General features: G+C 28.5%; 1 protein-coding gene across 1 annotated transcript; it reads left to right on the forward strand.

Moving 5' to 3' along the window:
• The first annotated feature begins 14,624 nt into the window (after positions 1-14,624).
• On the forward strand, positions 14,625-28,851 carry LOC123298469. Its single transcript, XM_044880474.1, has 5 exons — positions 14,625-14,662; positions 26,228-26,616; positions 27,010-27,117; positions 27,285-27,690; positions 28,525-28,851. Exons 1-5 carry the CDS (start codon positions 14,644-14,646, stop codon positions 28,542-28,544), a joined length of 942 nt encoding a protein of 313 aa, XP_044736409.1. The 5' UTR covers positions 14,625-14,643; the 3' UTR covers positions 28,545-28,851.
• The last annotated feature ends 43,238 nt before the right edge of the window (positions 28,852-72,089 follow it).

A 72,089-nucleotide genomic window follows, 5' to 3' on the forward strand; every position in this document is an offset into this window, starting at 1 on the left:
AAATGATTTTTTTCAAATTAGCAAATACAAATTGAATTTCCCTGTTAAAAATTATTTAAATACTTCCGCCTTACACAAACCGATATTTTCATTATCACTGTGTGTACGCACTATCATTTTTATTGCGGTTAGCTCTTTATAAAAAATTTTAAATCAATCTTTCCATACTCTATTCCTCAGTGAAAAATCCCGCTAATAATTTTTCCAATTAATAATTAATCTTATGACTTTTTATGGAATACAACGAATATATCTTTGCGTGAAAATTTTCATTAAAAAATACATAGATTGACGCAATTTTCTTACACATCATTATCATGTGTGTTAATTCTTATAAAATCCCACAATACTTTTTCAGGAAATAGTTAGGATGGTATTATCAACCTTTTTATCTTCATATTATATAATTATATGTTATGCATAAGTTTCCGAGGTTCCGTACATATAAAATTGTATTAAATTATATCAAAGTTACACACCTGGGATGGTAAATATTTTAGGGCTGTAATTACTACTCTACGCTAACATCAATTAGACTAAGTAATCAAAACGTTGGGTAAGTAATCAAAATATTGAGTGTTTTTAAGAAAAACTCTTCCCTTCAATTCTTTATTCTAGTATTCAACGCTTTGTTAAATACACATACGAAATTTACTTTCCACAAGCAAGTACTTAGTTTGATGAAAAATCCAGCTCTGCAAAGAATAACAGAAGAAAAATTGGTTGAAAAAAAGGGATTTTTGAAAATTTTCATGAAAACAAAAGTAACATTACGGGATTTTATTTAAAAAAGCACACTGTCAGATATGAATTTCGTAAAACTTGCAGTTCATAAATACTACAGAAACCTTTATGTTTTAATATACGTTCAACCTTATCTATTATTCTTTTTAAAAGTATTTATTTATTACGTAAAACAGATAAAAATTGGTAGTAATTATTTGGGGTTTGCGGTTTCAAATTGTTTCAAATCGTATATTTTTTATTTATTAATTATTCTCTATTTAGTTTATGGAATTATTTAGTGGTTTTTACCATTTAAAATATTTATTTGTTAGAAGAAAACATGATTTTTTACTCTTCATTAAATTTAATACATTAATTGATACAAATTTGCTAAATTTATTTATTTTCATCTTGTGATTGACAAAAAACGAATAGATGGTTTTTATACCATGTATATATGAAATATATCATAGTATATTAAGTTTAGTCCCAAGTTTGGAACGCTTAAAAATATTGATGCTATAATAAAATCACCTTATTAGTCCATTTCCGGTTGTCCGTCTGTCTGTGAACACGATAACTCAAAAGCGAAAAAAAATATGAAGCTGAAATTTTTATAGCGTGCTCAGGGCATAAAAAGTGAGGTTGAGTTTGTAAACGAGCAGCATAGGTTAATTGGGTCTTGGATCCGTAAGACCCATCTTGTAAACCGTTAGAGATAGAACAAAAGTTTAAAGGTAAAAAATGTTTCTTATAAAAAAATAAATAACTTTTGTTGGAAACATTTTTTCGTAAGCATCACTGTGTACCCACGAAGGCACAAATTAGGTGCAAATTTTATAGTATGTATTATTATATGGTAATATCAGTTATGAATGTGTGGCTATCTAAGAGTGGATATCTCTCTTTACTTACGTGACGTCAAAAAACCAAACGATTGCGTCATCAAAACTATCTATACATGGTATTTCAACAGTTAGCTCAGTCAATTGTTTCTTTTCACTTGTTATCATTGCTTTGTGTAGTTTTTATCAAAACAAATCGATCATGTTTCTATTATACCATTTATAGTGTACATACATACATGCTTATAAAATTATAATATACTTATTTGATTATGAAATATAATACTTATATTAAAAATCGTTGTATCTCTTTTTAATTTTTGCAATTTAATACGTTACCATACACACACCATAGTACATTATTACATACACTTTAAAGTACTTTAATAATGATTTTAATACATACATAATATTTCAATTTAATGTTTTGTAATTGGTTGAAATTAAACTCATTATATCATATTGTCCGGCCCCTTAATAATTCCTTTAGATTTTATATATATAATTATTTTATTGGTTGTTATATATATTATTTTATATATATATATAAAATGTATAATCCCTCTCCTAAAACTTGAAAGAAAAAAAAATTCGTTATAATTATGCTAAAGATACTATCGCGAAACGTAAACGCGGTACTATGTAAAAGAGACCCCACACAACATGCGATAATTTAAGAAATATGTGTAATGTGCAACAAAATATTCGGCCGTATGTGTATACATATAATGCCAATTTATGATGATTCTTTGGAGATAGATAGAGCTTGTAGAAGCTACCCAAACAGGAAATAACAACCGAACTTATATTGATTCAAGTATGAATACCTCAAGTCTCCAGTCTTGAATTATCATCGAATTAACCAAACAATTATCAATTAAATCAAGTCAATATCCGCACTGTTAATAAGTAACTCACTTCAAGCTTATAGACATTGGCTTAAGGATGTTCCCAAAAAATTTTTAGAAGAGTTTTCTTTGGATCATTTCTTTTAATAGTGTATATGCATTCTCATTAATGTCCTTTATAAGCAGGTAAACTTTTTAATACTCCTTACGGTGTTAAATTTATAGATTTAGGCTGTTCTAAGCTTGCATTTTTCTATCATAAAAATTCTATATTGAAATGTTTTTAAAGGAATTATGTGACAAAGCCAATTTTCTTAAGATTAATTTGAAAAATTATTATTTATTAAGTAAAAGCATGGCAAATTTTTTCCTATAAAGAAAATTATAACAAGTGGTACTTGGTTTTCCACAAAATACATTTAAAGTGATGAAATGAATGGTATTTGTGTGTTCTTTCTTCTGTTGGTAAATAATTTTCTCTAAATCTTTAGGCACCCATATTTTAAAAAAATATAGTATATATTGAACAATTTTACTCAAGTGCTAACAGAATTTACCCTCAAAATTCCCCAACCACAATTCTATAATCTAACAAAGCATTTTCTAGTTATATAGAACTCAAACGACAAAGGAATAAATGTAGTAGAAAGGAATAGTTCGAAGCACAGTTACTATAACTTATTCCTTTTATTTGTCAATAATATTACTTCATGCAATTTATCAATGATATTACTTCGTCCGTCCAATCAATATCTGACAGCTAAAACTTTTCACAACTTGTCAAAGCCTTGTTTCTAGAATGCAGAAGATACGTAGTAAAACCCTGATATGTCTAATTCGTTAAGAATGGCACGTATACTTTTTAAAAAATGATGACTTTTTAAATTTAGTTCGAAAAATTCATCGTCGAATTCCAGATCTAGATCCGGGCACTTATTATGTAAAGATCACAGAAATTATTTGCGTGAAGCGAAGATACGTGTTAAACATGATATAGGTGATACCATAAAGATACCTAAAATTTCTTATTTCAGCTATGGAAACTTTATGAAACAGGCCCTAATGTGTCAAAATTGCGACGAACACTTCACCAGTACAAGTATCAATTTTTCATCATCTCACAATTTTGGCATTTTGAACAATATGCATCGCAGGAAGTCTCACAAAATTATAATTAATATGAAAACGTTTAATTGATATACTGATTTATTTTTAAGCATTCTAAGCTATTTTTTCTTTTTTAAATGTCATCAGATATATTTTCCTGTTCTCAAATATCACTCTAAGTTAAGAACATTATTTTATTGTTTCGAAAGATGCGGCAACATGGTTAAATACGATTTTATAAGATGAAAAGCGAGAATTCATTCAAAATGAATCATACGCTACCTATTCATTTCAAAGAAATTTTGGTTAAGAGTATTTCTTAAAATTTACGATATGTAGGTTAATATAATTTGAATACAAAAAACGGAACTAAAAAAAATTTTGGGAATACCTTTTCATATTATATATTCTGCGTATATTCTTAGAAATTTATCAGCTAGATCCTACGTGCAATTTAAAAACTAATATGAATATTTTTCATTCTTTTGATTTATCTTCTAAGAATCGCAATTAAATCCACTTTATGAATTAGAAGTACAAATAAAAATTATTAATATTAAATTTTAAGTGAATTTTTTTTATTACAAGAATAGATCCTTGTCAAAAATTTGCAACATGAACAAAAAAATTTACCTGAGATAATTTACAAAAAGGAAATTCTTTGATGTCTGAGAATCAGGAAATTATATCTTATATAAATTTGATTTCAAAATTTGTTACAAATTATCGGGGACTTTTTCCAGGGAAATTAGTCATATTTCATGATAATTCAAACATTTCTTAAATTCTTAGATAAAATAAGGTAAACAACACTTAAATGAACTGATAAGGTAAGTACAATCTAATTAATAACTGCACGTGTAAAATATTTCTAATATGATATATATTCCTTATTGGCTGGTTGCCCATACACTCAGAAATCGAGAGAAACGAAAACGCGGATAAGTTAACAAAATAGCTTACACTTACTTTTTCTTTTAAACGATCCAAAACTATCATTTCTTGGGATACCGAAAAGTACAAGTAAGATGGATATTACATGGGTACAATCGTTCCTGGGTCAACACTTACGACAAAGACCTTGGAAAAACCCTTATAAAAGGGAGAACGGAGGAGGAAACCGGAATACACATTCTGTGTGAATGTGAAAGCCTTTTTTCAAACGACAATATCACTTAAAATGGACTGATCTCCTCACAAGTAAATGAAGTGTCGCCCAAAACTATCCTTAAGTATTTTAAAGACATTAATTGGACATACATCGTACTAAATGGAAAATAGAAATCGATATTTCTCAAATTAGTAATAGTCTACAGTACAGAGAGTGGGTATAGTTTCGTAATTAACACATTTACGAAACTTCGTGAGTGGCTTCATTTCAGTGTAACCTACAACATATACATTTACGAAAACTTTAAAATTGGGGCGTTTTCAATATGGGGAGGGTTATGTGTGACCTCCACCCCCAACATGTCGGAAAAACGGGGATTTGAAAATTTATGAACAGCCGGCTAATTTTTACACTATTGTTTAATAAATATAAGTAAAATTAAATGTACATACTGCCCTACATTTTTGATGAGCCGTTTTCTCAGACCTATGCCTGAAACATGACAGTTTATCGACTATATGTTTTATTATGTTAACGCCTTAATTTCTAAAGTTTTCGTAAGTAAAAATGTTGTAGGTTACACTAAAATGAAGCCACTCAAGAAGTTTCGTGAGTGTGTTAATCACGAAATCGTACCCCCCTCTGTACAGTAGACTTATAGTATAAAATAAACATTATTTTTGATCTGTGTAAATACTACAATGAGAATAGGAATATGTACCTTCGTGTGAAATCAGACGTAGAAAAGACAACTTTTCCAAAATAAAATATTATATTAAAAACATTTTCACTACTCTTTTAACTGTACTCCATATATGATGTTTGTATGTAAATTAAATATGTCCTTGTCAATCAACAATAACACAAAAAACTTTGTTACACGTTTTTTTTTTGATAATGATTAGTCATTTTTATAGGTGTATTGAAATCTACCTGGTGCCGCCAAATGTACTTAGACTATGTAGAAGATTTTTTTAAACATCAAAAGCCACGACTTACACCGCTTACAAACTTATAACATATGAATACAAAAAGTGTTATTAAAATTAACCTTTGAGTACATGCGTGGTGTCATTGTATGGTAAATTGGTAACTGGATATCTATAAATATATAGGAGACTTTCTATAGATATAGATAGTCTCTCGTCACGATATCTCTGGAACTATAAGACCTAGAGACTTGAAATTTGGCAGGAATATTCCTTTTGCCAAGTAGAGGTCAGCTAAGAACGGATCTTACGAAATTCCACCCACAAAGGGGGTTGCGGGGGTGTTCATGAATAAAAAATTCATATTTTTCAATTATGGCTTTTAATAGTTCAAAACTTGGTCAGAATGTTTTAAATTACATTTAGAAATTTTTTTAACCTTCGGAGGGTAGAAAGGTGTAGCGAGAAAGTGGGAAGGAAATATCGAATATTTACAAATATACCTAAGTGGGATATCAAATAAAAGAGCATGACGTGTACATTACAAAACTGTTATCCAACGCAAGGAAATGTGGAGGGAGGGGTGCAAGTGGGGATGTTGCCCAGCAAAGCGGGTAGTTCCCAGCTAGTTACTTATAATTAGGATCATTGGAAGAAAGAACTTCGTGTTTTGTAATGATATTTTACTCCAAACGAGTAGTTTCTAAATGCGGTCTCTTAGTACTCCAGCAACGAGGGTTAAACCTCTAAATTCTTTCCTACAGCTCCGATTGACTTGAAAACGATAGATATTTTTTTTGTTTTTTTCGAAAAATTTTGTTGCATTTAAATCCCAATATGTCAAAAAATATATATCCGAAACTGCTGGAACATTTTAAGCATGTTGTCAGTACCTAGATAAAGTAAATTGGAAAGTGGCAAGCGATAATTTTAGTTCCCGTGGTAATTTCACCAATTTTTGTGCCGAATAAAATATATGTAGGTACGAGAAACTTTATTTTCATTATAACTCAGTCAATTTTGGTGAAAATGATTTGAAACTTTTTTTAATTTTCAAGGTTTTAATACTTTAAAAAATGTACAAATACTTTTTTCAAAAAACGTCCAATTTTTCAGTAATTTAACGTTAAACACTCCGAATTTCAATCGCCTTCAACTCGGAAAGTCGAAATATACTTGAATGACACTTTTAAATCATTAAATTTTTCGCAAAGTTACGTTTTCAAGGTTTTTTTTCCTTGATTCCAGGCTGAGATATCTCTATGAAATTAAAGATAGATTTAGATTTAGCTTGCAAGTAATTACAGGTTCAATTAAGTAGACATAATTATGTCAGTTGTTATCAATTTTTTTTTTTATATTGTAACAGTAGTAAATAATTAATAAATATTGCACAAATAAATTACTCATCCAACGATCATTGTTCAATAATTAATCAATATCTATAAAACAATTTTATCAAATAAATTGTAATCTCAATTTCATTTCAAGATAATAATTAAATGAATACAATTTAGGTACAAAATTGAAGTAGGTAATTTAAGATTGTGAGGGAGATCCTATCGGGTAATCCCTAACCTTATTCAATGCTTTGAAATATTGCTCAAATTTACACTAAAAAAATTGCTATTAACATCATTTTAGAGAGCAGTTAATTAGGGGATTTATTAAAAAATTTAATCTTAGTACCTAACATACTTCTGAATAGCATACTCCGAAAATTCCTCACCCAACATCGAATCGAGATTGTGAAAAGTTTGGTTTCGAGTCGCACAAACGGATTCAATAATTTAGATCCAATACGGCTTTGTTTTAAAGGGTAGTTTTAAGCCGGAAATGTAAACGTTCATGTGTTTGAAAAGGCGTCGATGTGGAAGCGTCGGTAAAAAATTAAGATATGAATACTTATATTGGTAAGTTGAAATATGTTACTTACCTGCGCTTCCACCATAAAAATCAAAGAATCAAAAAGATTTTTTATACAGAAGCTTTAGAATGTCATCGATTTAAATATTCTTCTTGATTTCCATTAAAAAAAAGGTTTTAATCGTAATCAGAAATAATTTTTACCTACATAAAATACTACTGATATTGAAATTTTTTTTAGACTTAATACGAGGACTTTTTCTTCGAATTTGAAAATATTTTATCAAATTCATCGGTATTTTACACAAAATAAAAATAAAAACTCGGATATAATTGTTTAGTATTGGGTCTAGGATCATCGTTATATTAACTCTCAAAGGGATGTTCTAAGCAAAGCATATAATGTATCTGTGTTTCTGTCTGAGTCTTCGTAGATCCTAAGCGGTTGAATAGATTTTGAATTAGTTCTTTCTGTTTGAAAGGTGACTTAACCAAGAGTGACTAAAATCGATACAAATATTGCGATATCTCAGGAACTCTGTATCCAATCATTATACTTTTTGGAACAAAATTACGCCACCCACCGAGTTTCATCAAATCCCAAAGCAAATTTTTTTTTCAAAGGTGGTGACACATGAACCAGAAATTCTTGTCCATTAAAATTTTCATACTGGAAAAAGCACAATCTTGGCAGTAGACTCTCAATTTTGCAGCCTTTCTGCAATAAATGCCTAATATTACACCGTGGCCCTAGTGCTATTATAAGATTTATTTATTAGTTAGAACTTAATATCCAAAATTAGAAATAGATCATTGGATAAATATTTCAAACATTTTATTTTATTGATAACTAATATAATTTACGAGTTTTATTTTGTAGAATTACTCGATTTTTAGTGTGTAAAATTATAAAATTAACACATTCAGTAATTTGTTTACTTTGTATATACTTACAGAACGTTATGATTAATAAATAAAAGTGTAATAAATTTTTTTTAATATTTACCTGCTTATCAAAAATATCTTTATAAGCGTGTAATGTTGCTAAAATTAAAACCTGTGAAATTCATTTATATTTCTTAGGAAAATAACTGTTCACTGGGAAAAAAGTTTCTTACTTAATTATTAAGTAGTTCAATTCTTATTTTCTCAAATTAAGTATTGAGATAGTTGACAAAATATTAACTTGCTATATCAAATATCTTAGAGAACAGGCGAACAAGGAGAGAAATATGAGTGCCGCCAAAAGAGAAAGGTTGCAGAGTAGAGACAGGGCATGATTTGGAAATTTAAGGCTCCTGGCATACAAACTAATTGCGTAAAACCAAACTGATCAATTACTATACCTTGATTCGACCCATCATAACATATGGCAGTGAAAGTTGGACCCTGACACAAGAAGACCAGGAAAAAATAAGAGAGCCATCCGAGTAAACGAGGAAGAATGTCACATCCGAACCATCAGAAAAATCCAGGAGATCCTGAATGGAGAAGATATTGTGAATTTCATCAAATTGCACATGCTCAGATGATTTGGACATGTGCAAAGAATGGAGGAAGGAAGGATGCCCTAGAAAATATTGTATGCCAAAAGGTATGCCATACGAAGAAGAGGCAGTCCTTGACTCAGATGGTTGGATCAAGTTAGCGACGACCTAAATGTGATGCAAATCACTGGATGGGGATCCACTGTCAAGGACCAAGCTATCTGAAGGAGAGTGGTCGAAGAGTCTAAAGCCTACCCCCGGCGGTAGCGACTATTGGATGGATGTGGAGACGGTTTTTTCTCTGCAAAAGTCTTGTCTTTAAGTTTCTATAGAACAGAAAATCTATTTAAAAGTAAGGGATTTTTTTTCTGGTCAAAATTCGAAAAAAATTTCAAAAAATAATGTAATGTAATATGACTTCTATGATTAATTAGTGTAAATAAAATGGGTCAGAACTAAAAAAAACTATGTATGAAATGCGTTGGTGCATGACAAAACCGTGTCCTCACAAATATCAATATCACTCGAGCACTCGAAGCTTTTTATTATGATATTTTAGATTAAGTCTTATAACTTTTGTATCAGTATTTGCAAAAAAAAAAAAAGATTTTTTGGCGTAATGAATTTTTTCTTCAACCATACATATTTTCTAGGAGATGCTTTTTTCCTTTCGAGAATAAACTTACTTGGAGCAAGAAACTGCCTTATGTCTGAAAAATACATTTCGCTTGCATTTTAATATAGATAAGTTAATAATAACAAATCAATTTTATTTTCATTAACAAAAAATCAATATTCAACAATTATCTATTTTTAGATGCTAAACATTTTTACTAATTGATAAGATAACAAAAAGTTTATGTTTTTGTTTTATCCAGTCTTTTTAAGACACAAAAGTGAGTGTTATAAAAATGTTTGCAATATTACACAACAAGTATATGTTTTTATTATTATCTTTTTTTGATCAGTTATTTTTTTTTAGGCCTTGAAAATTTGTCATAAATTGCTTTATAGTCATTTTATAGTTTTAAAATTGCCTGTAACATAATTTGAAAAATTTTCAAAGGAAAAATATAGATATTCCGTGAAAAATTATTACCTCAGTCGTCATATACGACTCGGGTGATAAACACGTTTACTTTACTTCCGTAGGTTTTGACAGTGTATTTATTATTTGTAAACATTCTATATTTATAAGCAAAAATATAACATTTCTTCGATGATGTCTTTGTTTTACGTCATTAATATCGAAATACCAGAAATAAATAATAATCCGGCCTGAAATAACCTATACTTGTTTATAATTCGGTACATTATATGTTTACATAGTGGGTACACATGAACGAAAATGTCATAGTTGTCGTGTAATTCGATTTTCGACAACAATGACATTTTCGTTCATGTGTACCCAATATGTCAGCATATAATGTACCGAATTATAAACAAGTGTAGGTTATTTCAGGTCGGATTATTATTTATTTCTGGTATTTCGATATTAATGACGTAAAACAAAGACATCATCGAAGAAGTGTTATATTTTTGCTGTGTAAAACCAAACCTAAAAATAGAAAAAACCATTTATACTATATTAAAAACAAAAAACAATGTAGTTACAGGATAATTGAAAAATTGAAAACCTCACAACAATACGTGTCTCATTTCTCGTTAGGTAGTATCTGGAAAACAATTCACGATAATTCGTTCAAAAGCTCATAGCAGTTGCTCGAAATTTCCTACTTTTGCTTCGAAAAGCATACCTAAACTCTTTAGAAAGCGTTGAAATGTGTTAATACTATACATAAGATTAGTGAATAGGTATTTAAAAAAATAGTTACGATTAAATCATAGAATATTAGATGAAACCAACATCGAAGTTTATAATTAAGAAAATGAGATATTTCTAATAAGACAAGTGAAAACATACAATTGTCTGAGTTAATTGGTGAAATACCATGTATAGACAGTGTTGATTACGCAATCGTTTGTTTTAAAGTGTAAGTAAAGAAACATACATAACTGATATTCCCACATAATATATACTATATAATGTTATAACCTTATTTGCGCCCTCACGATTAAACAGAGATCTTTGCGAAAAAAAATTTCAATCAAAGTTTTGTAACTTTTGATCTATCTCTAACGGTTTACAAGATAGATCCTACTCAAGACCGAATTGGCCTATGTTGCTTATTTACGAACTAAACCTCACTTTTTGCGTCCATGATCACGCTATTAAAATTTCAACTTGATATCTCCGGACGGACAGATGAACGGACAATCGGAAATGGACTATTTAGGTAAATCAATGACACCTATACCAAAATTTTTTCGTAGCATCAATATTTTTAAGCGTTACAAACTTGAAACTAAGCTTAGTATACCTTGATATATTTCATATATACATGGTATACAAATTATATACTTAAAGTTAGTGAAGTAAGTACCTACCCATATTAGGAACATATTTTCTTGAACCAAGGACAGATTCATAAAATACTTATTTAACAGTTTATTCTGAATATAACATCCGCAAAATCTTTAAAGCTAGGTTAGGTTATATTGGCTGTCCACGAAGGACACACTTAAGCTATAGAGCCCATTGTGATACCATAAATGTGTTTTACCACCTTTCCGCTGATAATTTCATTTATCAGGTCCTCAATTTCAGAGGCTGAGCGCACCTCCTACATGCATATACCATGCACTACACCAGCCCATGACAACTATTATTTATTAATTAAATTGTTTTTGTTGCAACGGCGGGAATCGAACCCGCTACCCTATGCATACCGCGGATGGAATTGGTTACGCCTTAACCAACTGAGCTAATAGGGCGAAATCTTTAAAGCAAAGTTAATTAAAATTTGACAAAGCCTGGTGTGTTAAGTTACAGTGCAATATCTGCTATAAATTAAATCAACTTGTAACTGATTCATATTTTTATATTTGCTACTTAAAAATGAAATTAGCAACAATAAAAAAATTCGTATAAAATACTTATAATCCGGATTCCCCAACAGTAATATGTATGTTTATATCATAATATGATATACATATATGTTTATATAACATGTACATAAAACATAAAAATATATGTTTGTTTATGTATATGTAAGTTAGTGTACTAATGACGTGATTTTATATACTGCATGACGTCATAAAAAATACATACACTAGCTGTTAACTGAATTATTATATTATCTTGACTTACTGCGGTCTAAATCTGTGTATTCCAAAGAAAAACATATGAATATATGTGAGAATATATATGATCGCGTCGGACAAACGGACTTGCTGATTCAATGATAATTAGTACACCACAGAAAAACAGATAGTTGTTCGCGAAAACGCGTTGATTTGTTGAATGCATATTATTTTATTTAGAAAACACAACCATAATCTTTCTCAATTGAATATTTATTAAGTGCTGGGCAGTATTTTAAGAAGTACACTTCATTTAGAATTCACATGTGCATTTGTTAAGTACTTTAAATTGATAAGGAATAGTCCTTTAATAAAACTATGTAATAAGCAATCTATTAATGTAATCAATCTGTAATGTAAATTTATTTCAAGACGGTTGAATTATGGATACTCGTTTTCTTATTTAGCGCTTACAGCGTTTGCTAGTACGCATTCTAGAAAAAAGCGGCGAAAATTGCAGATTTTAAAACCATTTTAAGGTAGTTTTTTATACAATATTTTATGTGCTTTTAGGAATATAAATTATAATTGTCAGACAGTTTTGCCGTTGCTAACACCTAGTCAGATATTAGCCGATAATTTTTTCGGGTACGGAACCCTAAACTCGAACTTGAAACATATCTAAGGGCATTCTCCAGTAAATTACCGTTTTTCCTTAGAGCCTTCTCCGAATTGAAACGATTTTGAGAATCAAGGCCTATTTTTAGCTGTTCTACGTACGGAAGTCTAAACTCGCACTTGAAACATAGCTGTAAACATTCTCTATTAAATTCCCTTTCAAACGAAAAAAATCAAAATCGGTTCATCCGCTTAAGCGCTACTTCTATACGTTACAAACTTAAGATACGGATTCTGAAGTTACGAACTTAGGCTGCAATCATGATCTTACAACATGACTTATACTATATTGAACCGTAAGATATTTATAAAATAATAGTATTTATATTCAATACAGCCTTGCTATCAACAAAAAAGCTCATCTTACTAATATTGACCGAGAAATTCCATATTTTGCGTTTCCTCTTCCGTCCTTCAAAATTCAAATATCAAATTTTATTCAACCCAAAATTATATTAAATTTTCTAAAAGCTTGAAAGAACATTATGATTATAGTTTACCTTTAATAAGTGCATACCTTGTTATAAGTGCATGGCTTTATCAGTAAACCAATTATGTTAAGATAATTTTCTTATCATTGCTACGACACGTCAAAACAGCTCAACAAAGTAATAGAACTTTTTTAACGTAAATGGCCTTGGACATATAATACAAATGTTATTTTAGTTTTTCGACCATTGGAAGATTGATTGTCTAAAAGTGATACTTCTGTAAATGAATTTAAATTGTCAGTCCTATGCCGTCCCAATTATCTATTCAGTGTTACCAACAAATAAATATCCATATAGTTTAGACGAAAAGAAATCTTTAGAAACAAATCGAATAATATCTAACTCCAATTTTCCCTTGAAAACAGTGCCTACACATCTTAATTACCAGTAGTTTTTTACATACAATAATTTGGCTTATTATAGACTCAAACTCAGACATAGGCCGCTGGCAATCAACTAAATTCCACGACACATTTCAACTTTTTACTTTTGATTGCATTCTGTATTTTTTTTTTTTTTAGAAGAATTTTTGCATATCACTGTTCTAAGAAAGAAAGTAAAATTTAAACCAAAATGATTTTTGATTTCATTACATTATGTAAAAATTAAATTGAGAGGGGATAAATATTTTATACAATAAACCTGATAATTTCTAAGAAAGAAAGTCGAGTGCCAATCAAACTATGTTCGCAAAAGAAGGGGTAACGTCTGGACTTTTATATGCACGTCACATATCTTTAAACAATTTCTAAGAAAGAACACCGAATTTAAATTAAACATTACAAAAAAGTAGGGGTAATGTCTGTTCATCTGGCGCCAATATTTCTATAACATTTGCTCAGCTTTATTACATTTTTTTTTTTAAATCATCTACGTATGCGCTAATATTTCTTTAAAAATTTTTTTTACATTTTTGATGTAATCTCATTAATAAAATAAACAATAATTTTATTTTTTTTAGAGGAGTGTATACAATCTCCCTCCCACCACGAATCAATCGTGAGATATGTCGCGCGATCATTATATTTACTATAAGCGTGTATATACTCACCACTGCAGCCTAATAAATTTATGTACATATATATAAGATGGTTAACCCTAAGATCTGATTCATTATCAATTCAACAACCCTAATATAAAGATCCTCCAAATGATTATTTATTTGTAATAATTAATATTTATTATTTATTTATTTATTTATTATTAATTTATTTATTTAAAACAAAAAGCTATGCTTTATTAAATTATTTATTTAAAAAATTATTATTTATTAAAAAATTTTTTTATTAATTTTATTGTTAGTGCATTTTGAGATTAAAATTATTGGAAAATAGTGAGTTCGCGATTGTTTCAATTTTTTTTTAGAGTGTGTGATTAATTTTAAGTTTTTTATTTAAATATCGTTATCAAAATGGTTGTTTTTGTTAAACGTAAGTAATTTTGTACTTTTTAATTACAAATCTTAAATTATACTCTTCAAAATTTATAAATTATGAAAAGTAGGCTTAATATTTTGCGGTTAATGAATCTGGTTTAATTTTATAAAAGAAAATTTAGAATAGGAAATACTTGCGTTAAAAAAATTTAAATAGCATTCGGGTAAATATAATTTTAGTTTGCTTACAAACCTTACATAACCAAGAAACAAACCGATTTATTTCCGGTAAAATGACCTTCAAATAACCAATCAATTTTTATCAGTGTATGTACTGAAAAATTATTTTAATTTTTTAGTATTTTTCCTTTATCAGCAAGAAATCGATTCGGGAATTGAATTTCGAAAAATTAGTGATTTTTTTAGTGGAATTTTGTACAATTTAGTTATAATTGATTTAATTGTAGTTGATATTCAAACCTCAAACAGTCTAGAAACAAACCTTTAAATTTCCGGGGTAAAGAACCTAAAAATTTTATTTTATCACTGATAAAAACTATGATTAATTTTTTTTAAAGATAATTTTCAAGGATTTAAATTTTATTAAATGAAAAATTAAAAGGAAATATAGATTTTCTTCCTCTAAGTGAGAAAATACCGTTAAAAATGTTAATTTTGTAATAAATTTAAAAATTAAATCACTTTTAAATTGATTATTAAGTTGCACAATGAATTGAAATGTGGAATAAATATTTTTTATGAGTCATTCAACCAACCAGCCGATTCATTCATAACATTGATACATTGATACATTCATTCATTGTATAACCAAACAGTGTAACAGGTGTCAAATTTCTTTTTTTTTTTGTGAAAATTTTTAGTGGGTATTTAAACCCTCTTTTAGTGTAGAATTAAACCATTATGTAAAATTTTTAAGTGGGGGTGTGTCAGATGATGACATCATATACTGATGATAATCATTTTAAATTTAATTAAATTGAGAAAAAACGACCATATATGGTATTTAATGTTTATTCATCTTTGTGGTCTTAAATTTTGTAGTATTGTTCATAAAAAGTGCTTAAAATAAATTAATTAGAAATTTTTCTTGAGAAATAGAGAAATCAACATAAGTAGGAAAAGTGAGTAAAAAAATTATTGATTTTTTGAAATACTTTTAAAATTACGTAAAATTTTATTATCAAAATCAAAACCTTTATTTAAAGAAATTAAAAAATTTATTAAGTGACATTTTCTCTCGAAAGCATAAATTTAAATTCGGCGCGAGTCTTTTTCCTAGATATTAATGGTAAATTCACGAATATTTTTATAACATGTATATATAAAATATACGAAGGTATATTAAGTTTAGTCTCAAGTTTGTAACGCTTAAAAATATTGATGCTACAAAAAAAATTTTAGTATAGGTGTTCATAAAATCACCTAATTAGTCCATTTCCGGTTGTCTGTTTGTCTGTCTGCCGTCTGTATGTCCGTCTGCCATCACGATTACTCAAAAACGAAAAGAGATATCAAGTGAGCTCAAGTTCGTAAATGAGCAACATAGGTCAATTGGGTCTTGTCCGTAGGACCCATCTTGTAAACCGTTAGTGATAGAACAAAAGTTTAAATGTAAAAAATATTCCCTATAAAAAAATAACCAACTTTTGTTTGAAACATTTTTTCGTAAATATCACTGTTTCCCCTTGAGGGCGCAAATTAGGCGTAAATTGTATAGTATGTAATTATGGGAATATTAGTTATATTTGTGGCATGTATGTATGTGTAATGTGACAGAGTAATCAACACTGTCTATAAATGGTATTTCAACAATTAAATCAGTCAATTGTTTGTTTTCACTTGTTTATTCTAAATATTAGCTAAGATTTCAACCACTCAGTCAAGACACAAGTCAAAAAAAAACAATTGAAGAATATTTTAAAAATTATGAATAAAAAATTTTTGAAAATTATTAACACAATAATTTTAATGACAAGGGTATTTTTTTAATAAATGGGATTAGTTTCAAAACAAGTAGAATCATGTTTGTTAATATGTATAATAAATGTAAAAGTTATGATTCACTGTTATCAGTAAAAAAAATAGTAATTACCTACGCGATTGTAAAGTACTACAGCTCAGGTATTTAAAAATATAAATAAATAAGTTATGATTTAATACAATAATGATATTAGATAAATTGTTTACTAATAAATAAGTGAGTATTTTTATTAAATATGAATATTTATAAATATATTTTAATTTTTTTTTTTTTTTAAATTATTTGTTGCACCAAGTAACTACTAATTAGGGATTCTCCCATATGACGCAATTCATATTCATCATCAATTCATACGTTGAGGGCCAGATATAGTTCCCCCGTCTTCAAAGTCGTGTCTAATAACTTTATCCTCTGCGAAAAAGTCGTGGCAAGTTTAAAATAGAAAAATATGAATTGTGGATTATGCTATTTTTGAATGGCAAATAATTTTTCTTTAGCAAAAAGGGTGTCCGTCGTGCAATACTTTGAAAATTGCAATTTTTAAGGTTTCAAATAACGAGAATTTAATATATCTTCTTTTTTGAATATCATTCAACGCTTTAAAATTAATTTTTTTTAACTAAAAAATTTAGAAGCAGGTCCCATAAATGAGTGATCCCTGTCTATGAGTCTAGCCCTAGATCTATGATAGTACAATACAGGTACCTTATTCTAAGAATACATTTATTATTTTAAATAGATGCTAATTAATTATTACTTATCATAAATTATCAGATAATTATAGAAATAAATGACATAATAATATTATAGTTAATAAGAAATAACACTTTAAAATTTTAAATGATTCCCTGAAATTATTGTTTTGTTATACCGGTATTTTATTAATAATATCAGCTGATCTATTAGTGCATAATTACTGATCATTTTTTATTAATAATATATTATTTTCAATTATAATTAATTACTAGTTCATCTATTAAAATGAGGTTTGTGAGAATTTTCCCAATATTTATATATTTGACTCTTTATACAAGAGTTATTTCATATTTGCAATGATATTGTCTATATTTTTTAATAAATGGCAATTCATTTTTTTATAGTAAAAAGTATATTATACTGTTTTTTTTGTTTTTTTTTTTTGAGCAATTTTTTTGTATAGTTTAGGAAAATAACATAGAAGTGGAAATCTTACCGATTATGTTATTGGTCAAATATAAGATACTTAAATGAAAATTCCCAATAACAAGATACGTTGATTAGTTCTGCTTGGATAAATCTTGTGAAAACAAATATTCAAAGATTTTTTCAAATTAATTAAATTTTTAAAAAAAAAAAAGGTAAATTCTCTTCTTTTTAAAACAATTAGTTCCACAATTTTAAATAGGAAATCCCATTTATTTTTAATATATTCAAATAACGGAAATTCTTGAAATAGTCCGCCAAAATGTTTATTTTTTATTATTTTTTTAAAATCCAATAAAATATTTGTGCAAATATTATTCAGTTTTTTTTTTTATGAACATGCATCATGAAAACGGAATGTTTATTGTGGGTAACATCTTCGTTGTAATAAAGCTGTAGAAAACATATTTTGTTTATATAAGTTGATTTTTTAATTACTGTTAAAAATCATATGTTTTTATTATCAATTTTTCTTAATAAATTGATTTTTAGATACAAGTTAATCTATTTTTGTTAGTAAGAATTTCATAGAGTTAGTCATAACATCGGCTTAAAGCAAAGTTGGTGCTTTATTTAGAAAAAAAAGCTCTTTTTATTAACTGCACTTTACGCACTGGTATTTAGTTTTAATGTAATATTTTAAATTTTACACATTCCTAATTTTCTAATGTTCGATAGTCAGGTAGAAATTAATACAAAATTTAAGAGGTTATTCCTTGAAAGAGCTACTTTCGCAATACTTGGCATTTAAATATTAGCCAAAGATTTATACAGAGTAAGAAAATTTTCGAATAGCCGAAAAAAGAAAAAGTTTAAAATAATTTATAATTATTTCCCCGATAAATTTTATATACAAGTTGATCTGTACATATTGGTAAAAACTACAAAAGATGAACTATGATGAAATAATGATACGTTTGTGGTATCTATATCACGTTTGTTTAAATAATATTGAAGTCTGTGGGTGTAAGGAGTTTTTTTTATTAATTTTTTTGCAATTAAAGCCAGTTTTTGTGTTAAGATTTAGTAATTATTTGATTTTTATTACCAAATATTAATTTCCAAATTTAATTAGCTTTGAAATAGTTTTTGTTTAAAATAAAAAGATAAATTAGTTGTATTTTATATCACCGGTTGTCGCATGGCAAAATAATTTTGTCAATATATTGATTGTTCTTTGTTAATAAAACATTTCGTCTACTTTGCATATAATCAAAAAATTCTAATTATTATTGATATGAAATAGTTTTTTTTAACGGCTTGGAACAAAAAAAAAAATTGATTAACTAATAATTATTGGTTTCAATAATCATAAAAATTATAGACATTTAAATAAGTCAATGGACATCATAAAAATGATATTAGTCAGAGATATGGAGATACCTACACCAAGCAACTAACTCTCCACTAACCTATAATTTTAATAACATAAACTATAATACATGTATAATATACTCATCAAAAGTATTAAAAGAAAATTTTGAAACAGCTGTATCCCTGCGAAAAATCATGGAGTTTCAAACTACACTCATTTGTAAACTTCTAATTTCTAGTTTTAAAATTTCTGTTACCCTTTGTCGCTTAGTACGGAGGATTGAAAAGATGAGAAATGTTTTCCTTGAAGTTTATATTGAGATTAGAATCGTGCCTAAAATTTAAAAATTATTTTACAACAAATCTGCTCAAAAGTTTGATTATTTTTCTTGAAAATCTAAAAATGCTATATGAGCTTTCTTGATCACGATTTTAGCTTTCCCGACAAAATAGACACTTATCTTATATCATTCGAAACCTCAAACTGTCTCCTTTTAAGCCCTTGCATATTGTTTTAAAAATAATAATCTCCTACTTTTTATTTTTTAAATATGTCAAATAGCAGTATATTTACATATTAGAGACACGGTTTTTTCGTCGGGCCACAACTGTTTAAAATTTTGTGTTTTTTTTTTTTCTCTAATACTTTTGACGAGTATATTATAAAAGAGATTTGTATCAGAAATATACTCAGGGTGTGGAGATTTAAATTAAATTATTAAAACTCAATATTTATTAACTCATCTTAAATATATTTCGTTTTTTTTTTATGCAAACACAACTATCTGCCTTTGACGATTGGTCATCAAAAACCATCGATTGAGAGTGATAGGTGTGCAATAGCCCTTATTTTTTCTTCTCACTCCTTACTACCACTTGGAAACGGAAAAAGACTCGAAAAACGCGTATTTTAATGATGGCCCTTTAGTCATTTTTGGTACAGGTTACAAGAATACTACTTTACCATGATATTCTGTCATGAATCTTGCATGGTGTGGAATATAAAAATAAAAAGGCTTATTAACTGTTGCAATTTTGAGTATTTCGATTGATCAAAGCAACCCAAAAAGCGAAATGTTTCTTTCAAAATAGTGTACACATTGTTATTTGAAACAGCGTTGCTGGCAAGAGTGATATCCAGATATAATTGAAATAATTAAGAATAATAAAGCCACAATTGTGATACTTCGCTGTATCAATAATCGCCCATGTTGGCATTAATGATATAAATGTATGTGGGTATATACTATCATTATTTACACAAATAACCAAAACATATGTTCATTCAAAAATTGGAAATCCCAATGAATAAGCACTCTAACTGCATTATATAAACATCAATGCATCCCAATTCATTTATTTTACAAAGATTATTTAGTTGTCATTCTTTCAATGGAGCGGCGGCGGACAGGTTAAAATCAATATTTAATAACTGATCAATATAAATATACATAAATGATTTTTCAAACATACATCGCGCGTCGTTGTTCGCACTCTCGCACCGTGTGAGTGTTTAAAAAAGAACTAAAAAAAAATTAATAATAATTATCATTTTTCAAACAGAACCATAAGAAGAAACCTATGTGTATATTTAAATTTAAGGTGGTTGAGGTATTAAGTATTGATTTTTAAATTTTTGAAACGATTTTATTATAATAGTTTTTTGAGTACTAGGTAAAAATTTTAGTTTAACGATCGCCATGTTTTCGACTGTCACCTCGGAAGCGACATGTATACCACGTGACATACATACGTCGTTGAAAACAGTGAATCACAACCGATCATTAAAGCTAATCAACATTGGATACTGTCAGTACTTGGATGGAAAACTACTTGAGAACATTATGTGCTATAGCATTTTTATTGTTTATAATAGCTTTTATACAATTATATATCTTACTTCTATTGGTTGTCCTCATGACTACCGATTATTTTGTTACTTAAGATAGACTAGAATTATGCTAATTTACATGCTACCTACAAAGAAGTCAGGATCTAATCGAAGTCCTTACTTCGAAAAAAATGGACTGGTATTCATATCTTGACGCCAATCACATCAGCTTTTAGAAGACATACTTCGATAATTTTCATTATCATTCTAGAACTGATCAATAAAGTTTGGTTCATATTATCGAAAAATGGAATTTTATTTTAAACAATAAATTAAATTTTTATTCTATTCGTGCTTTTCATAGTGTCTGTTGAGATATACTTTTTTATCTATTAAACAAAATATAACTAAAAATGAATTGGTTTTATGACGTCATCAGTAACACGTCAGCACTCCCATCAACCGTTCGGTTATCATTAGTACCTAGATGAGAGATTTTTTCAAGCATTCTGCGCATGCCTCAAATATTCTTTCATTTACTGAGTACAATTTTGAATAAGTGAATAATTTTAGATCAAAAATCAAAGTAATAACAATCATATTCAACTATTATTCTGTAAATATTAATTGAATTAATTCTTTGTATAGAAAAAATGACAATTTTAAATAGAAAATAAATATAATTATAGGTTATGTATCAGTAAGAATGCTTTCAATAAAAATTATAGTATAAATAAGTCATGAATAAAAGTTACTTAATTTATACCGTGCAGAGAACTTAAAAAAAAAAAATATTAAAAAAAATCTAGAAATAGATTGATAAAATAAAAATTCGGAAATAGATAAGCAAATAGAACTAATTTCAGCCAAATGAGCGCGAGCAAAATGCTCATAGATAGCAATTGCTGACAGGTTAATAAAATTAGATGAAACTATTATTATTAGGTATATCTATTACACTAACCACCTTAAGAATTGCGACGCATTGTAAAATGGTATATAGTTGACGCTCTGACTATTGGAGATTTCAATGCGCGTTGAGGTACCACAACACTGTATAGCCCCATATACATTTAACATATTGTGAAAGAGTGTTGTTTGTATATACACCTATATTATACCCTCTAATAGAATTATAATATCACGCTTCATACACAGAAACGGAGTCATTGTAGAACCAAGCACAAGTGTTGTCAGTATATTTGTTGAATTTTTTTTTAAAAGTAGTTCACACAGTGTTGAGATTTGTGTATGGTTTTTGGACTAACTATAATAAAATTTGTACACATTTTTATGCGAATTGTTGTCGCCCGTATTAGTGTTTTCCGTTTTTTCTTGTAAAAGACTGAACTGTTTGTTTTCTTTACGTGTGTTAATTGATTTTTTTTTCTTGTTCTCGTGCGAAAATTTTGTTTATTTGTTATTACGCGACCGGCGGATTTTACGGAAAAGTGAATATTTTTTTTTTGTATTTGTTTGAGACGAAAAAATTTAAGTGTTTTGTGTTGGATTATGATTAGAATTATTTGGAGTATTCGAAAATTTTTCATCAATGGTTTTCGGTGTGTGTAATCAAATTTGTTTTATTTCTTTATCTTTAAAATAAGATTGCTATCTTGAAAAATATACAATTTCGCAGTAAATGGGTTCTTTATATGCAGGAAAAATTTGAATACTCCTCGCGGAAATTAAATTTATAGATTTTCCCAACTAAACTTAGCAATTTTTCTTGTTGAAACGGTTATTTAATTAAATAATAATGCTGATTTTCTTACTTTTAATTTAGACAAATTAAATTTTAATATTAAAAATATAGCAGATTTCCCCGCAAGGAAAAATATTTTTCGTAGAAAATATTGAAAGTCACTGCTTTTGTTTCTTATCAAAATGATCAACAATGTCGGGTTTTTTTTGTCTTAGATTTGATTTTCTTGTCGAATTTGTGTAGCTTAATTTTTGAAAGTTGTTTCAACAATGTTGGTGTTTTAATCGCCCACATATATTTTTGGCAATTATTATGGGCAATTTACGTAAATTGTGGTGATGTTTTATTGTTAAAAGTTGGGAAAATTTATCTGATTACGTGACAATAATTAGTTGATTTTTTAATAATCAGGTATTTCCCGAATTAATTAAAAACTAAAATTAATTTACCTACAATTGTTCATTTTCTGTCATTACACTCTTGAAAAATTAGTTTCAGTACGTCAAATAAACTTGAAAAAGTTTGCCGGAAATGAAAAAGTTTTTCCCATAACTGTCATTATTGAACTTACAATCATATTCATTCAATAAGCGTAACTGAAAATGTTACAGTCTTGATCGTAAAAACTGCTAAAGTAAGCTAAAAGCTGCTAAATAGATTGTTGGAAATTGTTAAAATATATTTAAAATAACTCAAAAACTGCGCTGTCAGAATATTTATAAGTTTTTTATCTTATATGACATAAAAGTAAATACTCTTTTTAGGAAAAAACGCCTCTTTATACGAAATTATTTCAGTTACACGATTCAAATGCATATTTGGTGATAAAATTGGTGTTTTTATCACAAAATTTGAATCAATCTTTTTAAATTGAAATTATGTTCTACAAAATTTTATAAAATTATTTCAAACATTTGTGAAATTCACTACAAATTTGTCATTCAAAAATTAAGTTTTAACACACAAATATAATTTTATATTTTTTGATAAATAATATATTTTGATTACCTGAAAATTAAAACTTTTGTACTTAAAACTATAAATTTTAAAATAAAATATATGATCCAGCCCACTGTCCTTAAAAAAAAAGAAGATTATTGAAAAGAAGGTATGACCTATGAGAAAGAGAAGATAAACTTTTACAATATGTGTATAAAAAGTAAAGCCCTTTGGTAAACACGATTATAAGTACCTAATTTGTTTATTGTTATTCAGGGGTGGGAAAATTAGTATACACAAATATTTAACCATAAATTGACAATTTTATCTAAAGATCAAAACTTACCGTTTTGAAATTACAATTTTATTTTATATGAGAAGATTCAGGGATGCACAAACTTTTTTTTTCCTCAAAATTTAATTTAAAAGACTACTGCTATATCTGTTTAATGACGATAAATTAGTAACAATGAGTAAAATTTTGGTATGGATTATTTGAAAATTTTACTACAATTCAATTATACAGAAAGTTTCATTACTGGACCTAATTTAATAAAAATTCGACAAATCCCCTAAAAATGTTCAACTATTCTTTAGATTATGCTCAGATCTCTGGCGATGATTTGAAAAAATGTATGTTCTAAGAACTGTATTTCGAATTGTGTTACTTTGAAATGTATTATTTCTAAGCGTTTTTTAATAAAAAAAATATCAATTTTTGACACCCGACGAAAATTTTTTTTGCAAATATCATTAATTGTTTGAAATTGTTAATAACTTTGACGCCTCATCAATTTTCTGATTACGTTTGAAAAGTAAAGAAATACTGATCTAGAGCATCAAAAATTATTGATAACGAAATTAGAAAACCTCGGTGTTTTAGAATCATCGGTTAATACACCAGGGCATATTATTTGTAATCCGATATATACAAACCCTTTCAAAGAGACAAATTATAAAAATTAAAAGGCTTAAAAATATTACAAAACTACAAAAATCAATTTACCAAGTTTTAAATACTTGACCAAAAATAATACCTACATTTTTTTTTCAAAAATAATAATTTGGTTATACTTTTTTTTAAATTACATAATGACTATATTTAAAAAAAAAAATTAAGAGCCGAACGAAATTAAAACATGAAATATAAACGTAAGCGAAAATATGTAATTGAAAAATTCTATAGATCTATTGAAACCTATTAAAAAATGAACTTATTAAATTAATAGGCCTGGGCCAGCCAGAAATATTTGATAGTTATTTCAAAACGGTAGAAAATTTGAATGGCTGTTTTCTCTTTCCACAGTAGGATTGTCCAGAAAGTTCCAGGGTGGTCTTGAGTTAGTGAGATTCCATAGATAGTTTTTCCATAGGTAAAAATTTGATATATTTGAATAAAAGTTACTTAGAATTATCGTATTTACCTGAATATATCTTAATCTTTATTGACTGATCTCTGGGAGATTTCTGTTGATATAGGAAGTCGGGAAAATTTACACGATTTCTGGAGTCTCACGAATAAATCTGGAGAGGAGGTAACTCTATTTCGCGAGGAGCTTAAGATTGATTAGTATTCATTGACGACGTCATTTAAATTAGGAATTGAAAACAATTTGAACAGCAGCTTTTCAAATTTACATCCATTCTGAAATAACTGTCAAATATTGTATCTGACCCTATACCAATAAATTGGTATGATTGTCTGGAATGTTAAATCCCTTAAGGATGTAATTTACTTGTTAATTAACAACTTCAAAAAAATATATAAGTACATATTTTTATAATGAGAAATTCTTACTGCAGTATAAAAAATAGAGTAAAACTCCAAAATCATTTTATAATAGATAAATTCCATAGTATCAATATGTGTTACGACAAAATAATTTTTATATAATTAAATAAATCGTAAACTGATTGATTGATTTCACTGATCTTAAGACCTTTTTGCTGCAATTAATTTCTTTTATTCTTCCAGTGTTATTTACCTACCATAAAAATTTCATTACGGCACTAACTAATCCTGAAGGCTCCATATATAAAACTCTGGACACGCGCATATGCCTTTCTGCCAAATATTTTCTGTGATGACCATTTATTACTTTAAAATTAATGATGGCAAAAATAATGTACCTACGTAAACCGGGTTTTTTATGGTCTAGCATTCATATTTAAAAATTCGTCAACTAACACTGAAAATAGTATTCAGTTCAGATAAAAACTTTAAAAAACTTAATAATACAAACACCTTAAAGGCTCCTATAAATGAGCAAAAAAACCAAAGACGGTCGGGTTAGAGAAAAATATTTTTTGCCCACAAATTAATTGCATTTATGTGTTATAAAATACAAATTTTGTCTAAAAATGGCATTTTCTAAAACTATGAATATAATTGAAGCTCATAGAACAAGAACATTATTGGAAAAATTTTAAGTAAAGGAATTTGAAAATAATTATTTTAAGATGGAAATTAGAAAGTCAAAGGTTTAAATAACAAAAATTTCTGGCACATGCTTGAAAAACATAAATTGGCTCAAAATATGTTTTTTTTCTTTTATAAGATTAACAGAAATGCTTAGGAAATAAATTATAGCAAAATTTATATATTACGAATTCATAGTACTAATTTCGATTTTCTCGATTGTTACAGATTCAAACACACAACACAAAAAAGCCATAAACAGCTTGTTAACAATATTAACAATTGCAATATTGTTAGTGCCACATACAGTATTAACATCACCAATTATGTTACAACAATTATCAAATAATATTGATACAATGTTAACAGAAGCACAACAATTAACAAGTAACAACAATGATAATAATAACAGCAATAATGATGAAGTGCCATGGTTATTTATACCATGCGGAAATTCAATAATGGAAACGAAAAAACCAAATCCATTGTCTACAATGAATAGAGCCGTACAATGTAGAAAGCAAAAAGTTTCAATGGCTGATATTGAACGGATAATTTTGATGGCACATCAAGCGATTGTTAAAATTCAACAAGTGATACATAGTAAAATATTCGATGTAAGTATCTATTTTTTTCTTCTTCTTATATTCCAAACGTATTTTGAGTTTTTGAGAATTAAAGTTTTATGAGATCATGTTAATGTTGACACCAGATGTATTGTCTCAATTTGCAAAAGTTTTCTGCCAGCTTGTCTTGTTTCTATAATTGAATGCATTCTATTTCTTGCTTTTTTTCGTTTATACAAATAAAAATTTCTTTGGCATTCAAATTCGGAGTAAAAAGAGCCTTAAGACTGTGTACCTATATCTAAATATTTTAATTCAAAGCAAATTTCTGTTGTCGAAAACTAAAAATATAATTGGTTTTTCTTATGAATTTTAAAATAAATAATACCACTCGATTTACCGACGGATAAATAACAAAAATATTAATTTTCAATTTCTCTTTAGTTACAGGCACGAGATATGTTAACAGCGGCTTTAAAAGGGTCAAGGTGTAATGTTCACAAAAAAGCTGAACTTTTAAAAGCTTTCCGAAAAAGACAAAAGAACAGAAAGGTAAGCTTTAAAAATATTTTCCATGAAATCGATGTTTAGAAATATTAATTGAATTTTTAAAAATTTGTTTTTTTATCTTGTAGATAAAATGTTAAAATTGAATTAAATTAATCCCCAAACTTAAATTAACTAAAATTTTCAATGGATTTTTTTCTTTCTCTTTTCAGATAAATTTAACCGAACAATTACCAAAAATTCACCGTGAATTACAAAACTTAACATATATTTTCTATCGTTTACAACAAATCAGAGTGCTCACATCAATCGAAGATCCAAACCTTAATAATCGTACAGAAATGATTAAACAAACGAAACATGTCATAAACGTTCTTCTATGCGAGGTAGAACAAACAATCAACAATTCATGTAGTGATCATTTAATACATCGTGTAACATTACAAGAATTACAAGAAATCAATGAACAACAAATTCCACAAACAATATCCAGTACTGATTTACAAATCGAAGATTTAAAATATTTATATCAAACGGAAGAAGCATTATGTGAACATTTAGAGCTGATGCAATTTGTTAAACATAAACGTGAAAATAAACAGCATCGAAATCATAAAGGTATTAATCGAAAACAAAAGACGAAATCAAAAAATCATAAAAAACAACAACAGCGTCACAAAAATAGAAAAAAAGTTCTTCGTAATTTAAATTAATAGTTTTTTTTTTCCAAATTTCAAAAAAAAAAAAATAAATAAATCTCGTTGAAGTTACCAATAATTAACGCTGAGTCTATTCACAAGCTAACGTTACAACCTTTGAAAATATTTGTATTTTTGTATATTGTGGAGGTAGTCGCTTTCTTTGTAGTATGGTCACAAGTATGACAAGTTTTTCATAGAATATACGCAATATTCTTTGTTAATTTTATACTCACGAAATTTTAATTGGCGCAGTCGGTAGGGAATATAATAAAAACAGGATGCTTCAAGTCTCTTGTTTGTGTGATGTAAATGAGCACGTATTCAAGAACGAAGGGAATGAATGTTTATTGAATCAGTATTATTTAAAACTTATATTAAATTCGATAGAAGTTAATCAAACCTTGTTACAGCTGATGGAATATTCACTTGGATTTTCGTGAGACTATAAGAATGATATTTAACATTAGCATGTGAATAGACCCGGTGAACAATTAAAGCAGTATTATTATATTTATTTTAGTAAAAAAAAATTCTTTTTAAAAATTTTAATTATTATTTTAGACTGACGATCAATTCATATCTATATATATTTTTTCTTTTTATTTAAAAAAAAAAAATCTTTATTATTCTCTCTTTAAAAATTTCTACTTAATTTATTTTTAATTATTTATAACATACACACCATCATACATACACACAAAAAAACACACTACAAAAATTTTTTTCTCATAGTACATTTTTTTGAATATAGATGGAATTATGTACGATTAGTCACGGATTAAATATATAAAAAATATCAAGTACAGATAGAAATAACTGTGCTGAGAGTTTTGGGAAGGCAAAACTGAATATATATTTTTAAAAAAAAATATTACTCAACATTATTTAAAATATGGGAGCAGAGAGAGTCCAAGAGTGAGCGTACCAAGCCAGGAGACTAAACAAATTTTTTTTAAAATAAAATGTAACGTATGTATTTTTATTTTTGAAAGATGGTATTTTGGTTTGGGTGCCTAAGCTGCTTACCTCGCTTAATTTGTAGTATTTTTAATTATAATTTTTTTTTTCTAAAAACATTGCCTTTCCAGTGAAGAAAAAAAAGTACCGATTGCATGTATTTTTTTTTTAAAGATTAATTTGAAAATAATTGATATTGAAATTTCCCAGTGATTAATGTAGTTATTTTTTTTTTATTTCTAATTATTTTTTTTTATATATTTTAAAAAACCAAAGAAACATGGTTTGCAATCATTTAAATTTGATCTGAAAAATTTTTGTTAAAAAATGTGATTTTTTTTCCACAAGGACGTTTTACGTAAAAAAATTTAATTTGACCTCTGATTGTTTTTAATTAGTAATTAATTAATTTAAAAGAAAAAAATTACATTTCATTTTAATTCTGAGTATGATCAATCACGCTGAGAAATTAGAAAATTTATGTACGATAGCTCGAATTAAAATAATTTAGAAAAAAAAGTATTTATTTAATTTTAAGGTTTGTAAATATTAAATTATTTATTTATAATTTATGACAGATTTTAAGTATGTTCCAATTACAGTTATAGAACTAAAACAGTGCTAACAAATTATTAGTCCAGTTCCAGATATTGTTAGAAAAGATATCTCCATGTTTGAAAATGACACGAGAGTATTTATAAGAAAATTATACAGTTTTATTCACCTTTATTTTCCTGAAAAACTTCTGATCTGATCTCTTGTAAAGAGTTTTTTTGGGAAATTAAAGGATGTTGAAATTTGTGCTCAAATGAAATTTGCCCACCTCCTATAGAGTAATTATTCTGAAGTTGATTTATAATCGAACAACATGCAAATTTATAATATAGGTACAGTTTTTTTATTCGGATCCGGATCCGTTAGTATCAGACGTATAAGATCATTACCCCAAAATCGTTGAATAAATATTTCTTATAAACAAAAAAAAAAAGACTATATTTTATCCAAAATATTGGTTTTATTTGAAAATTATTTAAAATACAATGAATATACGAATTTTTTCGGTTGAGAAATAGAGTTGTTAATTCTGCTAATTATAATTGACCATTTCTAGAAACTTCTAAAGCAGGCGGTTCAGCTGAATTCTTGAATTGTAAATGGAACAAACTTATATAATGTCATAGGGTATGTTAAAACTGTGATAAATAATAAACGTAAAAAAATTCTTTCATCCAAGTATTATTAAGTAATTTTATTATTTAAAAAAAATTTTTTTTCTTATTTTTTTACTTAAATTAATGGTAAAAATGTTCCTAAAAGAAAACACAACTTTTGTAAAAAAATAATTTGTAATTTTTGTCCCAGTGGAGTACACTTAATGTAAGTAGAAGAAGGACAGAATTATTACAATGTTATAAAAATAACTTTTCTACGTACACTCAGTGTATAAAGTGTATATACACCAGAGGACAAAAAGAACAGTCTTAATATTATTGTCTACGTAAGTGTCGTATTAATCAGTACACACACTGTAGATTCGACTAATATTCTTATATAATGTAATTAGTAATATTTATATAATGTATATAAATTAATGCTTTTATTATTTATATCAATTATTTAATTATTTATTTATAATTAATAATTAATTTTTTATATATTATTATATTATTTCATGTATTCGTATATTTCATACTTTAATTTATTTTTCAAAAACACTTTTATCATGTTACCAATCTCACACACTTTTTTGTAATAAAATTGTTGTAAAAATTATTTTATTAACAAAAGAAAACGAAAAAAAAAAAAATATTTCCATTCGAAATGATATTTCAAAATAAAATGCCAGTTTTTTTATAAAATTATTTGTGTTTTATTAAAATTTTTTATCATTCTTCCTTATTTAGCAGTTGGAAGTGATTTCCCAACGAATTTGAAATTATGAGATTTAATTGAAGGTAAATAATAAAAATAATGTCTTCAAAAAATAAGCATATGAAAATATTTGATACTTACGTTTCAAATTTTGAGGGTAAGATTGGTTTGAACTTGAGAAAATTAGACGAAAATTAAAAGTAAAATTTTTCGAAATATACCATAATTTTTGAAATTTTGATGACAAAAGATTTAGAGAAAAACACTTAGAGAAGAAATGCTTATTTTCTTAACATAAATGCCATTCATTTCACCACTGATGTGTTTTTTGGAAAACCGAAAGCCGTTATGTTAGATATAATTTTCTTAATGGTCAAATATTTGTCATGCTTTTAACTAATGAATAAAAGTTTTCCAAATTATTCTTAAGAAGTTAGTCTTGTTACATAATAAAGCATACCTTTAAAAACATCTAAAAAAAATCTATAAAGGGCATTAATGAGAATGCATATACATGAATTAAAAATGATCCTAAGAGAACGTGATTATTTGGGAACGTCCTTAAGGATTACAATAGAGAGAAAGAATAAAAATTGAATCCCGGATGTGTGACAAAAAGTGTATGTACATATGCTCATACTTTCACTTTAATTTAATAAAATATATAAATATCGCGTTTTACTATTATCGGTTATCGATCAAAACTGTCCTTTCAATGCGGTTAAAACAAATTTTGACTGTATTATGTTGGATTTTCGTAGGCTAAGCACAAGGGGTCATTACGAGGGACAAGAAGAACAAACAATGACGCCGACGTATCAATGTCCCCTTATTAATATCATATTAGTGACGCCTATGAGTACCTTTTATGTAAAACCATAAAATGGGTTTGCCACTGCCACCTACATTTATATAGTCGAAGCGTTGTAACTTACTCTGCATTCCATTATTTGTTAATACTTTAGAATGCTAGTAGGTGAAACTTTATACATATATCATAGATAAAAATCAAAATAACTACTATATACTTTTCTTCGTAACCAAAAATTTCAGTAGGTGTCAGCATATTCGACGATAGTATAGACAACAATGAACACTTGAGATTGGAAAACTTTGTGAAAATTTCTTTAATTAAACATTACCCTTTTGGGAAATGTTTAGAATACCACTGGATTATCCAACTACTGGAATAACGTTATTTCTTTTTTTTTTTTGGATTCGTCAAAATTAGAAATAAAAATATCTTTGCCACAGAGAATGCGATATTTGAAGCAAGGTATCTGGGAATAATCGCTTTAAGTACTTTATAAGTAGATATTAATTCTATATTTTGATTTTTTTCAGAGAACAAATTTTCAAGTTTCGAACTACTGGTACGAGGGCTAGCAACGTTTTCGAGTGTTTATTTTAAGATGGATTTCGTATATTTTTTCTTATTGAACTAAGATAGGGGGGAAGAACGTCTGAGCATTGAAAGCCGTTGCGTTGGTCAACGTGGCATGCGTGCTAGTAAAGTTATCGAATTTCTGTCTGGTAAATTGAAATTATATTTTTTAATTGTAAAACATTTAATAATTCATATTAAAATTATAGCCTCGCTCAAATGGTTTATGAATGGTTTTTTCAATCTGCCGCGGTGCTATAAACGGCAAAACATCGCTCTTAGGGGGTTAGAAGTGCTTTATCCCTAGGTACCTCATTGTATTAAGAAAATAAATTTCTAAATACAGGTATCTTAAGTTAAACTTTTTCGCGACCATTAACTATATAGTTAAGAGTGCGATAAGAGGTATATACCTATTTACCGCTTAGGTATTTGTTATTATTTAAAAATTTCACGCCAAAATACTTTGTTTAAATTTTACGTAGCAATATTTTTCTATTGATTCTTAAAACATTGTTTCTATTACGTCAATATTCAATACAATATTAAAGTCACAAAAGCTTCATTTTGTAAAACAAAGAAAGTTACTAAAACCCAATGTATTTACTGAAATAAATTGAGAGTAATCGGACTGCAGTGAGCTGGACATACCATAATATATTTTCTATTATGTTATCGAAATGATAGATACAGGTAATAACAAATTGAATAAAAATAGAAAATATATTCTAGGTGAAGATATATCCTTGCAACAAATGGTTTTCCTTACTCAATACGTCAATACGTACAAACCTTATAATTCCTTTTATATGAAAAATATAATGTTCTTTTCTATCATAAATGTATTGTCAATTTTTATAATCTTATATAGGTGCAGAGGTTGTACTGTATTTAGGATTCCATACCAAGTACTAACGATTTTTCATTTTATATTCTTAAAATTATGTAAAAATATTAATTCCTAATTTGTTTCATCAATTAAGAAAGCACAATTTTATAGAAATATGTACTAGAAATTAAAAAATCGTTTTTTATATTTTGATTTTGTGGGCTAAGTGTGTGTTTGTGCCAAAGTTCAATTTATGAAAGTTTAGACCAAAAATTTTTGATTTGGCCCTTTCTAGTCAAAAAATTAATATTTTTTCACACTAATCCAGCTTTCCTTAAAGCTGGGTACGTCCATGGTTGCTTTTTATACCGTTTTTTGTCATTAGCGAGTACGATAAGCTTTAAAATGGCAAATCAAGGTAGTTGATAAAAGAAAAAGGAAAATCTCAAGTGGACAGGAACAAAATGGCTAGAGAAATAATAAATACGATGTTAAAAGCCGAGAAATTCTCTGACCATATTTAATATCCTTGTAATTGAGAGAAACCGTTCCCTTACCTGGATAAAGAAAAAAATTTGGGTAAAACTGAAAAGCGCCCATAAGTGAAAAAATTACCAAGCTTTTTTAAATATTGTTTCCTGTAAATTCTGGAATATAAATATGATCGCCCTGTATAAATTGAACTTGAAGGGGGCAACCGGATTATGAAATAGCATCTCCTATAATATTCTTCTGAAACTTTTATTCAAGTCGTAACGATTCTCAGCATTCAACAGATAGCTTTTTTTCAAAAATAAGTCCTTTTGGTTTGTATCATTCAAACTGAAGTATTTCAAAGAAAATATATCGGTCAGTAAAAAACCAACACGACTGAGTTTTATATGAGCGCTCATTTAAAATTCTTTTATAACTATTATTCAAGGAATCGTAATCTAAAACATAAAATTCGAGGAATTGAATTGAGAGCTCTTTTCTATTAAGAGTATAGATACTATATGAAATTTGATAAATAAACAAGTTTAAAGTATATTTTCTAAGGATATTTTTTTTTTTTTTTATAAAATAAAGATAAATTAAGCTCTAATATATTCGTTTTCTTTTGACGAACGACCAATGCGAGGTAAATAAAATTTACAGTTTATAAGATATTACCTACGTTATATGTCGTGACTGTAGTTGGATGTTACCACAAAAGTCCGTATCATATATTCAATCTTCGTTTTTTTGAATCACTTTCATTGCTCATTTCTGATCATTGACATGATTTTCATCAACATTATTTTCAATTTCATCTTCGACCTCATTATCGTTGTCAATGTCGATACTAAAATTCTGTTCGATACACATAAATCATTATATTTTTTTGTCGTCATTACCAACGCCAACGGTGGTTGTGGTAGACTTGGTAGAGTATTGAACTTCGAATCCATAGGGTAAAGGCTCAATGCTCATGCAAGTCAGTCACTTTCAATTGTTCAAACAAAACACAACGTGATCTGGAAGAGGTTATCTGAGGAACGCATTACTAAGGACACTTATGGCACAGTTCCGATTCGTCTCGACGGTAGTACAAGTACGCTAAGAATAACCCGGATCAGATCATTCTGTGGCCAGATTGAACAGCTGAATTGAAGAACAATTGACGAGCCGTTTAAGCGACTGTCTGATGTTGATAACCTCACCATCACATACAGTTTTTGTTTTTTTAACTTTTTGAAAAAAAATTAACAAAGGAGCCAGATAGGTATCGGCTGTTTGCGCTTCTGACTAGGGATACAAAGTATCCTAGTTCGTATCAAAAGCGGGGTCTCTGGTAAATAAAAAAAAAAAATTCATAAACACCAACTATAAACGTATAGTTTTTGAGATACTTATGATCTAAAATACTGTATACTGATCTCATCGTTCAATGAGCGATCTGATATTCACCTGTAAAGTTCCAAAGCCTCTAATTTCAAGGTTCGTAGCTTTCTCTTGCTTGGCTAGACTGAGACTATTTACTCTTTTTTAAATTTTTGACTTTTTATCCTGCAATCGGACTTTGGTAGTATTACCGTACATTTATTTATATTTATATTTATCAATAATATTACGATATAATATAAAGCAATATAATATTATATAGCTTTATATATATAGAGCTTTTTTCTTTTAGAAAATCAATGTTGCACTTCAAGTATTTTCCAACGCTTCACTGAATTTTTCATCGAGTTTTACTCCATTTTTTTTGTTGTTATCATATTAGTTCATATGTATATGTTATTATTGTAACATATACTTTTACAACAATAATAAAAGTCAGAATAGGTTGAACATTTATTTATACAACCAATAAATAACCCGTTGAAAATGTCATTATGCCTATGCATTCAGATGAGGCAATATAACCTTATGAAATTATCAAAAAGTCTTAAGTCATTTCTTGGGAAAAGTTTTTTTGGATGAATACAAAAATAAAAATAAAATTGGGGTTAAAAGACTTCGAAAGAAATAAAATTATGGCAAAATGGAACCAACATCGGATGCTACATTTTGAAGAAATAAAATTTTATTCATATGTAATCGTTTCAAGTTTTCAAAAATACATTCATTCTCTGTCGCTTTGCCAAAAGTTAACTTGAGTTTTGAATAGAGTGGTACAGCTTTGAAATAGTTCTTCCTGCTGACTAATTTAAAAATTTAATCACCAAAATTTGATTTATGATTTTATTTACAAACTAAACAAAAATGATGTAAATGTTTATAATTTCAGTTTATCGAGAATTTATCGTTTAAAATAGAATTCAATGTAGTATCTCGATAGTTCACTGTCATTTAGTGACCAGTATTTGTATTGAAATGAACGTATTTTATCAGAATGCTGGTAGGCTGAAAACTAATTGTCAATGTGGTTTTGATTTGGAGTAAACTAAAAATAATTTAGATTAAAGTTAAGTAAAAAATTTAGATTCTTTTAGTGCGTAAGGTGCTAATCCAACACCAGTTTTAAAAATAACATTAAATTTTGAGGAGTTAAAGTTTCCTATTATAAAAGTGGTGTACCTTGAATCTAGCAGCATAATGTACCATTGATACATGTCTCATTCATCTCGAGCCATTAAAAAACCAGTTGAAGCTATTGCTAAACGAAACGAGTAAGGTTTTCAATGTTTTCCGATAAAATTGGTCGGGGTAGTCCTGGATCCCTGATTCATATTGTGATTAAACGACAGACCGAAGTTTCTGAAATATCGGTTAAAGAAATTGCTCTGATATGTCACCTATTGTATTTCATTGTAAATCTATAAATAAAAGAAGAAGCTGACTGACTGTTCGATCAACGCATAGCTAAAACCACTAGATCTAGGAGAATGAAATTTTACACAAACGACCCTAAAATGATGCAAGTGTAAGCTAAGATGGGATTGTTGGAAATCCTCCAAAGGCGTAAAAATGAGGATTGAAAGTTTGTCAATTTTGAAGCTAGAAATGTAAAAAATATGATATTTGAGGTAATGGTTCAAAACAAAAGTTTACTTTATGATTATTTTCAAAAAATTCAGTATCCAAGGGGGTAAAATAACGGGTGAAAGTTTATATGAAACTTTGTCATTTTTGAAACACTTGTATGTATTTAAAATTGAAGTTATCCTACAAACTGCTCGGAAGATTTTTTTAAATATTGTAAATTTATTTTCTCCAAACACTATTAAAAATAAAATAAATCAAAAAAATGGAATATAATCCAAATATTTCAACGACTTGTCTATAACACGATAACATTTGTTTCCAATTTTCAAATAAGATTTATATGTATAAAAAAAAAGTTTTTATTATTTTTGTATTATCGAATTTGAGTTTTCTTTTCTTGTTTTTTTTTTCATTATTTTTCAATTTATTTACCAAGTGATACAAAAGAAAAACAACAAGCACACATCTCATTTTGCAACAACACTACCCATATGGTTTGTTATAAAAAGAAAATTGTGTACCTATTATTATTCAAAAGGATTTTTTTTCTTGTTTTTACATTTTCACATATGTGTACACTATCTTTCTACATATATAGATAGTAATATACTAAATAACGTCTAGACGTGAGTCGTATAAATAAGGTTTACTTAGAATAAATACTCAAATGTTGTAGAATAATTTATATATATATTTTTAAATTTGTCATCATATAAACCAACCTCACTGAAGAGTTGAATAAAAATGACACTCAATAAACACATATATTTCTTTAAATAAAAAAAAAAAAAAAAAAATTATAAAATCAAAAAACTCGAGAGTTAAATATAAACTGAAAAGAAAAAAACAAGTTCAGCAGTTTACATAGCAACTTTAATAGTTGGGACTCATTATTGGGAATATTCGAGCCGGAGCAGATTTTAATGCGTCCCGACTTAGTCGACTTTCACTTTGGGTCTATGTATGTATATTTTGCATTTTGAGGCGTATGTATTTAATAGCTATTCAGTGATACCCCACTTGACATAGTTCGCCGACTATCATTTTTTTGTTTTTTCACAATATGACGTCTGGTGGTCGCCATATTGAATTTTCATTATTGTCATATGTTCAGTAGCACTCACAAGGCTAAGACAAATCGATTGACGTAGGAAACATCAAATCGGCCCACGCGTTTGGCTCTAATACGCCACATAGGAACACACCTGCAATATTTTCACAGTATGGCGTATGGTGGTCGCCATATTGAATTTTCGCCTTTACTGCCATATCTTCAGTAGTACTCGCAACGTTAAGACAAATCGATTGACGTTAGAATCAACAAAATCGGTTCACTCGTTTGGGCTCTAGTATGCCACATAGGAATACACATACATTATTTTTCACAATATGGCGTCTGATGGTTGCCATATTGAATTTTCATTGCTGCCATATCTTCAGTAGCACAAGCAAGGTTGAGACAAATCGATTGATGTCTGAATCTTCAAAATGAGCTGACACGTTTGATCTCTAGCGTGCCATATAGGAACACACATATATAGACTGGTAAACACACTACCTACCACTCCTTTGCGTTGCCCAATCGGATAAAAAATGTAAATTTTTCATTTTTTTTCACGTACAGAGTACATTATTTTGTCTGTAAGTAATTTATTATTGAAATTTTCCAAAAACACAGAAAAAATAAAGCCAAGAGTGGAGATATGATTTCTGGTTGGATGATTTCGATCAAAAGCTGACGTTTGTATTTTTAACATACATAATTATAAAAACACATATACTTTTACAAACGTGCCCACACTTTTACTGAATACATTCAAAAGTAAACATTGATATTTTTATTGAAACGATATTAATTGAAATACACCTTTGTAACAAAACATAAATGTTGATTGTTAATATTCATAATATTCCAATCAGATGTTTATAATTACGTTTTAAATATATAGGCAAGATAAATTCAGTTTCGATGAAAATAGCTAATTCGATTCAATACCCGGTAACAGAAATTGTTTGATCAAAAGACCTAGCAACTTTGCGAATGTTAATAAAGTAGGTACACAAAAAGTTGAATCAATCTAAGGGTGATCTTTGATTCCTTCATTTATTTATTCACTCTAGAAATCTTCAGACCCAGTGGTTAATATACTTTGTTTAAAATGACAGCTTATCATCTATCTATCCATAACTAGCGCTTCAATACGTCAGCATAAATCCATATGTCATACAAAATGACAAAAAAATGACAAATTTTTTTTAAATAATTTAAATACAAATTAAAAAAAGTAAATAATGGAATGCTATGAATAAACAAAATAAACTATACACGTACATATGTTTGAATATGGTGCAACCAAATGGGCACTATAATCTAATGATGTTATTATTCCAATTCCATCTATTTGTATATACCGAGAAATCTGGGAAATAATATTCGTTGAAAATACATAGCAAATAAAAATAATTTTGTTCGGATTTTTGTAAATATGTGAATTACAAAAATATTAAAATTGTAAAGGAATATTGCTTCCTTTTTTTTTTAGATAAAATAATTATGACTGGGGCAATGAAAAAACTTTTCAAAGCACATATTTCGATGTTGAAATTGTAATAGTAATCTGAAAATAGATTGTATACCTAATGAAGGTAATAATTAGTAGTCACAGTGAACTGTTTGAAAAAGTGTGAACACGAAAAGCTATGAATTCCCGCTTAAATTTTATATTTTCCTATCAAGTAAAATTTTTTGTTTTAAAAGGTATATTTCGGAAAACACTATTTGGAATATTTCTAAACAAACATGATTTTCGTTCTTTTCATTTCAGTTTACACAGCTTAAACATAGACGTATATTAGGCTCTACGAGACTACTTATGTGAATTTGTCTTTTGCGTCACTATTTCAAAAGGTCTGGCCTTATTTTCAAGGTAATTTTGTTATTTAAAAAGTGGTATACTTGAAATGACCAGTTCTTATCATTTTTAAGAAGAACTGGCTAAATGACGATTATGAGTTATTAGAGAATTGCCAAAGGAAATGAAGCTATTGCTTTTGTACTGGTGATGGAATTTTGTAAAAATTTGTTCGAATTTTCATCGATCCTACCTAATAGATATCAAAAATGACATATCTATACGTTTATACATCTGTAAACTCTGTTGCGGTCGTAATTTACGTCCGATTTGAATAAAATTTGGTATTAAGAAGGTTTTGGTATTTGAAAGGCCAAGTTCGTTACTGACAAAAATCGACAGATAATCAAAGGGTGGTGGGAATTCTCTTGGAATTTTTTCTGTAGGCGCTTAGTTTTCCAATTAAAAATTCTTGAAAAATTAAGAATATTCGATTCCAAGAAAATAGTGCTATTTTTTCAATCTCTGAGCGAAGTCGCTTAACTAACACAGCTTTTGCGCTACGAATTTTTATAAATTATTTTTGTTTATCTTTTTAACCAGACGAGCAAGAACCGTTTTCTTGGTACGAAAAACTGCGGTATTATTAAGTTGGCTTGAACAAAATCTGTAAGCAAGTTTTCAAGATATATTATTTAAAATATGTCAGTTTTACTCAAATGGTGTATTTAGCCTATTTTGTAAAAAGTTCCAACTTTATTGGCGAATAGTTTTTTTTAATTGAAGATAAAAAACTGTGAATTTTGCAATTCTCAAGGAAGCAGTTATTCTGAACATCAACTCAAAATATTATTTCATTCTGTAAAAGAGTTCTTCTCGTTCTCAGGAATATAGTATTGCTCAACTTACACTAATTGCAAATAGTAAATGTCATAGGTGAATTTATATAAGTTACTAGAGCAAGCAAGGTATTTACACGGATACAAATGAAATGTACATCATAACCTGACCTGGACAGGGCAGGGCTACACTGTTCCTACAGACTCTCTCCGATAGAATATAATGGTAGTTACGTGTACCATGTTCATCTTGATAATGTACAGTCAAGTCCACTAAATTAATTCTGTTGAATGTTCAACATGTAATCAAACTTATTGACTGACAACATAATATTACATCTAGATACATTTATAGATACATATAGCATAGATAGATACGTCTGAATATTTAGGATACTAACTTGCATGTAGTAAGTCTGGGGACAGTTGTAGTATTGGATAGTCATCTCAATAAGGCTGAGAAATTGAAAAAAATCGAGAAAAACTCGAGAAATCGAGAAAATTTTTGGTTTTGGAATTTGATGAAACTCGGTAGATGGGGTAATTTTTATAAAAAAGTATACAAATCAGGTTAATTTAATGATTGGATGCATAGTTTCTGAGATATCGCAATATTTGTATCGATTTTAGTCCGTATCTCAAAAACTATTCGGCCAGTCATCAAATGCACCCAATTTTTGTACTTTTTGGGTCAAAATTACCTTTTATACTAAGTTTTATCAAAATTAGAGATAAAAAAAATTTCTCGATTTTTTGCAATTTAAGGGGTACCCCTTTGAAAAAATCGAGAAAATCGCAAAAAAAAATTTTGTTTTGGAATTTGATGAAACTCGGTGTGTGAGGTAATTTTGATCCAAAAAGTATAAAAATCAGGTTAATTTAATGATTGGACCAATAAAAAGTTACAATGTCAGCGAGTATATGGACAAAACTTCATTTTCGAAAAAAGTTAGAGTTCCCTACCAAAAAATTAAAATCCATAACGATACGATAATGCTCGTTGAGAGAAAAGTGGTGATGACACGACAACGTCTTCTCAAATTTGCACCTAGTCCCACATGGCCAAATACTCCTCCTGGCCCCGAACCGAATGTATATAGTGACATCATACAGTGATGATACCTACATGAGTAACTATTTTGGACAATATCACACATTTGCATAAATTGTTCAATTAATATTTTGAAATGTTGATTGATAATTATTATATCAAAAAGGTTGTTAGATGTATGATGTATGGAGGGAGCACTGGGGAGAAGAGATAATTACTATATTAAATTGTTTGACTGTGCTTAAAGTCCGTTAGATTATATTATTCTACGGCTTTAGGTTGGAAATATTGTTGTATATGTATAGTGTTGTAATGAGAATTGAGAATTTTGTAATGAATTGAAAAGTTTAGTGATAAAAGATTCAGTTTACACTCCCTTCACACTCGAAGGGATTATCTTCTAAGTATACTTTTCTATTACCACTCATTTATAATTTTAATTTAGACATACGTCTGATCGACAAATAAACTTTGGGCAAATATTTTAAAATTTAAAAAATTCTGAAATTACTAAAATTATTAAAATTGAGATGTTTAAAAAATCATTCTTTAAAATGTATAACCTTTTCTAACACGATTCACCAATAAAAAAACATAAAAGTTTTAAGATAAAATCGAATTTAATTCGTATACAGATTGGAGTGACTTAACTAGAACATAGCACACGAATCATTTAAGCATTTATTTTAGAAAATTTCTTTAAAAAAAAAATTGAAAACAGATGTTATTGATAGCAGAGCATTAGGTACCAACATTTACATAAGTGTGTTGATTTCTTGTTTGTTTCGATTCGATTATTGCAAATATATCTAGACTCATACCGATTGTATCACAACTTGTGTCTAGTCTGCCAATTAAATACATTTAAAGAGACCCTCGGTATAAAAATAAGCCTGATCGATTCGTTTTTGGCATTGTAGCTCCTAAATAGGTAATCCGATTTTGATTGTTTGCTTCTCTGAAAGGTAGGTAATTTGATTGAAAGTGTTCTTAGCATTAGAAAAAAATCAAAATCGGTTCAATCGTTTAGTAGCTACGACACCACATACAGAAACACAGATACACGGATACACAGACACGATAAACTTATAATACCCCTCTATTTAGTTGGGGGTACAAAATAAATTAAGGGTTGCAGAAATGTAGATAACCGTTGAAAACTTGACAGCGAATTTTTTCTCGATTACAACTACTCTTTTACTTTTACGAAAATACTGTCATATTTTCTCTTCGGTAAACACTTAGAACTAATTCTGTAAATAATTGTTTGCCAACAATTTTTAAATCTTTCTGTATATAGCCAGTATATGTTTGGACGATATTGATCGAAATGTTTTCGACTAGATAAGTATAACGTATACACATACTATATAGTATTGAACAGATGATATTTGTGCAAAAGAATGCACATATTATATAGTACTCTCATTTCCTTGTAAATATGAAGAAACAAAATACCTATCATAGCACAAAATAAGTAAAGTAGAATCGATTACCCAAAACATATCGATCGATTTTCTATTAGGTCTACGGCTAGTCGTGGGATTTGTTAGTCAGTTCAGAGAGACTGTTATTAAGGTCGTGCAAAACAACTTTATTCTCCATGAAAATTTTAATGGTTTCTTTTAATGGCACTTCTATTTGAGGGTGATAAACTTTTAATTATTTCTCCAGATTCAAATTGATTACACACTTAACAAATCAGGGTACTCATCATCTGATATCTTGCAAACTGGAATTTTTAAAGTGTTATTTTCTGACTTGATTTATAATGATTCAGTCTTCTTGAAATAGAAATCCTCGATTAGCTTGTTTCAGTCCTCAAGATGTGTTTAAATGTCGGTCAAATATTCCGCTTGGCTCCGGACTTATTGTGTATTGTGTTCTGTTGTGTGTATATTAAAGAAAAATAAAAATGTTTGTCTCAAATTACATAGCTTGTAAGACGGGAACTTCTTCATTGAATTTGATTGAATTTTCTTACTATAGCTATCAAGAAAATAATACCCGAAAAAGAAAAACATCAACGAATCGATTATGTATGAATCTTCTCTTAGAAAAGGTATTGTGATGAAAAAAGAAATGTCCCGAAATAAGGGTAACTTTTTATATAATCTCAGTGAAATGTCATACAAGATTTGAGTTTTAACATGATCCATAATATTTGAAATCGGAGAGAATCGTATTCTTACATTTTTTTCGCCGATTTTGATAAAAGTAATTGTCACTTAACTTTGTATATTGGGTGTCATTTTAGTAATTAACAGCCAATATACAAAAATCCTCCTTATTTAAAGATTAGTTGATAAATTTTGTGATACCTCCAAAGCCAGTCAAAAAGAAAATCCTTTCCTACAGGATTTTAGGCAATTTTTCAAAAACGACTGAACTAATCGTTAAATGCATCTGAGCTTTGTATTTTCTGGGTCATAGTATTTATCAATTTTCATCAAAGGAATTAGTTTATTTTACGCATTCTCTGCGCAATGAACACTTTCAGTAGATAATTTTAGCATCATTTTCGTTGTGTCAATTACATTAAAAAAATACGCCGAAGGCATATTGTAAAAATAATTATAATAATGCTAAACATTTTTATTATAATAAAAATTTTGCAATGAACTGTGTTTTTTTACCAATAATTACAATAAAAAAATGATTGAAATATGTTTTGAAAGTTGGCCAAGTTCGTTTAAATTCTAATACTTTTATATTCTTTAATTCAGGTTTGTCGAAGGTTTCATGAACATTTTATGACTTTACCAACAATGTTCTTATAATATTTCGATATGTTGTGGTCGGGTTAAATTGTTCTGTTATTATTAAAAGTAATAACTTTAAGGATTGTTTTATCTTTCCGAAAGTTCGACCTATTTTAATTTGTTTGAAATTTTTTTAATTTATTAAACTTATTGTTTAAAAACATTAAATTGTAGGACTCATAAAGACACAAGGAATGAAAACAAAAACCATTTCAAAACTTCGAAATGAGCGGTGGATGTATTTCAGAATTGAATGGAAATTTTTTTGTTTTTATGCGCATGACTGTTTTGCAAGGGTTTTTCGACAAAATGTGCAGTGGGTATTTTTCTGAAGGGAATATGCTAAAAAAAAAAACAATCTTAAACCGATTTCATTTGTTTTTGAAATAAATTGAAATTTCCCGATTTTACTCTTAATGGGACATTTACGGCGGAAAATTTTAGATAATTCTTTTTTTATTGAAATTGAGTAGGGATGAAGTATTAGTACCTGAGAACGATTGCGCTTACCGTATCCCTATACGGTACTTGCACATTCCCGATAAAGCTACGAACCGCTCTTTATGTGAGACATATTTGGTTATCGTACTTATACAGTCTGCTGAAAAACTTAAATTGAACAGTTAATGTACAAATTTGCTAAGTGAAAACTGACCTAATCATTTTGACTTTGATATTTTGAGTTTTGAGTTGAGTGACTAAAACTCAACAGTATTTCGTATATGTTGATAAGTAATTTTATATAAACCAGCTGCGTTTAATGTTTTTGAAAAACACTAAAATCTATGTACCTAATTTTAGTTCTCTACACTGCACCCGACCTCTTGTATTATTGTTATTGTGTTATAACAATTTTGTTACTATGTTTCATATTATTAGGTTATTTAATATCGAAAAATATCGAAATATTCCTATAGGGATTCTATTAGTAGTGTATGTATGTACAAAATATTATATGACATTACATGGGTATAAAAAAAAAACAATGGTAACAACCTGGATGAAAATATATCGATATATACCTGGGTTAAATAAATTTTACTGGATTAGATTAGATTACAAAGTGTCTATAAAGATATATTCGAGCTTTCATATTTGTGATCGTAAAAGTTTTATTGTGATACAAGGCAAAAAACTTGTTGAAAAATAACAACCGACTGATCGAAAAACATTCAGCAAAAGAAATTGATTTTACGAGCCAAAAAGTTACATTTCCTGGGGTATATGATATATAAATTGTATATCACATACACCAGGCTATCTTATTTTGGGATAGAATATATGATGCCCTATGTTCGAAGTCTAAGCTTTTATATCGCATACGTCAGGAAATCCAACTTTCTGGCCTATGGTCCTATTATATTTTTATTTGATATATTATAATATCATTTATTTGATATATTATAATAAGTATACTCAAATTTGAATTACTTTTGACTTTGTTTGTTTTTACTTAAATTGAATGAAATTTGCGAAAGAAAGGTAAACTAAATGATTGGAGTTTAGATATTGAACATGTGCAAAACATCAATTTTTTCAAGCTTTGTTCTAGGTTTACAAATATCTGATATTTTATTTTATTTTTTTTTTAAATTTTTCTTTGATTACGTACTTGTTTTATAGGTAGCCAGCAAGTCGACTCCTAAACTAACCTTTTTCCATAAAATCTAACTCTACTTTTATGATAATTTATCTAAAAACTTTTGTATAGATAAGTGATGTAAACTGGTATAGTTTTATAGTTAAACCTACAAGAAAATTATACAGAAGGTTAGTAGAAAGAAAAAGACTGACTAAAAATAGACACGTTCTAGTTCACACACAATGCAAATAGTTTAATACTTTACCAAACAATATATTTGGTCTAGGATCAGCCGTAGTATTTGATACGCTGTAAAGAAAACTAATAGTTTCTTGGTTCAAGAAAATTTCTAAACACTTAAATACTTATTTTTAAAGTGAAAACTTCTTTAGCCGCGTTTTTATTATAATAATTTTTTTGGTGACGGTAAAAATGCTAGTTTGGTGGTCACCATGATTTGGATCATGTGACATATCGATAATTGAGTTTAAGCAAAATTGGGGGTACATTCAGTACATGGATGAGAGATCGCCTGAGAACATTGTGTGTTGTTGCCTTTTTATTAGTTATAACAGTTTAGTATACCCATTGATTTTATATATAAATTTACCTTTCTTAAGTTTATGGTTGCAAAACTCGAAAAGTAAAAAAGCCACAGTGAAACGTGATCGGCTTTAGGTAGTGTGAATTAATAAAAAAATTAAAAAAAGGTGATTGCAAAATTTTAAGTTTTCACTTCAGTCGACAGTACCCATGATTGACTATCATTTTTTACATTGCAGTCATTTTTAGAAAGGTAATTTGAGAGGCTTCTCAACTATTCACCCATTCTTAAAGACTACACATGGCCCTAAACTTTTACTTTATACCTTTCATTTAAGGTTTTGTACATATCGATCTTGGTTCGGTAGGTATTATCTTAATACCGTAAAGTTAGAACGTTGGATACTTAGAAATATGCTGTCATGCATAATACAATGCAGATTTAAAACTATACGATAATGTTCATACATTGAAAATTACAAAACTATTATTCTTTTATGTGTGTTAAAAAAAACTTCTGGTCGAGCAAAACTTGTTCGGAAGTTGTAATCATCAGCTGCAAATGAGTAAGAATCTCTGGTAATAATTCATTCAAGATAAAAACGTTCGTTAAAAGAAAAGCTTTTAAGACCGTATGATGGTGAAAAATTAGGAGACCCATTTGTTCGTTTCGTAGTGAGGTTAAAATTATTTGAGCGACGATTAAAAATGAGGGAACATTTCGAGTGAACTATTCGCAGGCATTATGTTGATATTTTTGTAAACTGCGGAAAACAGGCTTTTCTCCCTCATAAAATTCGTGTGAAAAGAATAACCTTAAACGAAAGCTTTCGTCACATGCAAGCTTTTTGTCATTTCTCATCAAAGATTTCGCTCAATGAAAATGGTAGAGACGACATAATTATTGTTGCTAAATTTTCAATTCCAATTTTCCGCATTTTCGAAGTTCTAAATCGAAAATATGAAAAGTATCTATCCGTAAATCCAACAAAATGTCAGCAAGTTTCAATATTATATGGTGCCTTTCAATTTTATATGATCATGGCACTTTTAAAAGCCACCAAATTTTATCAAGAAATGATCAAGATTTTGAAAATGTTGTATGCACAAATTTTTTACCACTTTCTATAAATTCTATTCCGAAAATTCTAAAAACTTAACACTTATAATTTCCACAGGGTTAAAAATTTAACATTTTTAAAATTAAGTTAAAATCTCCTGCTATAAATCAAGGACAAACGATTGAAACTAAAAAATTTATAATTAATATTAAGTATATTTTGTTAATTTTGTTGTAATTTCCTCTGGCATCTATCTACAGGGTAACGCATTACAATACAATTAACATATTCTAATTATAATTAACTATTTACCTTAATTAAAATTATGTTAATAACAATATTATGTGTTATTCTGAAAATGCCTCAGGAACTTAAAATTTACATTAATGATATGGTAGTAACTTTGAATGAATTCATATCATAATTTAAATGATTTTTGTTGTTGCTAAAAAAATCTAATTCATTTAAGAAAACAAAAGGATATCTCCTAAAGGTTTTTCCTAAAATTTAGGGTATTACGAAAAATTTCTTTTGACAACAAATAAATAATAAATTAAATTGCAATGGTTGTACATATGTATGTAAGATCGGATCAAAAATTTTAGATTATAATTTTCCAATAATTATTAAATCTCAATAACAATAGAATGTATATAAATACCATAAAAGTTTTTTCGTCGAAAGATATTACTGCATAAAAGGAAAGTCATGTTGGAAAATGATATTATTTTTTGTCAAACTCGAATGTTAGTATCATGTACGGTACTTGAGTGGCTGTGTAACTGTTTCTGAGATTTTTTTGTGCTTTGAAGCTACGTTTTGTATTCGTTGTAAATATATACAGAAATTTTATTGATTGAACTTATTTTAATCCATTTATAAATATCCAATATATGAGATGTACAGATTACAACATATCAATGTTTTCAATCTTTAAAAAATGTGTTTGAAAAGTAATTTGATTGAGAGTATTATCAGATATGTTTTAAGTTAAAGTTTAGGGCTCCAAACCGGTAACAACTAAAAAAACTTGGTGATAATCTCCAAACAGTTGAGCAGATATGCTTGAAACATACCTGACAACACTCTCGATCAATTTATCTTTCAAAACAAAAAACTAAAATTAAATTCGTTTAGGAGCTACGATGTCAAAAGCGAATTGATCGGACCTGATTTTGTCGCAGGAATGTCTTAAATGTTTTATTGTTTGAACTCGGAAATGCATTAAAATTGTAAAGAGCGATTTACCTGTCCACGTCAGTACTCCTCCACATGTACAGAGCTACCTTCATACAATATTATTTATAATATATATGTAGTGTTTTATACTGTTATGGTAATCTGTAAGTAATAGTTAATATTATCCGCAGAGTAATAATACGAAATATTACTTGTAGTTCAATCGCTAGAAGGAGGACTGTATTGCATGTTTGAATTCTCATTTCCAAGATTCAAAGAAGTGGGAAACCCTGTTGCCTACCGCAATGAGAAACCCTTTGTTTCAAGGTGATCTTTTTCGTCCGGCACTAATCTGTGCTATATATACTCAAATGTGATATGTGCTATGGGGAAAGGATCCGAATATCGGATACTATTCGAAAATGGGATAAAATTGGTCTAAACTGAGTAAAACTCTAGGTTATCTTAGTTATATGAAAATTTGTGTATGTAATTTTGGATCTATGTAGTACATGTATTTCTAGTAAATTGAGGATTAGAAGTTAAAAATTAAACACATGATTATGTTTTTTAATCTATATATATAAAAAGAGAGTGTTTGTTTGTATGTCCCCGATTTTCCCTAAAACTAACCATTGACCTTCGGTAGGGGATTATGTCATTGGGTAGCCCTTAGGCTCCCATTGTGAATAAGGGAGTTTGGTGGGGGTGGAATTAAAAATGATCTAGGAATTCATAGAAAATAGATTAAAAAAATAGTTCTAATAGTACAATAGGCCCCACTGTCAATAGTACAATTTTCACTAGATGGCGCTACTGGCGCAAATGTCTTTCGATTTTTCTCGAAAATTCTGGAATGTTCCATGGATTTCTATCGAATTTTCTAGAATTTTCTCGAACATTCTGGAATGTTCTATGGATTTCTATCGAATTTTCTAGAACTTTCTCGAATATTCTCGAATGTTGTATGGATTTTTATTGAATTTTATCAAACTTTCTCGAACAATCTGGAATGTTCCATGGGTTTCTGTCGAATATTCTAGAATTTTCTCGAACATTCTGGAATGTTCTGTGGATTTCTATCGAATTTTCTAGAATTTTCTCGAACATTCTGGAATGTTCTATGGATTTATATCGAATTTTCTAGAACTTTCTCGAATATTCTGGAATATTCTGGAATGTTCCATGGGTTTCTATCGATCTTTCCCTTACTTTTCCGTACACACAGAGAGTGTAGACATAATATTGGGATCGGCCAAAAAAAATCTTACTGTTCCGTACACACAGAGAGAATTAAAAAAAAAAGTCTTTCATTTAACAATTTTGATATTTAAATGTACAAAAACAACCCAGCGAAGCAGGTTTAACAGCTAGTTTTATCCGAAATTTAAGGTTCATCGGAAATCGGATTATACATTTCTTAGATAGAGACTTGGAAAATTAGTCCATATAATTTCCTGACTCTTTAATCTGATCAGTAATTGTGAATTTGATACTTTTGGGGCGTATCTTTTTGCGATGTTTATCGATCGATGGGCTTATCGATCTCTCCAAGGTTGGGATTATTTTCCTGGAGATTGATTCAACAGATCCATATATTTTATCTGGGTCAAAGATTTTTATTTCTTTGATTTGTACCTCTTTCTAGCAGAACAGAATTAAGCATGGATTTTTTTATGGGATACAAAGTGAATAATTTAAAATGCTTATATTATCCGTATTTTTGGTGATTTTAATTTTAATTTCACTTTTTGTAATCTTTTTTCCAGAGTTTTAAAAATGCGAAACCAAATTGATGTTCCCTTTTAAGAACAACGTGCAAGACAGGGACATTTAATATATCTGAAAAACAGTTATCATATTTTGCATTCGAACCTTCTTCTAGCGCCTGCACTATAGGGGAAGTATATGCATATTTGATGTTATTTTGAACTATATTATCATCTAACCTAAACTAATACTCTGTATACTTTAATAGGTTATCTATTTGTATCTGTGAGATGTATCTTTATGTATCTCTATGTGTATCTGTATATAACTAACTATACCTATAACAATATAGACACACTATTTGATGAATATTAATGAGCACTTTGAACACATAAGAGAAAAATTTATACCAAATAGCATTACTCAATTAGCATTTAAAAAAATTATTAATTAACACTATCAAGTTAAAATGTTCGACCCGAGAGATTACGAAAAAAGAAAACAAACATGTTTTTACAAGCTTGTATTTAATTTCACTTGTATGTATAATACTGTGTCCAAAAAATAAGGTGACATTTGAATTTAAACTGCGCGCGTTTTTTGTGCATTATGAACTCCTTCCGCCCGACAAAACAGTCAACAAGGAATATTATTTGAACGTTATGCGTCATTTGCGTTACGCTATCGGCCTAAAAAGGCCGGAATTGTGGAAAGACAATTCATGGTTTTTACACCACGATAATGCACCATCCTATACGACACTCATAATTCGTGATCATTTCGTTAAAAACTCAACCTATATCGGTCCGAAACCACCGTATTCACCTGATCTGCCGCCGTGCGACTTCTGACTGTTCAGCAAGCTCAAGAGACCGCGCCGGGATCACCGTTTTGATACGATAAAGGATTCAAACCGCAGTGAAGACGGAACTTATGGCAATCCCGGAAAGTGACTACAACCAGTGTTTTGAAGATTGGAAAATCCGTTGGTATAAGTGCATTGCATCGATAGTGGAATACTTTGAAAGGGATGAAATTGATTTGGAAGAATAAATAAAGAATTTTCAAATAAATACAATGTCACCTTATTTTTTGGGCACAGTAAATATGTCCTGGAATTTAGCAATTAATATTTCATTCACTTCCACTGAAGCTCTCAAGTTGAAATATGGCGCACAGTTTGATTATTTTGACAATGGCACGTTCATGGTAAGTATAACCTGATCTTCTCATCGCTTCCACCCTAATTTTAGGGACAATTTTCGATCGATTTTTCTTTGTCAATCGTATAAAAGGTATGTCAAAATAATTATATAAATTTCGCTTTATTAAGATTTCATCTTAACCCACTTTTTAGCAGGAGATGAATAAATAAATGGATATTAAGAAACAATAGTAATTTACAAAAATACGGTTCAAATGTTTGAATGAATTCTCTGATAAAAAATAGTTAACTCCTTAATATTATTTCTTTAAGATTTTAGCCTGCTTGTGACTGTTATTTTGATTGCGCGACGTTGATGATTTCTCCAATAGTGGAAAAAAATCATAATGTATTGGCCGCCGATAGAAGGTATACAAAGGAACCTTTAATAGTGGAAGCGTTGTGAAAATAAAAATAATTATTTTTTAAATTTTATTTGAAAGTTTTTATAAAATATAATCGTTTTGTACATATTTAAAAAAAAAGAAGATTTCTCCTATATTGTTTTTAATCTATTTAATAATGTGCATATTCATTATTTTATTTATGTCATTTACGATTGTATGGCTAGAGATGCCTTCGAATATTACTGCTTTTGCTTTATAAACCACATCTGTACAGTAGTACTATGGCCACAGTGTAGTTATTATGTATTGAATGTATCAGAATCTATGAGTTAGCCCGAAGTGTCCCACAAAAGTTTTGGTAATTTGATCTCGTTAATTCTATCAAAAAAATTTGTGACTCAATCTTGAGATAGAGATCATAGAACATCTTCTCAAATCCTAAAGTTCGATTTCAAAACTACTAGATTTGAATTCAATAAAAATCATTTTATATGGTAATTTTTACCCTAAAAAAAAGAAATCCAATCCGAATTGATGCTAGACCTATAGATTTTGAGATAAAGCTCACATTTTATTTAAATTATTTTGGGGTTATAGTTTCGTGATAAAATATTACGATATATATTTAAAAAGTGCTTATTACGCCCTTTCATTTGTTTTTCATTTAAATTTGTTTTTCGATCATAATTTTATATCCTCTAGAGGGTGCCATATTCAATATAATGTAACGCTACATAGTCTATAACCAGTGGACGATCAAGACGCTTTTAACGATACCTCAATTGTCAAAATGTGATGAGTAGTTTAGGAGCTCGGAGGGAACAGACGAAAATACATATATTTTAAACTATTTTGTGGTTATAATTTCCTGATTATGTGTATATATATTTGAAAAGTGTGCTAACTACGCCCTTTCATTTAATACCCAGCACGCTATCATTAAATCTAAATTTGTTTTTCAATCATGTCGTCTAGAGGGCGCAACATTCAATTTAATGTTACGCCACATAGTCTATAACGAAAGGACGATTAAGACGTCTTTTACGATACCTCATTTGTCAAATTATGGTAAGTAGGTTAGAAGCTGGGAGGGGACGAATGAACATACATACATTCCGGTCAAACACATAACCCTCGTCATTGTATAGTCGGGGTAAATTTGAATCAAAGAATGTAACTTTAATTTGGAAAACACTACCACCACTCGTACGTACCATTAGGAAAACGTTATACTGAAACACGCTGTAATTATAGATAGAAAAACTTTATACAGGGTAAACCAGCATATATGGTACATCAAGTGCCATATTGAATTACCAGTATTGAATTTAGAATTTTCATTGGATGTACATATATCCAATAGTAGATTTTTAATAAAAAATAATAACAATTAGTCCTGGAGCCATGGCTTATAAATATTCGGGATCACCTAATCTTTGAGACTGCATGTATGCTCTTTATGTCTAGTTGACTACTTCTGATATGAGAAAATTTTTGGTTTTTGCCTGGAAAAGTTATTACGTTTGAAAGTTTACCTAGTCACAGTAGATTTTTGCAAAAATATCAAAATAATAATACTTGTTTGAAAAGTTTTTGAATCAAAACATTAAAAGTAGAAGAAAAAAACTAGACTCGTACTTTTTTGTAAATAAAGGTATTTCATCTTGTGTAATTTTTAAAGTATAATTTTAAGAGTATCAAAAATAATAATACTTTCAGGTCTATTGATTTCATGGAACATTAAAATAATGTATGCGTTTTAAAAAATCTCACTACTTTTATCCAAACAGGCAATCAGACATATTACACGCTTGCATTTATATCGGAAATGATGAAGAAAATATAGGGATAAACAAGCTAGATATCCGCCGTCTAACAGTCACAACAAATTTTTTCAACTTACTATTTTAATTTATAAATTTTTATTAAACCATACAAAAAAATTCAACCGTGAAGGACTAAATTGTCTGTAATAATAACTTTTTTGTATTTGAAGAATCCCAACAAGTATAATGACTGAAAATATTTTTCTCGGCCAAGAGTTTTTTTTCCTCAAAAATTAATATTTAATGAAAAGCGATTAAAAGAAAATAACATTTGCTTATGCCCAACAAAAAAACTACATTTACAACACTACCTGTTTGATGTAATTTCATTTATCATATGCCTGGCTCCGGGAACATAAAACTATATTTTTCAAATATATTATCTGTCTCATTGTAAAGCAATAAAGCAATAAAACAATAAATATTTCATGTTAAAACGAATCAATAAATGTTAAAACTTATCTAAATGGTCAATTACAATTTTGAATGATTCAAAAATATCCTACTATTTAACAAATATTTGTATAAGGGTAAGCCCTTATGTATGTAAACTCCGCCTCCATGTACCAGTTATATAGATTAACCCTGTATAATACGTTTGATAGTTTGATTCAAACAGTAATAGTTATAGTAATAGTACTATAGTACTATAAACTACAATATATAGTACAGTACAGAGTTGAGTAGTACAGTATGTATTTTGATAAAGAACTCAAAAAACATTTGCATATTATGTGTGTTATGTTATCGTGTTATTTTCTTTCTTTCTCTGGTACTGTTACTCTGTTTATTCATTCTTTATATTTTTTTATTCATTTTTATTTTGTGTTGTTTTGTTGTTGTTGTTGTTATTGTTGATGTTGCATTCATTGATGAGGATGGTACCACTTTGGTTATTTTTCGTGTGATTACATGCGACAGGACTGTAATTCAAAGTGTTTTCCGGGTAATTCCATGAAAAACTTTACCATGAATGAACGAAAATATTACTGTTTTTGATGGTATAATATGCGTTTTGGCATATTTTATTTTCATCAAATTTGATGAAACTCGGTAGATGGGGTAATTTTGATCCAAAAATTATAAGAATCAGGTTAGTTTAATGATTGACTGCAGAGTTTCTAAGATATCGCAATATTTGGATCGATTTTAGTCCGTATCTCAAAAACTATTCGACCAGTCATCAAATGCATCCGATTTTTGTGCTTTTTGGGTCAAAATTACCTTATATACTGAGTTTAATCGAAATTGGGGATCAAAAAAATGTTTCAATTTTTTTCAATTATTTTAAGGGGTATCCCTTTGACAAAAATGTATGTTTTGGAATTTGATTAAACTCGTTGGATGGGGTAATTTAGATCCAAAAAGTATAAAAACCAGGTTAATTTAATGAATGAATACAGTTTTTCTGAGATATCGCATTATTTGGATCGATTTTCCACCAGTCATAAAACAGACATTAAATAGGTATTAAAAAAATCAAAGCACTTGACTACTTTCGATTCCAATCCTGTGTTCAAATATTTATTATTTCTAAATATGAAATATCATTTTTATGTGTGATCTTTTTTAGCAGATGTTACAAATAACTATTCCACCATACTTTACCAGTTTACCATCTAGCACAAGTACAAATAGTACAAGTTTAACATATACAACAAAAACAACATGACATCTAGACGACAATATTTTAATAAATTATCACTACGAAATATATAAATAAATTATATTTTGTATATGATTATTATTATTTTATTTGTTTATTTGTGGTTTTATATGTAGGGACATAGTTTTTAAAAATTTTTGTTTTTGAAACAGTTTTTAAAATTGCGTATATTTCTTGTTTTCAAATATAGAATTTCTATTTTTTTTAATTGCTGAAATTTGAAGCTATTTTATATCATTCAATAAAAAAAAAAAAAACTGTTTTAACCACGTTAGTAATTTTGATAAACCATGTATGTAGTCCTACTAAATTTGGGTCATACTTTTCAAATTTGTGATCAAAATTAACCTAGGTCTCTAGGTTTCTGTCTAATAGGTTTCAAGAATGTGGAGTCCTGGCCCCGAAATGAAGCATATAAGTGATAGCTAGCGAAAAACTGGCACATAGCTGAAAAAAATGACCCAAAATTAGTGGGTTTCAAAAAAAATTCCAATAATATCGGATCAAATTTGCCTGTGTTATTAAAAAGATCGTATTTTTGAACTTTATGACGTCATCAGAATCCAAAAAATTTAATTTTGCTCTATCACACCCAAATTTTATCCAATTTTGATAAACAAAGTGTGTAATCCTACTAAATTTGGGTCATGCTTTTCAAATTTGTGATCAAAATTAACCTAGCTCTAATAGATTTCAAGAATATGGAGTCCTGCTCCCAGAATTGGGCACATTAGTGATAGCTAGCGAAAAATTGACATCACAGCTGAAAAGAATGACCCAAAATTAGTGGGTTTCAAAAAAAATTCTAATAAGATCGGATCAAATTTGCCTGTGTTATCAAAAATATCAAATTTTTGAACTTTATGACGTCATCAGAATCCAAAAAATTTAATTTTGCTCTATTACATCCAAATTTTATCCAATTTTGATAAATCAAGTATGTAATCCTAAATGTCTCAAAATCATCAAAATGGTCAGCTTAGGTATCCATACAAGCCTTTCAAAAATCATTGAAAATCAATATAAAATATCACTTATGAAGAAATCTCAAAAAATCACAACCCAATCTTTAAATAATAAAGTTCTTTATTTTCACTATCATGTTTCAATCCTTTGAAAGTCAAATATCGACAATTTAAATTTTTCAACAAATTTCGTCTATTAATTAAATTGTAATTTTTTTTCTTGAATATTATTTAAAAGTTATTTTCTACGGACGTTTAATGTTTTATCTTCACATTGTTTTTCTTTTCATTAATAATATTATTTTCCAATTTTCCTGTAAATATTTGTTAACACACCGTAAGTATTTATTGAAAATAAATAAATACTGACAATAATCCAAAGACATAAATAAATACATAAATGACATTAATATTATTTATTTCTTTTTATATATGTTTGCATATTTATTTTGAATTAAACGAATCATTTTACTGTTGGTTCTGTTTTTATTTTTTATTTATTTATTTACAACAACAACAAAATAATAATAAATATTTTAAAAAGAATATCATTCATTCATTTTTCATTGTAACATAATACGTAAAAATAAAAATAATCCTTTAAATTTTCCATGTTATTCAATAAATCAACAGCATGTCCCAAAAACCAAGGTGTGGGTACCTTACTTTCATGATAGTTCAGTATCATGGATCAGTCAAAATGAATAAATACCAATATATGAGAAACAAGGGCCAATTGGCTCTTAGAATCCATTGGATCCATCTTGTAAACCGTAAAAGCTAGAACAAAAATTTAAGCGGACGAAATGTCCCTATAAAAAATAAATTTCGTTTGAAATATGTTTTCTTAAACATCATTATTTACCTGTGAGGGCGCTAAGTAAGTCAGAATAATTGAGCCATTTTAATATATCCTTCTTGAACTTAAAGGTTCTAGGTTAAACTAAAAGCTATCGTTAGATGTCTCTCTCCATGCACGATAACTTTTGTTACTACTTTTTTTTAATGAGAGCTTTCCTGGGAATATAAATGGTTCACCGTGTATCTAAGCTCAAGCCATTTTAAAAACATATAACACATTTGGATTATTATATGTACAAAGACTGTCCCCTCAACATGTATTGTAAGTTCACGCCTTTCGCGTACAGCACTATTTTTGGCGAATGATAAAGTTACCAAAATAGAAAAAGTAGTATAAAAGAAATATGGTTGCCCTTTTAGCCATTGATAACACCATCAATAATATCTGGTCTGAATCCTTATCGCATATAAACGTAGAAAATTAGGTAGCTTCTTTTAAATATGAAGACATTTCACCCCTTCTACTCTTGCACAAAATGAACTCTTCTTAGTAAGGGATGCAAAGGTTACTGCCGATGATGTAGGATAGTAATTTCAGGTAGTTCTTGCCGAAAATTTTGTGATTTAGGCTTTTTATCAACTCTCTCGTCTACTGGTTTGCATTGCGGTGTAAGATATGTATTTTTGAATGTGTAACTAGTACGGGGACCAGTCTAGGAAAATAATGTTTATTGAAAAGCATATTTCTTTTTTTCTTGCTATTTTTCGTAAAGCCCACTTACTTTCCATCACCCTATAAACATATATACACACCTACACTTATATATATAGACTATAATCTGTTAATCTCTTTTCAATCCAATTTATATTAATTTCAAACACTCAAACAACTCTAACGTTCAACTCAACGTATCTGCTAAAACTCAAGCTAGCTAACACCCATGCTCACACAATAATATTAATAATCGTTTGTTAATAATAATATTTTTTTATTATTTAAGAAGGATAAATACCTTTATTATTTTATTACGTAGGTAGGTGCTTATTTGAATTTCTATATGTAAATATTTGTTTTATAGTAATAACTAGCTTGATACCCGCCCACTTCATTGGTTTTAAAAGTAAACACTACCGCGTTATAGCCTTTACCTTCCTTGCTCTCGCTTATCCATCTTACACTCAAAATAGGGATAGTCATAATGCATCGAGCATATCAGAAAACCATGGTTGAACAGATGGCCGTAAATTGTGTCTCGTTCACTCTTTTTACAGAAATCGTAATTGATGCTTTTCAATGATGTTCATGATGGCGCAGTGAGATGTCAAAAGAAAAATAAGTTTCATTATTTTAAATATCTTTATAAATTATAGCTCATGTGTCCATTCTGATTTATGAGGTTTATTGTTGTAAAGTTTCATTAAAATACATTGAGTAGTTTTCGCGTAACAGCATAACAAGAAACATACGAACAAACTTACTTTCTCATTTATAATATATAGGGATAACAGGCCATGAGGAGAATGATTCTTCGAAGGCAGATTAATAACTTTATGAATATAAAAATATATGGTTGTGCGATTTGAGAAAATGTAATAATCCCTCGTGGGTTCGATTTAGCAAAGCACCACTAAGTGAATTCTTTGAAAATTTGGCTATACTAAAATGATAATTTTTCCATAGAAAAAATCAATTTACAATCTTGGTTTCTAAACATACTTACATCTAATATGTTTAAAAATAGCTCAAAAACACCATTCATAGTGGCTAACCGTAGGGAACTCTTCATTTAGGCTGTTTATCATGAACTGTCCATATCGACTGACTTGTTATTTAACGATACCCACCTATAACTATACTTTTACATATAAGCTGTTTCCATGGAAACTAAGCACTTTGTCTTTGTTATAAACTTAATTAAATGTCTGGCACGTAACAATATTTTGCAAAGCAAGTAACTTAAAATTTCGTTATTTCACCATTCCTTTAAACTTTGTTTTTTGCATAATACACACTTAAAAATTTCGATTTTCGAAGCGAATACAAAGACTTTCTATCAAAGGATAAATAACAATAATAACAGTATTTGTTAGATATTGGTTTATTTAATTGACTTTGAAATGAGTGTGAAAGTTTTTAAGGTGAAGGGGAAAGTTTATTATTCTAGGTAAAAATAAGTCGATTATTTCAACACGATATGTTCATTTTTCAATTTATTTTTATAATGGAAAGTTAAATTGACGTATTTTTCACAATTTGTAGCCCTCAATTTCTTCTAAACTTCTCTAAAGCAGTTTTTTCTCAAAAAAATTAGAATTTTCACTTTCTATGTCCAGATATTTCAATAATGCGCTAAAACACCACCGTTTCAAGTGAGATAGAATATTTTGATTTTACAATAGAGTATTCCACTATTTTTGAAAAAGTACACGCTGTCTTGACGAAAACTTAAATTAAATTTTAAACCATTCTTAAACTGTCAAAAGTGCGGGCATCCAATTTGATGACGTAATATGGGTATCACTATACGTAATAACAAAAATAAGTTTGACAGATATATTCATAGACATCTGATTATAATATAAATATGAATACTTATCTATGTATATATTATACCCAACTGTCTACACTAAAATAACTGGTGGTCTATGACTCATACCGCTATGACATCACAGCAGGGCTTACCCACGTACTTACGTTTAGGTCACGTGATATACAGTTTAAAAATTACGATTTTTAATTTTAATATTTTAAAAGAAAAGAGTGCTTTTATGACTCGAAATCAGAATATTTAAGTATATTTTTACATAAATTTTAACTTTTTTCAAATTTCATGATTTATTTTTGACTATAACGATAATACCCTATTATTGTACCCTTAGATCAATATACAGAGCAAATAGTTGAAAATAAAAAATAAATTTGATGCTTTCGCATTAAAAATTCATTTTTTGTGACAAGCTTTGCCTGCCTTTTTCTCCTTCTGGTTCCAAAATTATTTATCAATTCCGGATTCTGTCTTAAGAATTTAGTTTAATAATTTTACAGAAACTAATTACTATTACGTCAATAAATTTATAATAAATTCGTTATTAATAATATCATAATAAATCTGTGTACTTCACATGTGTGTGTCTATTAATAATATATTTGTTCATTGTATGATTTATTTGTACAATATAATTTATTATTTATTTGTATGAACAGTAATACGTGTGACGTCAGACTTTAGTTAGAATGATCGATGTTATATAATAAAGTATCCATTTATAGTTTACAGAAAACTAGTATAACAAGAATAAGTGAAGATTACAAAATTTTCAGAACCAACATAAAAAATGCAGGTGCTCAAAAATGCTCATATCAAAAACTGCTTTGCTAAATCAGATATTATGTTATCTTTGCTGATAATTACAAAATATGTTAACTTTTGGGTCAAATATAGTTGATGTTAAAACAGTTTTCATTAAAATGGGATAAAATTTGCCATTATTTGTCTAATTTATTTATTATTTGTCATCGAGTTAAAAAAAATTATTTTGTTTGTTTATTTTTATTTATCTTTGTAAAGTATTGTGTCTTAAAATTAAAACCAGTGCTTCTATTAGTACTAATTTTTTTAACGTTATACTTCCGTCTACCAATATTTCTATCGCTAGCGAGGTTTTATATCTCTACGCCAGCAATGAGTAAAAAGCTAATGTTTATATGTTCGAAAATTAAAACAACTGGTTAAGAAAGTTTAATATTTTCTACATACAGATTCTAGTTGTTATACAGTGTCTCACAAAGTAGTATATTGATACATATTTGTTTGAAGAATCAACTAGGAAAATTATATAATTTAACAATGAATAACCTTTCCAAATTTGCCGGAGTTTGCAAGTTATTCTGTACCTATATTTGAAATTTCTAGAGAAGAAATTTATGGATCACGAATCTTTGAAAGATTACCTAATAAAAAGCAATAGAAAGTGGCTGTGAAGAATGAGGATAAATCAATCTTAAGCAGCTCCTTTTCTCTCAAGAAAAATTCTTCCCTAATTTCGATTGAAGCATTTTCTAACTTTTTCAAACATACTTTTTAATGGAATTATTGGTAGAGGCAATTATGATAGAGCTACTAGGAAGGTTAAACTTGCTGTCAAGACTAGTTAAAAACACTTGCACATGCTTTTTCACTCCGATGGCGATCTCTAATAATTGTGAAAAAGCTTATAAATAAGAAAGGTTTAATAAACTAAACATAGAGTCATTAAATTTCACACAATCTTTTTAAACACACAAGCTATAGAAGTCGAAAAACATTATTGTCGATGAACCTTTTTTTGTACCATCTTGTAAAGTATACGAGATGATGGTTTATAACTTTTTATATCCACTTGAGATGTAAATTTCGAAAATATTAAGTCAGTGTATTTGTATTTGTATGCCGCCCAGTAAAACGATTACATTTTACTTAATATTACTTCTTTTTCAAATAACAGAAGTTTGTGCGAAGTTTACATATTTTTAAATTTCACAATTATTTAAAAATATCAAAAGTTCAATATAAACATTACTTGCAACGAAAAGCTCTTACTTTAAAAAGAAAATATATTCAAAAAAAATTTTTTGTACGATCTTTTTTTTTTTTTTATATAAACTATGTTTTAAAAACCAGTGAAGAAAAACAAACCGACATACTCTCTGAAGATGACACTTTGGATGAAACCATCTACTACACTGCGTCTTATACTTCACCATTATAAGTGCATGTGATCAATTTTCCTCTAATAAAATACCAAACGACAGACAAGCAAAAGCTTCTCTCCATGAAATGATGACTCTAAAAATGAAAATTGCATGTTTTTGAGCAATATAAACTATGTATGTGTAATACGTATACCCTCTATCATTATCTAGTGTGTCTCTCCATATATACATAAGATCGATGTGGTAACCGGAATAGTCCGGAGAAGCTGTAGAATGCGTGCGCATGTATAACCTCTGGGTATATGTATTCTATGTTACCCCCGTTCTAGCCGTAGTAAGCGCATATATATGAAACACTACCACCATCGCCAAACCAAGCAGGTCGTCATCATATTCATATGATGGCGCCAACCTAGAATCCGGCACCGTAGAACAGTCATTTGATGGCCTTCATCGTGTAACGTGCTCCATTCGCGAAAAACGTTAAACGTGTTTTCATCAAACGGTTTTCATATATATACGTAAAACTATGTGCAGTATTTCTTTGCACTAAATTTTCCCAGAGAGTGTGTATAATTGTGTTTTGTTTTTAGTTTTAATAAATTAGCTAATTAACTTATTAACTAAATTATGTGCAATAATTTTTTTTTCGCCCCGAAGAAGGTAAATTGGTGTTAAAGTGTTTTATATAAAAAAATTTGTTTTCTTTTCTCTTAAGTGTTTTTTATTAGATTGAAAATTGACACCTTTTGAAATTGGAACTTTTTTTGAAGTGCTTTTCAATTAAATTATCCAGGAATACAACAGGATAATGTACATGCTATATTGATTCCCCCTTCTGTAATCCCTTAAAAAGAGTGTGCTTTGAGTGAGGAGTATTTTCTCTTACGTAATTACATATGATGATTATATGTGATTTATATATTTTATAGGAATTATATATAAAAAATGTGCTAATCAAAAGTTGCAATAATTTTTGTGTGTAGGAGAGTTTGGAAATATTGCGGTAAAAAGTAAGTATTATTAATTTTTTATTTCTACGCAGTCAGGTAGAAAGGATTAAGTCAAAAATTTTGCTTTGAGATATTTTGAGTTGAAAGTTTATTTAATTGCTATTAAAGCTTATTATTTGTTATTTCTTTTTTGAGTCAAGTAATATAACTTCGAATTCATTAATGTTACCACTTATCTCTTTTGTACCAAATTCTAAAGCATACTTATGTCAAAGCGACCATTTTCTAGCTGAATTTCCTGCTACCTACAGGCACAAACTTAATTCCTTAAGGATAATTATTTGGAAATTTTAATAATAAATAATTTTTAATTAAATTTTTGTTGTTATATAAGATAAAAGGATAAAGTCCTTGGAACATGAAATAGTGGGAACATATAATATACTCGTTTATTTAACACCTGTCCTGTAATTGTAATCCTTAATAGGATTACAAATATTTATGGGCGGTGATTATACATGTACTTACTTAAACAGATTTAATTACTATCAAAATATACTGATCCTGTATGCTCAGTGTCAGATTATAATGATTTTTTGATAACTTTTAGGCCCAAATTTCATTATAAAATTAATTATTTTGGATTTATGAGGTGAGAATGAAAGGTCAGAAAAATGTGACGATGGACAGACTTTGAAATTTGTATGAGCCTGCTATCGAAATACTTTTAATTGGTTATTTTATAGCCTTTCAGTTTTGAATTTGATTTTTTAACTAATGCCTTTTGAGTCCTTGAAGGGTGAATAAACAGACAAGCAAATATTTGATGATGTTCTAATTTAAGAGAGGTATTTGAAGGCGTGCGTTTCTGTTTAAGATCGGGAATATTCTTAGTTTTAGCTATTGGAAATATATTTTCGTCGAAAGATTATCAGCTTTTTCCATGTTTTGGGACGAACTTCCATATGGGAGGAGTGTAAATCTGCCCATTCAATTAAGTGTCGATTTTAGTGGCTCCTTTATGCTTTTCTCATCCTATACGCATAAAATATATCAAATTTAATGACAATTGTCAAACGCTTTGGTATATCGCGGTCATTACAATTAGTAGTACAACTTTGTTTGTGGATCTTTATTTATTTAAAACCTTTAAGTACTTATCTTAAAACACTTAATATAAATATCTTTTGTATCTGATTCCCCTTTTGTAAATATTATTTTCCTAACATCATACTTAAGAGATTCACGCCCAATTAGAGGTGGTGTTACAAGGTATAACTAAATTGAATACCTTTGAGATTATGAAGCGAATGAAAAGTTTGACAAATATTATTTAATTAAAATTTATTGATATTTATAAATATTTCATTTCAATTTAATTTTGAAACAACATGGGGTTAGATGATTTGTTTGTTAGGTCATGTCAATGTTAAAGACGTTTTGTTTAATTAGAAAATATTTTGAAATCATATTTATAAATAACTTTTCCGACTTAAAATTATTTCTAAATAACAAAAGTTTTAATGTGTTTAATCTCTTTTGTATTTTTGGTTTCAAAGCGTGGGTGCTTCGAAAAATGATGCGTAGGTTGTTTCATAATAACTATAGGTTTAGCTTTGAGATTAAAGTAGAAATTAACTGTGTAGGTATAACATTAGAGGTCGTCAAATCTACAGCATTATATTTATACACGATTGTTCAATAAGATGTTACCACGTAAATGGGAGACTTTCAGTCCAAAAATATCTTATCATTTAAATGGGAGAGATATATCGTTCAAAAACATTATATTATATTCGAAAAATACATAGTGATAACATCTTTTTGGAAAAAAAGGTCTCTAATTCTTACACGTGGTAACATATTTTTGAACAACTCTGTATTTAAATACTCAAGCATAGGTAACATGACGTGAGTCCTAATTGCTCTTAATAGTCCAAAGACACCAAATTCTGATTTAGTATGCAATTGAACGTCCTTTCTGAAGTGTCGACTCCATGGATAACACGTCCTATCAACAAACAGCCCCGAAAAAGTTCAGTTCTATTTGTTCAAAATAGAACTGAAAAAAAAATTTTCCCTTTCCAGAAATTCAAATTTGGGTTTCTAATTTTATGAAACTTGGTATGTAAGGTAGGTACTTTTGACCTAATATTCGTGCCCGATTCTGAAGATATGAGCCTATATAGTCCAAAAAACATCAAATTTTGGGTGATTATGCAATTAAAAACAAATTACTAAGGTTTCTCACCGCTAGAACAACAGATATTGTGATCAACTTCTGGCGATTGTATAATATTGTTTCAAAACTACTTTTCTACTAAAACCATTTTATGCCAAATCATTTGATTTTATTAATGATTTTGAGAATAATATTAGTACCTTTCTTTTTCTTTGTCCGTAGTCTTTTGTCCAACAAAACGGAACAATTTTAGATAGATAGTTATTATTATTTATAATTATAGAGAACAAACAGGAAGGAAAAACCATTTAAAATTAAATTAAATTTTCATAGTTTATACACAATTTGAGTAAAAACCTTTTTCTTTTTAGGTGAACGATATTAATTAAATTGACGAAAAACTAGAACAGAATAAAAGGTATCTATACAGCATTTATTTATAATAATATACTTGTATAATATTAATTTGTTGAGTGTACGCTGTCCTCTGGTTAACATCTTGGATGCTATAGGCTCAAAACACAAAATTAAGCCACTGTGTTTATTTAATGTCGGACACAAAACATTTTTTCAAAAAGAGTGTTCTAGTTTAAAAAAGTTGAAAAACAGGCTTTCTATTTTGAAAATATCAAAAATGCATGTTCAATATTTTTTGATAACAATAAAAAAACTTTAAAAAAAAAGAAAACCGACTTCAAAAGAAAAACTTTTCCAAAACAAATTTATATGCACTAAAAAGTAAAAAAAATTTATAATATAATGTAGTTAAAATTATTGTTATTTTCGGAGTCGGTGTCAGCCAAGCTAATGTAGCAAACTGGCCTGTCAGAGTTGTTTCTTTGGCTGACACCGACTCCAAAAATAACTATAATTTTAACTACATTATAACATAAATTATTTTTTTACTTTTTAGTGCATATTAATTTATTTTGGAAAAGTTTTTCTTTTGAAGTCGGTTTTCTATTTGTTTTTTCTTTAAAGTTTTTTTATTTAGTGATTTTTAGTGAATCTGAATTACACTAACTCTAACAACAGAAGTACACTAACACGCGGAAAACACCAGCTTTCAAATAGATAAAGAATCATCAAAATCGGTTCACTCAGTCAAAAGTTCTGAGGTAACAAGCATAAAAAAAAAATACAGTCGAATTGATAACCTCCTCCTTTTTTGTTTGAAGTTGGTTAAAAAGCTTGAAGAATAAGAATACTCGAGAAATATATATAGATAATGAATAATCAATTTCTTGAATTTGATCGAGTCTTATAGAAAAAAGGAATCTCGTGATCATTTGTCCAGAAGATATATTTTTTTACTAGCAGATACCCGCCGCTTTGCTGGGAAATTTCTCCTTTAAAAACAAAGACTATCACTTTATAGCCCTCACTCATTCTTCTTTTTTGAAAATGTAACTTACTCTAGATCCAATCATGAAATTAACCTGATTTGTATAATTTTTTGATCAAAATTACCCTATCCACTGATTTTATGCTAAGGGGTACGTACCCCTTCAAAAAATATCTAAAAATTGAGAAGTTTTTTATCTCCAATTTCGATAAAACTCAGTATATAAGGTAATTTTGACCCTAAAAGTACAAAAATCGGGTGCATTCAGAAACTCTGCATCCAATCATTAAATTAACATAATTATTATACTTTTTGGAATTAAATTACCCCATCCACCCAGTTTCATCAAATTCCAAAACATACATTTTTTTTTTGCGTTTTTCTCGATTTTTCAAAGGGGTAGTAGCCCTTAAAGAAATTGCAAAAAAAACTTTTTTTATCTAAAATTTCGATAAAACTCAGTGTTTAAGGTAATTTTGAACCAAAAAGTACAAAAATCGGACTAAAATCAATCCAAATATTGCGATAACTCAGAAACTCTGCGTTGTAACTTATTATAGGTGAAATAATTTTAAAATCGATTAAGTAGATCATTCGAAAATCACGAATTTTCATACGAAATATCATTCCCTTTTCACCACCAAAATTCTAGAGTTTCATATAAAAGCCCTCAATGATTTATTTGCATCTTTTTCTAGCAAAAAAGGATTTAGCATGAAGTTTTTATATTATGGCAAACGTAGAATGTGACGTTAAATCTTATGTCTGATCTCTCTGTCTAATTAATAGTTTAAATGCTTGTATAATCCGTATTTCTTCGGTTGATTTTAAATTCCATTTCATTTTTTGTCGCGGTACTTTCATATTTTCTTATAAACTTCATCGATATTCCTTACTATACTTGTTTTAACTATTTTCATTTACATCAATGATTAGTGCAATAAATAAGCCGGAAAATGTGGAAAAGTGGTGGAACAGCTCCGATTTCAAAAATTTTTTGTGTACGTATTCCTTAGACCTCTAGGAACATTCAGCCGCACTAACCTTGGCATAAGAAAAAAAACTGAGAAAGTTAGGGTAGTTTTCCCATCCCCAAAACTCTCCAAATAGTAACAGTGAAAACAAATCAATATTTCAACTCAAAAATCGTCTTCCGAGGGTTTTTGAGGCCGTTGATCATGAATTCAAGGTTAAAAAGCAACTGAATATGGTTGCAACCCCAATAAAACTACCCCCAGATGTGAAAATGATAAACATTTAAAAATATTCAAAATTTTTTAATCATTCACACTTCTAGGGGTAGTTTTAATAGGGTTGCAACCGTCCAAGCTACTTTTTGACCTTGAATTCGTGATCAGCGATGCCGAAAACCCCCCGAAAGACGATATTCGATTAAAAATTTAAAATTTTATCTCTGTATCTTCTAGGGGTGGCTTTTAGGGGTGGTTTGGAACTACATTCAGTTGCTTCTTACTCTCAAATTCATTATCAACGACTTCAAAAACCGCAGAAAGACAATTTCTGAGGTCAAATTCAAAATTTTCAAAAAAAATTATTGACACTTCTAGGGGTAGTTTTAATGGGGTTGTAACCATTTTCAGTTGTTTCTAAACCTTGAATTCATGATCAGCGACCTCGAAAACCCTTGGAAGACGATTTTTGAGGTGAAATATTGATTTGTTTTCACTGTTACAATTTGGGGACGGGAAAACTACCCTAACTTTCTCAGTTTTTTTTCTTATGCCAAGGTTAGTGCGGCTGAATGTTCCTAGAGGTCTAAAGAATACGTACAGAAAAAATTTTTGTAATCGGAGCTGTTCCACCACTTTTCCACATTTGATGGTATTTTCCGGCTTATTTACTGTAGTAGATTGTGTATTGTTTATTTTTAAATAGGTTTCATCAATTATATATATATATATATATATATATTTATAAATTCTATTTTATATCTATATATGTATAAACATTATCACAAACATTAATTAAATTGCATAAAACAAAACAGGCCACAGAGAATATCATTATTAGAACATACAATACAATACATACATACTTACAAACGTACATACATATACGAACATTGCATACATACATACATGTATATTTATTGTACAATATGATAACTAACTATTGGTACATTGCATACAACACCACACCATATTACCAGTTACAATTTATTCGAATGAGTTTGTATTTGTCATAATACCTTTAGGGGTATGTTTCATAAAGTGTTTCATAAAATATCACAAAAATATACTGGTTTATTATTATACTAAAGTGATACCCACCCGCTTCGCTGGGTTTAAAAGTAAAGATTGATAAAGATTGCTTCCGCTTATCCCTTTTCTATAACAGTCGAAATAATGGTGGAGATTGTTGTACATAGGTAAAATATATTATTTTTTTAAATGTATAATAGTAATTATTCATTGAGTATATCAGAGAAGATGGCCGTGAAATATTTTATACTGACTATTTTTACAGAAATCGGTAATTTATGGTAATTTCAAATGTCAAATTAAATTAAATTTTTATATATTATTTATTTTTTTTAATATATCTTTATAAATTATATCTCATGTGCAATTCTTATATGTCAGCTATATTGCTGTACAGTTTCATTAAAAACCATTCGCTAGTTTAAACGTGAAAGTGTAACAAACAAACATGCTTACTTTCGCATTTATAATATATAAAGATAGAGATATATTCGAAATAGTTCGATATTCATTGAAAATGAATAATAAATTTTTTATTTGTGGGATTCAACGTTAAATGGTCGTTGTATAACGATTACAAACTGAAACGAATACGTTAAAATAAAATTTTGTACTTTAAATGTAGGTTAGGTTAGGTAAGGTTATATTGGCTGTCCACTTAGGACACACTTTCAGGCTATAGAGTCCCTTGCGATACCATATATGTGTTTTGCCAGCTTTTCCTGTGGCAATTACATTTATCAGCTCCCCAATTATTATCAGAGGCTGAGTGCACCTCCCTCATGCATATACCGTGCACTACTCCAGCCCATCGCAACCATTACTTAAATTAATTTTTGTTTTGACGGCAGGAATCGAACCCGCTACCCTAGGCATACCGAAACTGTGAATTATGCATAGCTCTCTTGGAAAAAAAAGTTTTCTTGGTGCATTTTAATATTACTTATGATAAAGAGAAACACAAGCCAATCGTAAAACTTTTTGTAATTGTGATAAAACTTTGATGGAGTTTATGTTAGGCTGCATGAAAGCTGCCTTTCTCTGAAGTATAATTTCTTCTTGTTTCCCTTGCTAAAATCAGATGATGAAAACGAGCTCCAAATACACTTTAATGAAATAAATACTCTACGGTATCCTAAAATAATAAATAGATACTTTTAGATAATGATTTTCAAGAAGAAGTCTTTTACTATATTTAAGGTGTTTTTGTTAAATTGTTCAATAAGTTTCCACAATAGATGTACCATATATACAGGGTTGGCCATTTTATTCAATACACCTAAATATCTCGTTTGTTGTTAAACAATAAAAAACAAACTTAAACAAAAGTTGCAGAAGTTGGTTTGATCATGTTCTGACATATCATATGATCTAACCTTACGGGTTTCTTTAATAGCCAATTTAGACTCTAAGCAGAGATAGAATAAATCGTTAAAGAAATCGCACTAACTACGGAAAAATGTTTTAGACGAAAGATGTCCAGGTCAATAGACATTCGCCTGTGCCCATGACTTTGGCCTAAAATTATCGATAAACTTTAAGTGTATTTTATTTCGATTAAATGAAATTATATTATATATTTAAGTCACATTTCTTTCGAAAGCAAACGTTTTTCGAAAAAATGTTTATGACAAAAATTGTTAGTTTTTTATGAGGATCAACTTTCTAATTTAAAGTGTTATTCTATCTCTTACCGTTTAGGATCTAATTTGTTGATTAAAAAAACCCGAAAAACTTGGTCCAAGCTGATGTTAGAACGTGATGTCCTTCATCAAACTCTGCAATCTTCGATTAAGTATTTTTTTTATTGTTTAGCTACAAAACGAGATACTTAGTTGTATAGATTAAGATGGTCAGTAACAATTAATATTATCACCTTAAAATCTTATTCTTTAAGTCTTAATCGGGTCTATAAGTACCCGAGCAAAATAAGCGTTACTAAAATTTTACGGAACGAAAGGAGGGTGTTTTTTTAATTTGTTTAATGCTTTTCGATTTCATTAAAATTCGAAAATAAAATTGGTAATGCGCTACTGACCCACCCGGTAATTATTTGATATGAAAGGCATTTTCGTTTCTATCTAGAATGTTTAGTTGATATGAATTGAGAGAAAAAGTAACTAAATGTATACCTACGTATATATATAAAAAAAAATATTCGAAAAAGATTTCTACATTGTCTTTTCTATAAATATATATATTCTTCTCTAGACTACTTAGTTTTTCTTCTATTCTCTTTTCGAATATTTTTCGTTTATCACTTTCGATATGTGTCGTATTAACTTTTAACAATATTTCAAATTGTTACAATTCTCTTATGTCTTAAGAAAAAAAAACAGACAATTCGTTTTATATTTAACATAGAATTACTTCGAATATCATTTGCACCATTTTATATAATTTCATAACTTTAATAATACGTAATTAAATTTAATTCGAACAAGATTCAGTGTAACAGTTTTAGGGTAGGAGTGCTTCTACCTTAAGGGGTAGAAGCACTCCTTGAAAAAAATCGAAATTATCGAGAAAAATTTTTTGAAGCCAATTTTGGTAAACCTCAGTTTATAAGGTAATTTTGACCCAAAAAGTTCAAAAATCGTGTTTATTTTATGATTGGATGCGTCATTTCGGAGAAAATCGCATTTCATATCTGATTTTGGTTGATATTTCAGAAATTACCAATCCAATCATAAAATGAACACGATTTTTGAACTTTTTGGGTCAAAATTACCTTATATACTGACTCTTATCTTATCTCTTAAATTGGAGACAAGAAAAATTTTCGATTTTTTTGCAATTCCTTTAGGTTTACCTTTTATGATCAACGTCTAAATTGAAAGATTTAATTTTGAATAAACAAAGTTCTCATTAATAATATTTTGTGAAAGCATAAAATTACTACATCTGGAGCAATCCTTTAGAAAAAATCGTTTGATTTCCACCTTGAATACATTAAAAATACATTGTATATAACACCGCGTCTCTAGTTTATCAAGTATTCTTTTTTTTTTTTCTTCTACAGAATTGAAGAAATTCTCATCTGGAATCGTCTTCATCTTAAATAATATAAGAAATTTGACCATCACAATTCGTGTCATACACCCACATTCACATATCAACTTATATTTTTATAATACACAGGAGACATTCAATATCTTATCTCTTTCTTCGTTTCGGTGACTTGTTTTTTTTTTTTTTTCTATATTGAGATGATATTTTGTTAAAAATAGGTTACCCTATGTTCATTGAAAATGAAGTGTTTTATGATTTATTCTTGAATTATCGGTTTATTCAGTTTTTGTTGAAACAAATATTGTTGAGTTTTTTTGTAAGATCAGAGAGCTGAGAAATATTACGTAACAATTTAGAATTATTTAAATATTTAGGAAATAAGTCAAAGACTAGGTTACAGTATTTGTAATACAGTAATCTCGATAATCAGGATTCAATAACAAGTGAAATTTACAAAATTTAAAGAAAAACCCCGACAAATGCGATTTATTCCTTGTAAACCGATTTTTGGAAACTTAGCTATAAAATGTTCTCAATCAAGGCGGTTCGACCGTTTAGGGGCTACGATGCTACTGAGAAACACACAGATGCACAGATAAACACCTTAACCTTAAACTCTCCTTCTTAAATCATTATCAAAGTGATGCTCAAAGACAGCAGATGAAATGAAAAGGATACTTAGAAAGCTATCATTTTTTGGGACAAATTTTTGGGAATATTTTAATTGAGTTTGTTCTTTTGAATTATTGTTTTGAATTACTTAACTATTTTACCATTTCTCTTTTCGAAATGAATTGAGCCAGGTTTATTTGACCATTCAATTCCATAGTAATTATTTATATGTTGATATTATACGTCATGCCTCTTCCAAACTGAATCGATTTTGAAGATCATCGTCAATTTTTTAGTTTTTTCAAGTACGGAACTCTCTCATAGCAGACCTTGACCTCTCATAGAAGACCTTGACCTTTGATCCTAGGCTAATTAAATGTTGAAAATAAGTTATACAAAACTTACGGTATACAAAAC

This window comes from Chrysoperla carnea, chromosome 4 (genome assembly GCF_905475395.1).
Source record: "Chrysoperla carnea chromosome 4, inChrCarn1.1, whole genome shotgun sequence".
Taxonomy (NCBI): Eukaryota; Metazoa; Arthropoda; class Insecta; order Neuroptera; family Chrysopidae; genus Chrysoperla; species Chrysoperla carnea.

Coding starts and splice junctions, on each gene's coding strand:
- LOC123298469 (XM_044880474.1), top strand. Junction 26,617..27,009: donor TACATAGTAAAATATTCGAT/GTAAGTATCTAT, acceptor ATTTCTCTTTAG/TTACAGGCACGAGATATGTT. Junction 27,691..28,524: donor ACAGCATCGAAATCATAAAG/GTATTAATCGAA, acceptor TTTTGAATATAG/ATGGAATTATGTACGATTAG.